Consider the following 71,662-nt stretch of genomic DNA (forward strand, 5'->3'; position numbering starts at 1 on the left):
AAAAAGATTTTGTTAATCCTCTAATTATTGAAAAATTAAGAAACCTCTTCCACATAATTCCTGGTTCAAGGAGGAAATCAGAATTGAAGACACAAATTAAGTATCCAAAAGAGAGTAGGAAAAAAACCATTATATCAAAACCTATTGGATAGAGTTAAAACTAGGTGGGGGTGGGGTGCAGAGGGAAGGGATGATTTGCAGCCTTGAATGATTTTATTGTTTAAAAATAAAACAAAATTATGCAGTCATGATGAAATTATATTTAGAAAAATTTTGATCTTGCTTTTCCTTGATTATTGAGGAAATAACCCAGTTACGTTCAGATTTTCTTCATTTGAGCTATTTTCCTTTTTTATCCGTTCCTTTGTCAACGTCACAGTAAGAGCAAATAAAGCGATCAAGAATCTGTCTGTCTGAAAATTATGAAGAAAATAGGATGAAAATGTTCATTTAACTATTTAAGTGCTAAACAGAGAAATTCTAGGAAGGAGGCAAATATCTCATAATAATACTTTAAATATAAATTCAATGAAACTCAAATCATCAAAGGATAGTATGTCTTATAGCTAAAAAGACAAAATTGTGTAATTATTGATTAAAAAGAGCAAACAGTATTCAAGAGTTCAGCAAGCCTTCCTGGAAAGAGCATGGATTTTGGAATGAAAATAGACTTAGGTTTCAGTTCTGTGTTGGCAAGTACATCTGTCGTCTCCATTTATTCATTTCCTCATCTTTGAATCCCGGTAATGATACTTACCTTGCGTGGCTGCTGGAAAAGGTGAGGAATGCTATGTGTGAAGCACCTAGACGGTACTTGGTCTGCATGATGTGGTGATAAACAAAACAATAGAGACTATTGTTCCAAAAGTTTCACCCAAGCCAGGGCTGACTTTCTGCCCACCAATGTTGGTAGGCATTGGAATCTTTGAGTGATGACTGATCATGGGAGGCCCTTCAATTCCCTGGCCTCCTTTTCCTCATCTGGAAATTGAAGGAGTCTTGTCTGGCTCTGAACATCTATGATCCCCTAATCCCAATTACATAGTTTTTAATTGTACATTGTGGAGCTGTAAAGCTTTGTCACTCCTAGCAGCTGCCATCTGTGCAGCCAGAACTAAGAAAGGAAGAATGTGGGTGATAACATGTTCTCCTCTTCAATGTCCATGTTATCATGCTCAGTGTTACAAATGCCAGCTGAGGGCTAGAGATCGGGGCAGGGGGGTGGTGTGTGTGTGTGTGTGTGTCCCTGGTTTACTCTCCAGTTATGTTTGCATATATTTGTTTTTGTGATCTTACATTTAATTTTCAACCCCGCACCCATCCTTCTCCTTGTCTTTCCTGACCTCAGCATTTTTCAGTTGAGGTGAACTTGCATAAAGTGAAAGGCACTGATCGTGCATGTACAGGTCGATGGGTTGACATTTGCATACATGCAGCTCACACGCATATAACAATAAAGATCATCTCCACCATCCTGGAAAGACCTGTCTTGCTCCTTCCCAGTCAATCCCTGCTACCCCAAGACTGCCTCTGTTGCAACTTCCTTTGTCTTAGATAAGTTTTGCCAGTTGCAGACTGTCAAATAAATGAAATCATACAAAATACATTATTTTGTGTCTGGCTTCTTTCACTTAGCGTAATGTCTTTGAGGTTTATACACTTTGTTGAATACATCAATAATTCATCCTTTTTTATTGTCTAGTAGTATTTCATTTTGTAAATATACCACAGTTTATTTATCCATTTTCCTGTTGATGGTGATTTGAGTTGTATCCAGTTTGCAATTAATAAGAATACAGTGGTTATAAACATTCTTTTACAAGTCCTTCTGTGCACGTATGTCTTCTTTTCTCTTGGGTAACTATCCAGAAAAGGAATTTTGAGGTCATGGAGTAGGAATATGTTTAACTTTGTTAGAAACTGCCTGATCTATTTCCAAAGTGACTGTACTACTTGATACTCCCACCAGCAATGTATTGCTTCATGTTGTCAAATTTGCTATTTTCAATCCTTTTCATTTTAAGCCTAAAAGGTCTCTATTTTAAATCTTATACCAGGGGCTTCCTAGGTGGCACAGTGGTTGAGAAACTGCCTGCCAATGCAGGGGACACGGGTTCAATCCCTGCTCCAGTAAGATCCCACGTGCCATGGAGCAACTAAGCCTGTGAGCCACAACTACTGAGCCCATGTGCTGCAACTACTGAAGTCCACTTGCCTAGAGCCCATGCTTCACAACAAAGAGTAGCCCCTGCTCACCGCAACTAAAAAGAAAGCCCGTGCACAGCAAAAAAGACCCAACACAGCCAATGAAGTAAATAAATAAATAAATTTTAAAAATAATCTTATACCAAAGAGTGAATTTTATTTAAGCAAAAAAAAAATTCTTATACCGAAGATAAGCGTATAAGATGAATCATGTTTGGCATGAATTTAAAAAGATGAGAATAGTCAAATTAATGTCACATTAAATAACTGTTCAAAAAGGCTACCAGTTGTAGTGCAAATGCCACTCATGTTAATTGCGTATAGAGGCAGATTCATGTCCCCATGATTTGTTGATGCTCTTCTCTCTGCCTAGGAAGAGCCCTGCTTCTCCTTGTCATGCCGATTCATCCTTGGCACTTAAAGGAGCCACCTCTGAGCAGCCTTCCCTCATCCCTGGTCGACTCACAGGGTAGGGAGTACCCTTAACAGGGGTACTCCCTTAATCTCTGTGAGACTACTTAGATCACAGAGCTTATGGCAGTTTAACTGCGTCTGTCTCCCACACCTGACAATGAGTTCCCTCGCAAGAAGGATGTTTTATTTATCTTGGTGTCAAGTGAGCATTACAGGTGTTCAATCAATGAAGTTTGTTGAATCACTGAATAAATGTCTTCTCAACAATACTGAATCACACCTGAAGAAGGAATACCCTTTGGATAGCCGTATCCGTGGGTGTTTTAGTTGGAGGAAGAGATGGCGAGGGAGTAATAGTTGACAGTTGCCGAAAACCAGATTTCAGAAAATTTTGCCTTTCCAGGGGGGATAGATGGGGGACCGTCGCCAACCCTAACCCAAAGCATAACAGAGCCCTGAGGGTTCGCTACTGGGTGGTGTGAATCGCTCAGAGAAGGAAACCATTTTGAAAACAGAGCAGCCCCCGAAGGCACCAAGTTCAATTTCTCCACGTCATATATATGGACACTCAATACCAAACAGCCACACACAGAGTCAATGACAACAAAATGTTCACCCTCTGAGGCCCCTCCTTCCTTCTTCCCTGGCTTTATTTATGTCTCCCTGGAGCTTCCTCTACCCCCACTCACCTCATCCCCTCCCAGCCCCAGACTCAGGCCGTTATACTGGCCCTTCCCCTCTCTCTTTCCAAATGCACCTGCTCTGGGCTCCTATACTGTCTGAGACACATAACACAGTAAAAGAATGTAAGCTGAGAGGAGGATGATTCATCCCATTATATCTGTGCGGTTTTTCATTCTCTTGCATCCTCGCTCGGCCCTCTCCCCAATGAGCTCAGCTGAGATATTCACCCTCTGAAAAGCACTCGCGTCAGTCCTGGACGATGGAAAGTGGCAAGGGGGTCCGGGCATAAGAATTCAAGGGGAACCTCCTATTTGCTTGTCAGCCTCCAGCGTTGCTGGCATCGATGAGCAGATGATTCCAAAGCAAAGCTGGGAAAGAGAAGCTAAACCCCACAGCAAGCAGATCCTGCCTACGCCCAAGTGGGCATAAAACGGTGAGGCTCTGGGGCGTGAGCAGTCGGCTTCCTGCCACCAGGGCTGTCGTGAGGGAACCAAGGAAGCAAAGAAGAAACCAAAGCGCAGACTGGACCTAAAGCTCCCTCGTAGGTAAGAGATGATGGCGCACCTGTCAGGGAGAAAAGCCCCACTGGATGGAGAGTGATTATGTGCGGAGCGGCTTGCCCTAGGAATCCTGGAAAGAGCCGATCCCAGGTGAGGAGAGGCTGCCAGAGCACCTGGGGGGGAGGGGGGGAGCACCGCTGAGGCTCGGGTTACTGATGACACACAGACAAGAGACACAGGAGCCCAGTGGCCACCATGGTGTCCATGCGCGCAGAGCATAGGTAGCTCCACCCGCGTTGCGGGAGCCTGGGCAGATGGGAGCATCTGCTTCAGGAAAACAAATACTCATCTGTAGGGCCAGACAGATGTGGCTCCTAAAGGTGGAAAGAGCACCTTACTAAATGCAGGTGACGGCTGAGTCCACGTGAATCAAAGCTGGGCGAAGGGACAAGCAGGCTGGCGCATGCGCACAGCGACCGCCCTGCCTCCCGGAAGGTGCGATTCGCACACCTTGGGGAGCCTCTCGGTTCCCCTCTCAAGTGTCAGACCCGCCCAGAGGCATCTGCTGAGAAGAGCGAGGCTCCCAATGGAAACTACAGAGTTCTGTTTCTGCCTCAGAGTGAGGTAGAACATCTGCTGCTTGAACTTCCCTGAAATCCCACATTCAAGCTCTTTTAAGGGCTTTTGGGCCCTCAGCCCTCAGTCTGTGAGCTGGGAAAATACCCCCTTTCTTTTCTGCAGTGCGCGCGCGCACACACACACACACACCCTTTTCAGTCTTGCCTACAGTAGGGTTTCAGTCTTGTGTGGACCCGAGGATCCCAGTATAAAAGGGTTTCAGTGAGGCTTCCAGAGGAGCAAGCTCTTCAGATTGCATCTGGGGACACCAAGGGACAGAGATTGGAGACGTGAGAGAGGTAGGAGACAGGGGGCAGTTGTGGGGCCGGGGGTGGGGGGTTGTCACTGAGTCTCTGGTGGACGTCCTGAGCTTAGGCCTGACCATGGGGCATAAAACAAGGCAGTGACCCCCCCCCCCAAAGCGCAGAGCACAGAGTGGGGTGTAGGAGATGGTCCACTGGGTGTGGGAAGGAATATTAGGATCTCTATTTATGCTTGCTTTTCGCTTCTTTAACATTCTGAATGTTTTATAATGTACATAACATGTTAGTTTAGGGGTATATGAATATACTTTATAGAAATATATACATCTGCATTAGGGCATGCACTAAAAAACGAGGAGTGATAGGTTGTGTGACCATGAGCATTGGGGGCTGAGAGGCAGCTGTTGGAAGAGTTTAGTTTCCTCTCCTCCGAGTCTTATTCTCTGAGTGGACATCTTACACACGCTCAGACTGACCACTTGCCCCTGAGATGCTCCCAAGCAGACTCCAGTCACTAGGCCCCAAATTGGGGTAAATCTCTGTTTTGTGGAGTGACCCAGCCTGTCCTGAATGGCATTTATCTCTTTGAGGATGAGATACATGAAGATTCTAAAAAACCTGTCACAAAAAGTTACCACCAAACTGGAAATAATGATTACACAAACTAAAACAAAGCTGTAAGATAGTAGAGAAACCCACTGGGGAAATCAATTAACCATAATAAAAAGAGAAGTCACCCTGGAGCAATCCAACCACAGCAAAGTGAGATCAGAAATGAGTGAAAAACTAGATGTTTCCTTTTTAATAAGTGAGGATATAGTCACTGGGGCCTCTTTTAAGAAAAAATTATTTTCAATGGGTTGAGGTTTGCACAAAGCTATGGGATTTTATTTTTGGAGGCTATATATATATTTTGTGAACATGTAACTCCAGTGGCTAGAAGTTGGAACAATTGCTATTTGGTGTAAAGCAGTGTATCTGGTTGGCCAGAAAGTTCATTCAGATTTTTCAATAAAATGTTCCAGAAAAACCCAAACAAACTTTTTGGTCAACCAAGTATTATTTTGATCTGTAATTTCTTAAACAGTAACTCAAGACCTCATCTTACCTTTGTAGGAAACACTCTGAATGTACTCTGTGACTTGAGAGGGAGTGAATGAGTTCAGAATTGTTAAGAAATCCAGGTAGGCTTTCCCGTAATCACTTTGGTAGGTGCTCTGCTTCTTCGTGCGCTCTTGATTCCTCATGTGGCTGTACAGCACGGAAGGAACTGGGGGACACAGGGGAGGGGAAAAAAAGGAGCTGTCACTGAGCAAAGAATTCCTGCCTTTATTTGTGGGACATGCCCCTGACAGCCCTGAGCCCAACTTGGAACTTAATTGGCGTCCTTAATGGTATTGGGAAGTGAGGAGGTATACAAGTGTCTCCTCCCGTGACTGGGGCCGTGCAGAGCTGCTGGGACTCAGCGCTGTTGCTGTTGGGAGTGGGAGTGACTGGAGGTGATGGCCCGAAGGTTGAGTTTGACCACCCTTCTGCCTGAAATCGACTCTTCTGCAGGTCAACATGTTGGGATGACAGCAGTCACCACCTGCTGAATAAACAAGCACCTTCCTAGAAACTTCTTTCCCGTTCAGTTCATCTCCTGAGCAGATGTGGACGGATACACTGATGGGCCTTCCTCAGGGACCCAGGAGTCTCAGGAGGAGCAGTTTGGAAGAACAATGACATCAACAGTTAGCACTCACTGCACATCCAGATGGACAGAGGTACGCAGTGCAAGCGAACCCAGAATCACTTATATTTGGTTCTGAATGTTGTTCATTTAAGGTGAGTTCTGCTAGTCATGGAATTCTCATGAAAAAGAAACAATGAAGAGGGCAGACTTGTGGTTGCCAAGGGGGAGGGGAGGTGAGGAGGGAAGGATTGGGAGTTTGGGATTAGCAGATGCAAACTCGTATATATATGATGGATAAACAACAAGGTCCTACTGTAGAGCACAGGGAGCTATAGTTAGTATCCTGTGATAAACCGTGGAAAAGAATATGTATATATATATATGTATAACTGAGTCACTTTGCTGTACCGCAGAAATGAATGCAACATTGTAAATCAATAAAATTTTTAAAAAACACAATGAGGACATGATGTGAGAACCTAATTTCTACCACTTGCCCACTCTGCATACCTTAAGGCCATCTTAAATACTGCTTTAGAGGGACCGTTAACCAGGTGGAGGGACAAGGCTAGTGAGGGGACTTGATGCTATATCCTGAGAATAGTGTTCGCAGGGTCTGGAAATACTTTAAGTGGAGGATATAGAGCACATATAATGAGGTTTTCACAGAATAATGGATTTATAGTAGTTAGCTTCTGTGGGAAAAAATAGAACCAATGGCCAGAAGTTTAGCAAGAAGATTCCAGCTGTTGAGAACTTTCAAACAGAGTATCCAAGAATGAAGGAGCTACACTGGGGCATGGGGTACCCTCCCCACCCCCCAGAAGAGTTTTAACAGGTAAACTGTCTCCTCTTGGCAAGGATGGGAGGATCTAGACTAGGTAACTTCTAGGCTACCTTCTAACCCCAAGGTGCTCAGCTTCTGCTCTGTGATTTTTGTCTAAAGCTCTACTTGATCCCAACTCCATGCCAGGAATAAATCATTTTCTCAGATTAATACAAAATTATCCTCTCAACCAGGAATTTAGGGGTGACTTGGTCATGGAACTTTTAAAAACTTTTCTGCTGAAAACAATAGCAGCTGGGATCATAAAACAACACTCAAGTAGAATGGTTGCTAAATCTGAAGATGCTTGAAGGAGGTGCTGTGTGGATAAACTTCTAGGGGAAAACCGACGAGTCTAATTTGATTCCCACAGAAATTTTTTTTTTTGGTTGTTTAATAGCAACTAAATCCTTCCTTTCATTTTATAAGGGGGAGTGTGTCCCCCAATCCCAACAACTGTCCCTTCCAGGCAGAGGATGTACTCATTTCACAGTATAAGCCATCAGTTCTCTTCTGAGACCTCTCATTCCCTGGGTTTGCAGCTAGGTGCCCCAGGGTCCCCGTTTTGATTTGCAGAGGTTTTGCTGACTTTCCCCATGACTGTTACCAAGGTCGCCCACCAGGGCCCTATGTGTTGCGGAATCTTGGAGCAAGAACAGTCTATGCAGTTGTTTTAAAAGCTACAGGTGCACTTACCTGCACCCTGAGAAGCAATGGGTAGGCTTGAGTAGCATCCATATTTGAAACTAAAATCTTGAAGCTCAGGAATTTTAGCTGGAATTTGGTAATTCCATCGAAATTCAGTGTCTGCAGGTCGGGGAAGTAACTTTTTCCAATCCAGAAACATCTGAGAACATTGCTTAATCTTCTGAGCTGGGGTTGGGGGTACAAATGGAAGGCAGTAATTACTCCTTGTAAGCTGCTGCTAAATAGCATCATATTTTCATTCCATTTTGCTTCTGGCAGTAGCTTCCAATTTATCACATGGAAACCCACTCTTCTTGCATTTAGAGGTACGGTCAATGTATTTTTTATGGATACTGCAACCAAGAAATAATTTTCTGCTTTATCAGGCACAGGAAGTACAGGCTCAAATGATTAGAAGTAGTTGCTAATAAACATATAGTACATCGGTTAGGCGTGCTCTTTTGTCTCTGCTCCGTGGACTCGGAAAGCATGTCTCACTCCAGTAGTCCTGCCTAGTCCCTCGGGCAGGGGTTAGGGAGCAGAGTGAGAGACTTTAGTTAGGGTTACAGTTGCCATATAAACATAGGATGCCCGTTAAATTTGTTTTGGCTTGTTTATTTGTTTCAGTTGTGCCTCGCAAGTTGCCGGATCTTGGTTCCCCAAACAGGGATCGAACCCGTGCCCCCTGCAATGGAAGCACAGAGTCCTAACCACTGGACCACCAGGGAATTTCTGGATGCCAGTTAAATTTGAATTTCAGATAAACAATGAATAATTTTTTAGTGTAAGTATGTATAAGTACTCACTTTTTACCTGTTGTACACCCTGTATTTTTAATTTCCTGAATCTGGCAACCTCAGATGCGGCAGCGCACGTCATCCCCCTTACCTGGAAAAGAGCCACTCAAAAGAAGAGAAGCTCACCCACGGAGGATTAGGTGAGATCACTGTCATCAGTGGACCGTGGCACTATTATTTTTGGAAATAACTGCTAACAAATATTCATTAAATATATGATCATTAAATACCTCTGAAGTATTGACTAAGACCAGGTTCCTCCAGCACTACCAGATTAACCAAGGAGAAGATCACAAGTCAATTTACTTAGAGTTAGTTCATCCCTAATTCTTGCTACACAATGTTGGTTCAGAGGCACACCCTGCCACACCAAATTTAATCGGGACAAAGATGTTAAACACACGAATATCACCTAATAAGGACCGACTGTACAGCCCAGGGAACTCTACTCAATACTTTGTAATGGCCTATGTTGGAAAAGAATCTAAAAAAGAGTGGATATATGTATATGCATAACTGATTCAGGCTGCTGTACACCTGAAATGAACACAACATTGTAAATCAACTATACTCCAATAAGAATTTTTTAAAAAACAAAATGAAGAGAAAAAAATTAATATTGTGGAAATATGGACAAAATCAGCTACTTGTGATAGGAGATGAAAAATAGATTAGGCATAAAAGTCAAAGTTTTCTTTGAAAAAATAAAAGAAAATACTGTGGTACTGGAAAACATAAAGTATTTATAACCCTAAAAACAAAACAACCCTCAAATATCACGAGCAACGTCACAACAGTGCTAATTACTATTAACGCTGACCTCTATTCTTTTTCCAAAATAGTTTTTCAATAGGTCTTTTCAAAATAAATTCAAATGTACATTGTATTTCAAACAATCTTTGAGGGCATCTACTGGCACCCAAGAGCGTTTTAGTATTGATTTTCAAAAAATGATCCGCCCAGACCAGCACAGTGGGAAAGGGTTTCACTACACGCTGCCTCTTAATTTAGATGACTCAGGGAGAGAGGACATGGGTACTCAATGGCCCTCATAATGACCTCATAAACCGCCCGAGGAGAAGGAAAGGTTACAGAGAGGAGAAACTCTAGGGCTCAAACATCAGCACATTCCTCAACTATTTTGGAAAATCATCTGGCATTGTTCCCAGTAAGCACCACCTATAACTTGGTTTTTGTAAATTACTACTAGGTTTATTGAAGAGCAAATTCCTCTTGAAATACCTGATGCAGATACCTACTCTTCTCGTCTAGCTAAAACTCAAAAGTAAATGTTTTCAGCTCCTATATGGGTTCTGTGCCAAGTCATTGTCCTACCTTAAGACAATCTCAAACTAGTGTGATTAGAGAGAGAGTACAGGACACACAGACATGGAAGTAGTATCTTGCAACCATAAACTTGGAACTGTGGTTCTCACATGGAGCTATTACATCTGAATTACCTAGGAAGGTTACTCCAAAATATATCTGCTGAACCTCATCCCAGACATTGAGAATTTCTAGACGTGGGACCCAGGCACTTACATTGTGAGCAAGCTTCCCATATGCATAAGAATCACTGACTCAGAGCTGTGGATGAGGTGCTGCAGAAGCCCAGAGGGAGTGTGATAGGATCTGTTAGCGGGAAGGAAGACAGTTATCAAAAAGGCAGACACGGCAAAAGGTGTGTTTTGATGACGGGTCAACACTGAAGCAAAGATGCACAGAATGTTCATGAAATGTAGTCTATTTGGTGTAAGTGTGAGGGATGCGGGGCAGGGGGGGAAGACTAGCTGGGGGGAAGCAGGAGAGGAAAGTTAGGAACCCCCTTGTGAAGGGTCTTGAGGGGCTGGTTCGTGTGGACCAGGATGGACTAGCATAGGAGTGGAGCAAGTGGAGATGAAGACCCAGAAAAGACAAAAGTCAGGCTCTGGATTTGCTCTGAGTTCCTTTGAAGATAAAGATTAAGTCTTCTTTTTTTAAATTAATTTTTATTGGAGTGTAGTTGCTTTACAATGTCGTGCTAGTTTATACTGCACAGCAAAATGAATCAGCCACGCATATACATACATCCCCTCCCTTCTGGATTTCCTTCCCATTTAGGTCACCACAGAGCATTGAGTAGAGTTCCTTGTGCTCTACAGTAGGTTCTCTTGAGTAATCTATTTTATACATAATATCAATAGTGTATATGTGTCAATCCTAATCTCCCAATTCATCCCGCCCACCCTCCTTTCCCCATTGGTATCCATACATTCTCTACATATGTGTCTCTTTGTACTAAGGATCAATGAAGAGTAAGATTAAGTCTTATTTTTCATTGATCCTTAGTACATAACACCGTAATAGACCTCATTAAATATTTACTAAATTAATGAGTGAACAAAAGAAAAAGAAAACCAGAAACATAATTGCTATGTATTAACAATTGATCTGAACCACACTCTAGTGACTGCCTATGTGATATATATTTAAAGTACCTCTTAGTTCTTAGTCCTTCTTAAATAATACTTTTATTGTCTTTATACACTTTCATGTTAATGAGTTCCCTCAGCGCTATTAAGAGAAATTCCTGATACAAAAGGACCTGACCAACACCTGAAGTCCCCATAGTGTTATCAAAGTCTGAACAGAGAAGACAGCCTGACCCAATGCTAACCCCGCCTCCAAGGCCTGGACTCCTCCTAGGGACCATCCCTGCCCCTCAGGAGATCAGCTCCCACTGGTTTCTTTTCTACTTGATAAAGGTGGTACCAGGGTAGTTATAGCCCAAAGGGAGAAGCTGACCCTTTAAAATTAGGTGTGGCGTCTGCAGGAAGGCCCCAGTAAATCTACAGCAAGGACTGTTCAAAACCACTAGGACCATGGGCACAGAGTCTACAGCCAGGTGAGAACTAGTTCTGCTGTCTTTATCTGCTGTTCTAATTCATCAAAACCAAGTTCACCGAGCATGAATGTGAAAACAAGCATTGTTTTTGGCTGCGCGGTGCAGCATGTGTGGTCTTAGTTCTCTGACCAGAGATCGAACCTGTGCCCCCTACATTGGTAGAGTGGAGTCCTAACCACTGGACCGTCAGGGAATTCCTGAAAATGAGCACCTTTTAGTGCTTCTCACTCACTCTCCTTAATTCAGTAACGAGGATTCAAAGATAAGACATAGTCCTTATGCTTCAGAAGCCTAAGGTATTAGAGAAACAGATACATAAAAAGTAATCATAGTATTATTTGATAAATGTTGAGCAAGATGGATAAACAGGTGCTATAAAAACACGGAAAGGTTACTGATCCAAACCTGGGGATCCAAGAGAGAAGACTCCTGGGAAAGAAATGAAGCTGACATTTAGACTTCAATTATGGACAGACACGCTAAAAAAAGGAGGGAGAGGTCTTCCTCAGGAGGAGACAGTATGTGAAGGGAACGAATTTGCAGGAGGCATCATAAGCCTGGAGGATGGAAGGCAGTTGGTCTCATAAAGAGCATGGGGGCTGGCGCGCGAAAAGGCTGGAGCGGTGGGCAAGGACCAGATTCTACAAGACTCACCTTAAGGCATTTTGCTTTTACCTGAGGACAGTGGGGAGTGGGTGTCACTGAAGGGTTTTAAGCTAGAAGGTGGTGTCAGTTTGCACATCTGGAAACTCACAGTGGCTCTAGTATGGATGGTGGACTGGAGGAGACAAAACTGGAGAAGGGCATAGATTAGAGGTCATCCAAGGGAGAGACAATGGTAGCTTGAACTAAGGCCATGGCCGTGGGGAGGGAGAGAAGCAGATGGAGGTGAAAGATTTAGGAGGGAGTCTTGACAGGTCTTGGGTATTTATCCACACATGGGGAAATGGTAATTTGTGCCTGCTGAAAGATCAACTCTGATTGGAAGCTCAGAGACATCTTTTAAGAATGCTGACATTTCAGATATTTTCCCATGACCCCGAGTGTTTAGCTGCAAATATGGAGGTCTTTTGATTCTGTACCCATCCAGTTTCAGAAAGTGTACTTCCCGTACATCCTCTCCATCATTCAGCAAATATTTACAGAGCACCTCCTCCACACCAGGACCAGACTCTACACTGCACTAGGTCCTGAGTGAATAAGGACTTCGGGGCACTTACTGAATTGTGAGGAAAGAGTAAAACACAAACAACAGAAAACAAGAATCAGTAAACAAATGACTGCAACATGCAGAGTGCCAGACAAACAAGGTGGCAGCAAGCCTCTTCAGATAAAATTGTAGGAAAGGTCTCACAGGCAAGGTGACATTTAAGCTAGAGTCGAGAGTGACAAAGTGAAACAGCGGAAAGAGCCTTTCAGGCTGAGGGGACGGGCTGTGCACTGACCCAAGGTGGGAAAGAGGTTGGCATCTTAAAGGACTTGGAAAAAGGCTCAGGTAGTTGGAGCCTAGTGAATGAGAGGGATGGCATGAGGAGGAAAGGTGGGGAGGTGTGCAAGGGCCAGCCCTGCAGGGCTTTGTGAACCAAGAGAGGGAACTGGAACGTGGATTTTATTCAAAGTGCAAGGGAAGCCAGTGAAAGGAAGCAGTAGAAGTATATGATCCAAGTAGACTGTGAAAGACCCTCTGGCTGCCATATAGCAATGGAACTGCAGGCACCTGTAGATAGTGCAGGAAGGTCAGTGCCGGGGGAAGGAAAAGGTGATGACTTGGGACCCTCATGAGACTCCTACTCGGTCCCCAAATACACAAAACCAGGGGCCTCAGGAAGGGCTTGGGGAAGAGATACAAATGCAGAAGTCCTCAGGATGATGGATGGTTGCTCTTGAAAGGAATCAGGAACTCTAAGGAACTCTGTTAGAAGTCAAATGGAAAAAAGACCAGAAAGAAGGAGACAAAGAAGTTCAAAGGAAGAGTCTTTCGAGTAAGTGGCCACCAACAATGAATGCTGCCAGCAAAACAGTCCACTGCTGGCTACTGGGCACCCGGACAAGAGCAGCTTCAATGACATGATGGGGACAGAGACCAGACTGGAAGGGATTGAAAGGGAAAGGGTTAGCAGTGCTTCCCATGAAACCCAGTGGATGGTATCCATGCATATGTGACTCCTCCCTCCCCACACTTGACCAGAATGATAGCAGATTAGAGAGGTTAACATATTTTTAGAAGATGAAAACCAAATGGAGATGCGGCAACTGAATTAGCAAAGTAGAGGAAGCTGAAACTAAAAGACTGCAGAAGGGGATAACAGAAAAGTGAGCTAATCCACACTACGGAACTCCAGCAGGCTTACTCTCGGAGGTAATTGGTACAGTGGAAGGCTGGTAGGGAGGCTCAGGGCTGAAAACAAGAGGCCTGGGTGAAAGCTTGGATACAGAGTGGTTAGAGATCCCTGCATCACCTTCTTAACCTCGTGGTAGTCATATGACTACCCTTCCCTAGCCAGAAGATTAGTTGGTGCAAAATTGAACCAAAGAAGCTCTGGTTTCAGGGACACCAGGCACAGTAGAAGGTGATGTACTGAGATGCTGGACCAGGAAAAAGCAGATTCAGCGAGTGTGACAGACACATAGAAAACTAAGCATATGAAAAGAGTCAATCATTAACTCTGGTAAAAAACAAAAGAAAACTAAAAGGAAACATAACCATAAAACAGCATCTGGCTCAGCAGTAAATGTTTACGTAATCATAATATACCATATCATCATAATCATAATACAAACACTAGCAATTGAATTCACCTCAAATCTGTAGTATGATTGTATTGAGAAAATGGATGGAGGGGGCGTGAGAAAGAATTATAGGAGGACCAAGTCCTCAGTTACCATAACAAGAAGTCAATCATAATGTCTAAAATTAATGAATAAAAAATAGCAGTATCAGCATATGTTTTTTTTTTTTTCATATGGTTTTAAAACATGGAGGCCCCCATAAGAACAAATAGTTGAAAGGATAGAAGTTGACAGCCAACAGCAGTAGGACCGAGAGTGGAGAGGAGCGGGTCAAGGAACTGCTCTTCCATTGTGAGCCTTTAGGTAACTATTAGATTTCACTCTGTGCACATACTCGTTTAATAAAGGGAATTTTAATTTAAGTAATTGAAAAATGGTAAACCAGCAGTTAAGAATTGAAAATAGCACGTTTAACTCGACCCCGTCATCGTCTCCTGGCTCATCCGTCCTTGTCCTTTGGACCCAAGAAGCCTTTCCTGACCTCCCCCACCCCCACATTAGGCTGGCTGTCCTACTGTGCGCCCCCAGCACCCTGCATTTCCCACATCTTTTTATAGGTGCTAACTAGGTCAACTATTGTTTGCTAAATCGCCTTTCTCCACATCTACACTGTGAGTTCCTTGAGGGAAAAGTCTGCATCTGTGTTGCTCACCACTGTGACCTAACTTTCTACCAGCGAAAGAAGAAAGATGAATGTTTACCTTTTGCTCTGTCCACAAAGTCTCTCCTCGTGTGGGAAATAAACTGATTTGCTAATGCCTTCTGAACCTCTTCCATTGAAGCAGCGATTTTCCAAGGGAAGTAGGTCTTTACTGAGGCTGTCGATTGACCTTGAGGCAGTGTCCAGAGAAAGAAATCCTATCAATACAAACACAATTTTCAAAAAAATCCACGTGGGTTCACCTCATGGAATGAAGAACGTGTGTGTTTATGTGTATGTATTCTTTACAAGCAGCTACCACACTGAAGTTGCAATGCATGCTGGGAGCCATCAGCTGACCCAGCTGTAACATGGTAGCCTGTCATTTCTTTGGCTTTTCGTGTTGAAGACAAGAAAATGTGATTGGGAGAAGTGATCATATTCTAAATATATTTGTAGGTAAGTAAGTTTTCCTGATGCATATTAATGTGGGATGTGAAGCAAAGAGATGGGCCAAGGATGACTCTGGGGACTGAAGTCTGAACCGTTGGAAGGGTGGAGTGGCCATGAACTGAAATGTGGAATGGCCTAGATTTAGAGGAACACTCAGGTGTTTTGTTGTGGGAATGTGACATTCAAAGTACCTTAAGCAAACTTCCAACAGGAGAACTTAAGAAGGTGGTTGGATATATGAATCTGAGTTGAGGCAAATAGATTCAGCTGAAGGTAATTTTGGAAGTCGTCTCATAGAGTTGAAATAAACTAAGACTGGATGAGATCACCAAGCTAGAAATTAGAAGAGATTTGAGGGTCAAACCTTGGGGCACTTCATCATTAAGAGGTTAAGGGTAAGTGGAAGAAGCAGCAAAAGAAACTAAGGGGCAGGCAGTTATCAAGGAGAAAACCCAAGAGAATGTGTTGTACTAGAAGTCAAGTGAGAAAGTGAAGGAAAAAGGACTTGATCATTGTGTGAAATGCTGCTGGCAGGTCAAGTGAGATGAGGATAGAGACTTGACCATTGGGTTTCGCAGAATGGAGTTCTTTGGTGACCTTGAAAAGAGCAGTTTTGGTAGAGTTGTATGGAGGAATGCCTGATTAGTGTGAGATGGAGGGCTTCTTGGAGAAATGGCAGGAAATGTATAAGAAGAGTGCCTAGCACATGCTAGGCATTCAATAAATATGCGTTGCTTGAATGACTGAGTAAAAGGTAGTACACATAACCATCCACTGCTTGAAGGCTTTGCCCTCCAGTCACTGTTAAGCCCAGGTAAACTGGTTTTCTCCAAGACCCTGAGTGGGAGTTGACCTCATCAGTGACGTCCGATGGGGTACCAAATAGGTCGCAGAGGTACCTGACATGGCGATGATCTCTTTCTTGTATCTCTTTCCCAAACATCTAAGAGACCACATCTTTCAGGCTTTGCTCTGTGGCTCCTCTATGGTCTCCATTTAAGGCTTCTTTCCTCACCCTGCACCTCAAACCCGGGGATTCCCCAGGGCTTCATCAGAGACACGTATCTTTACCCTCTACATGTTCTTCCTGGTAGTGGTGGTCACTCTGAGATGTCATTGCACCCATATACACACAAACCTTACCAGCAAAAGGGACCATCCAATAGGATCAACTGCAGAGTCTCCAGATCATTGGTCAAGTCCCAAGCTGCCTCCAGCCCATTTCCCCCAACAGCCCACACCTCAAGGCATCGTAATTGCTGCAGATACGGGCCCTCCTTTTCTACCTCCCTTTCCTTGAAGGAGCCCAAAATCACCAGTCTGCATTTTAACTCTTAGGGTGATGCTCTTCCTTTGTTCCTGAGCAGCAGACTCTGTTAGCAGAGGAGCCCCTTGCTAGTCTCATCCTAGTCCAGGCCCTGAGCCACAGCCAAATTTTTTAACAGAAAACAAAAATAAATGGCAAAGAGGCCTCAGAAGAGTAAATAATGCGATATACCCTCAACTCAGGTTGATGGGGAAGGGCATTCACGTGCTCGGAGGGTCTGCAGGCTGGCATAGGAACACTCATTGGCTGAGAGAGCACAGCCACTCTGGCTGTCATTGGCTGAGAGCCTTCAATAACATTTAAAGGGAAAATAAATGCTGTGCACATGTATGTGTATATATACAAATGTAATATGGTAACTGACTATTTCGCATTAATTCTAAATCTTAAGGAAAATACTCAAGAGGTAAGTAGATTACATGAATGGGTGCCATGAGGAACCAAGTTAAATGGGGGTATGTGTGTGTATTCTAATGACTCGAGAGTCTACCTACATCTATAGCTCGCCTCTTCCACTCGAGTTCCAGACCTGTGTTTTCAACTGCTCATTGGACATATCCTCAACCAACATGTCTTCAACTGACTCACATTTCCCCCTAAGCCCTTTCCCACCAAACCTGGTCCTTCCCAAAGTTCTAGTTCAGTAAATAGCATCAGCACAGACCCAGTCATCCAAGTAAAAAACAGGAACATCACCCTTAATTCATTCCTCTCCCTTGTCTTTTACATCCTTTCAGTCATCAAATCCTGACCATTCTACTGCCTTATTATCTATTGAATGTGTCCAGGAGGTTCCATCCCGGGTGGCACCATATCATGTAGCAACCAAGTAAACGAAACCCTTTACTACAATTGAGCCTTGCCTTTTGTGATAGGAGGAGGGTACACAGTACCTAGAAAACAGAAGGAGGGTCAGTTACTTTCCTCTGGAAGAGAAGGGAATTAGAGATGGCTCTCTGTAAGCTGAGCCTTGAAGAATCTATGAGTTTCCTTTGTGGACAAGAGAAGGGCATTCTGGGTAGTCAACAAAATAAAAAAGTTCTGATGGTTTGAGGATGCATCTACCAAACACAAATACTTATACGTGCCTGTTCATAGCAGCTTTGTTCATAATAGCCAAAAAGTGGCAACAACCCAAATGTCCATCAATAGATAAACGGATGAACAAATTGTGGTATATATACATAAAATAGAATATTATTCAACCATAAAAAGGGATGAAGTGCAGATAGGTGCTACAATGTGAATGAACTTCAAAAACAATGTTTTGAAACAGTGAGACGTGAAAGAAGCCAGACACAAAAGGTCACATATTGTAGGATTCCATGTATAAAATACCTAGAATAGGTCATCCATAGAGACAGAAAGCAGATTGGTAGTTGTCAGAGACTAGGGGGGAGGGAAACAGGAAGTAATTTCTTAATGGGTATGGGATTTCCTCTTGGGATTATGAACATATTTTGAAATGAGATAGAGGTGGTGGTTGTAGAACACTATGAATGTACTAACGGCCAGTGATTTGTTCACATTAAAATGATTAATTTCATGCTATGTGAATTTCACTTGAGTTTTAAAAAACTGTTTCTTATTTAGGTGGATAAGGGAGAAGTAGTTAGAAATAAATGTGAGAAGGTGAGCCAAAAATAGTCTAAGAAGGACCATAGCTGTAGATGATGAAGAATCTTTGCCACATAGCCAGACTCTCATTCTCATGGGTTACTGATACAATTAAATTCAAAAGACATGTAGATATTATCTTACTTGACTGGGGTAAGATTTGTGGTTCTTGATTCCTCTTGAAGTCCCAAAGTTGATCAAGTCTTCTTTAGAATATGATTTCCAAACATACTCATCATTGTACTGTGTCTGATTGGGAATAGGATCACTAAGTGAATACGTATATCCTAATCTTCTGGTACTTTTTTGACTATAAGAAAAGAGTGGAAATTAGAGTAAGGGATTAAATACCAAATTCCACAACAGTACACACATCAAATAATTTTTTAAAGACTGGCTGGTGGAAGACTTGATGTAAGAAATAATTTAATTTCTAGTTTTCCTGAAAAGAAACAGTCCTGTATCTTATATTGGACCTTAACAAAAGCATGGGAGTCCTAACATGAAATTTAAAAGAATAATCTGAAATTCATTAATTTTTTAATTATTTTTTTAAAGAGGTGAGTACTCTTCTGTATAAATGGTACTTCATTATAACCAAATACTCTATAAAAAAAGTATTCCAGTTAATAAAAGGAAGAAATATAAGAATTAGGTTACCACTGGTTTGCAAGTCCCTAATGAAATAATGCATCTAGGCAATGATCTGCAGTTGCCACTCTGAATATACATACATAACACCATCTATTAAATACTTTTGTCAAAATACCCAACCTGAATCAGATGAACTCTTTGGAATATTAAATTACAGGAAATACATGAAAAGAAGGATATTTTTAAATGACATGATGGGGATGGAGTCAGAAAAATCCAGAACAAGGATCTGTTTCTTCAGCAAAGAAATTCTCAGGAAAAAAAGTGGAGGACGTGGATGGACCTAGAGACGGTCATACAGAGTGAACTGAGTCAGAAAGAGAAAAACAAATATCGTATATTAACACATATATGCGGAATATAGAAAAATGATACAAACCAACCGGTTTGCAAGGCAGAAATAGAGACACAGATGTGGAGAACAAACATATGGACACCAAGTGGGGAGTGGGGAAAGCTGGCGGTGGGGGGGGGAGTGTTGAGGGGGGTTGACTTGGGAGATTGGGATTGCCATATATACATTACTAATAAGAAAAAAATATCAAATTGTACACTTTGGATATATGCAGTTTATTATATGTAAATTGTATCTCAATAAAAATTCTTAAAGAAAAAAGTTAAAAATTAGAACAAAGTAGATGCTTCATAAATAATTGTTGAATAAATGTCTTCAATTGCCAAAAAAAAAAAGTGGAGGAACCTGTAGATTAAATGCAGTAAGAGAATACAATGCATAGAACTTGTCTGGATTCAATTTCTAACCAACTGGTTTTTCTTTTTTTAATTATGAAACAGTTGGGGAATATTTGGTCACTGATTGGTTATTTGATAGTAAGGAATTGCTTTTTTTAAGTAAGATAATGGTATTGTTATGTAATTTTAAAGAGTCCTTATCTTTCAGAGATACATAAAAAATATTTAGAATTAACATGCTATAATGCCTGGAATTTGCTTCAGTATTACCCAGTGGGAAGGCTAAGTGGAGGATATATATTAAAGATGTCCACGTGTTGTTGATTATTATAGCTGGATGATAGCTGGGGACTTATTGTATATTCTTTTGTGTATGTCTAAAGTATTTCATATTGAGTTTTTTAAAAAAGAGAGTTAGGTTTGATTCAGGTTATGTCTGTAAGACACCAAACATCTGGAAAGTGGGAGACATCTGGAGGCTGGACTATTTCACTTGTCATTCAGATGTGCAGATTCAAGCATGACTGTGGTCCTAAATCAAACTGAAGTCATCAAAGGCGCATGAAGATATTTTCCAAAGGGATCACAGCACAAATTGCTTTAAAGGAATAGATTTTCACATCTATATTTCTCAGTATATTCTTTCCTAACACGTATCAGCCCGAGAATAAAGCTACACATCTATGTGGGTCTTTTCCTTCCTGCGTCCTTTTCTCCCTTCCCCACTTCACCATAGGATCTTACTAAGGTGCATTACACCCTGGAGTGATAGCCGCCAACCATGAGAGGGGTGCCTGGCAAAGGGAAACTTCATTGTGGTGGTTTCGGGAAACCCCCTTGTAACCCAAATTCCATACACTTACCTAGGGCTTGCTGTTCTAGGTCAAGAGTGAAGGGTGGGGCTATAACCAGACCATTACGGCCTGTGCGGAGATGCTCTGAATGTAGGTACACTGTAGACTGGTGTGGCTGAGAGTAACGGCTAGTTTTCCCTGGCCTAACAATTATCAAATGTTCATCCCTCTTTAAGGAGAAGCTTCTAAGAGGAGAGCAGAGACTATAGATTGCTGAAAACGGCTCTTTCCCCCACATATTTAAAGATAAGCATTTTTCCAGCTTTTAAAAATTCCCTAGGTTATGTCATTAGCTGGAAAGGAGAGCATCTCCATGTAGATGAAGCAGTACAGGATGGGGATGCTGGTCCTTTTCAATGTAACTGGCATCTTTTCTGAGACCATCAAAATTTTAAAGATTCACTGGATAAAATGGGTATATAAAAATCTTGTGATCTTTTTTTCAGATTTTGTATTCATCATTCAATAAGGTATTTAAAGCTAATTTTTAACCCATTTTATGAAATATTACTTCAATATGGCCAGTCCTCATTTTATTTTATGATGTAAAACAATACATGAAAATATATGCTAGCTTGTCAGATTATTAATTTTACATATATTAACTATATTGTACTAACCGTATGTAACTTTTTCATTAAATGCAGAGAAAATGTTTGATTTGGTGTCTAAAGAAATCAGTGAAATTGTTTCTGATTTTTATGCACATTATTTATTTCCCAAAGTCAAGCACCAGACTTCTGCACACATGAGGAACATATTTAACTAAGGAACCTCACAGTTTTTTTTTGTCATTCTCCTCACTTCACAGATAACTTACATATTTAGCTACATATTTCATTGCATTATTTTAATTACTTGGATATAATTAATCATATTAGACCTTAGTCTTTTTACACTTCCCCTGCCTACTTTTAATAATCTTCCCTAAAATATGTATTCCATAATTTATCAGTAGCTTTCATAATATTCCTCAAAACATATATTAACATTTGTTTGAACTAGAATTGTCATCAGATTTTTATTTTGACATGAAGTAAACCTAATTTCGCTTGTTGGTTGGACCACAAGGACTGAATTTACTGATTTTATAGGTAAACATGGTGTAAATTGTATGAGTTAAATCTTCAGCTCAAAGACTTGGATAAAAATATATTTAAAGTAAGTAATGACAAAAGTATTTATAAAAAAAGATTATATTGGAAAACGTTTATTGAAATTAATGTTCCTATTTTCCAAGTCCTTTTTGAGTATATAATATCAAATAAGTTTCTTCCAAGTGAAGGAGTAACAGATGTAATTTAATAGTCATTTGTTAAGACGTGCCTTTTTGGTATACTACTCAGAAAATGAGATAGGGAATAACTCAATAACTGGATGACAAATCATCTAATTATTTGCTTTCAATGAAACTAAAGGAGTATCCAACCAAGCTGTCAGCCAATCCATCATTAAAAATCACCTTGTGGGGACTTCCAATGCAGGAGACATGGGTTCGATCCCTGACTGGGGAACTAAGATCCCACATGCTGTGGGGCAGCTAAGCCTGCATGCTCTAGAGCCCGCATGCCACAACTAGAGAGCCCGCATGCCACAACTAGAGAGCCTGCGTGCCACAACAAAGAGCCCTCGTGCTGCAATTGAGACCCGATGCAGCCAAATAAATACATATTTTTAAAAAAATCACCTTGTGATTTTTGGCATATAACCGTAAAGAGTTCAGAGTATTGAATGGCAATGCTACACTAAAACTCCTTTCATTCACATCTACTTAATTATAAGGACAAGGTTTCTCAACATTAGCATTTATAAACTGAAAAAAAAGGAAGCAGGAAAAATTGATGCTGAATGTGGTCTCATTCCAAAAATAATAACACTCAAATCTGGAGACATAAAGTAATTGAAAACAAAACAGCCCCATTTATCTCATTAAGATGCAATTCCAAAAAATTTATTTTTTGTGTTTAGTAAGTATTAACATTTGTAATGTTTATTGCTTTGAGCAATTCTGTACTAAAAATAATGGTGATAACTCAATACTTAGGGTCATATAACATGTTTAAAAATTAATTTCAATTAATACACTGAAATAGTTGCAAAGAGGTATAATGGAGGGATCGATAAATTGCTTTCAAACACAAAATATATTAGTGCAGGATAAAATTCTATGGAGGAAGTGGACTGGGCGTAATAGTTCAAGAAGGAAAGAGAATGAAATAAATGATCTATTAAAGAAGAGCTTGTTTGTATATGTTTTTTTATAAAAGGTCAGAGTGCGTATCAATTTTCTAAGGTGATTAGATCACAGACTGGTTATATGTACAGAAATGATTCAATGGTCTTGTTTTAAAATGTCAATATTTAGGATGGGCTGGAAGTTTTATCTTTTACAGCTATTTTAATTTATGATGAGAACTTTTCTGTGAACTTGAAATATATGTGAATTTGAAGACCGCTGACCTAGACTCTGTAAGTACCCATTTGGTTTTGGCTTTCATCCCAAATGTTTCTTCTTCAGACAACTGTACTGTCTGGGAAGCTGGCTTAATCGTCACTGTGAGATGGTGAATCTCCCGGTAGGGGACGTAATGTGACTCAGCGGGATAGCCAGTGACTCGGAAATCAGGAGTCTTGCAACCCTGCGCATTTTGGAAGTCTGTCATATATTACGCTGGGGGAAAATGAATGAAAAATGTGGGGGTAACTTCTTCATGCTAGTCACTGGACAAGTGCTTTCAGTTTGTCCTCAGGACAACCACATTAGGCAGGAGTCGTCATTGTCACTTTGCCAACCATAAACCTGAGCCGTAGCTGGCTGGTTACTTGCCCAGGGGAGCAGAGAGAATAAGGGCTAATTAGAGCGGGGAGCTGAGACTGGAACCCATTTCTGCCTGACTGCACCGCCATGTCTGGCCAGTATTCCATCTGAATTCTCGACAACGTGAACTTTTAAGGTGAAAAGATCTTCTATATTGGAAGCAATTTACAGAGTAAACACAGGCAAGGGAAGGTCCTCCACGCTGATTTCCCAGCTATACCACTGATGCAAAGAAAGAGGGGAGGGCTTTCCCAGCCCCACCCTCGCTTACCCACCAATGAGCTTAGAGAGGCAGCTGATGGACACCCTCCCTCGGTTCCCGTGGAATTGGGGGAGGAGTTGCAAGCCAACGCTGCTTTAGGAAGCATTAGTTGGAGGAGTGAAGGTAGAAGTAGGGGACCTGTGGCCTTGTTCCAAGACTTGTGCTGGGTGGAAGTGCTAACAGTTACGTATCCATTCATTCAGTTGTCATTGTCTGCCTACTGTATACCAGGTAACGGACTCAACTCACGCTCCATGTTTAGGTAGCACAATTCTGTTAACTATACTGGCTCTGTTGTAAAGCATGATACACAGTGGCTTAATGAACGATCCAAGTGTTAATTTTCTCAATTTTCCTGTAGGAGCTTGGGATGCTGTTTGAAGGGGGAAACCTCTGATGCTTGGAAGAGATGTGTGTGCGCAGGGGCTCTTATCTGATTGCATTTTCTATGAGCCTTCTCTGATTACTCTCTATTGGTTTTGGACTCTGAATAATAGAAGACAGGTGAACAAATTCAAGTGTGTATATCAATTTGACTCGAATAGGGATGTACCGAATTAAAGCAGGCGCTGCTCCTGTCTTAGGTGTGAATGCAGTCTTCATTGTGGTGGCATAGGAATCCCAATTGGTATCACCTGCTAAAAGCACAAAAAAACAGTTTTAAATGTGGCAAGTCAGCATATTTTGGTCAAATGTTGTAATAATTAAAACAATTTTGCAGGAGGCAAATATTTTGGGTGGCAATGTAGAGTCAGAACGAATGAAGGCCAACTTGTGAGCTCCACTGGGGAAGAGGGGAAGCTCACTTTAATTATCTGAATTTCCCCCTAAATAAAAATAGGTCTGTTGTTTTTCTTGAGAATTCACATATGCTATTTTAAAGAATTCGAGCAATACGTAGAAATATAAAGAAGAGAGTTCATTTGAAATTCTATCATCTTAAGATGCTCACTATGGCTGTTTTATTGCCTGACTTTTCATTCGTCATATTAGATATACCTGTAAATGCATGAACTGATTTTACACCAAGGGGGTCATAGTTTCCACGTCAGATTCTCTCCTGGACCCCTTCTCCTTGCTCCTCCCCGGCCCTGCTTGTAATCACCCTCCACCCCATCCCTCCTCCCAGGTGGCCGATGTTAACAATTGTGCATGTTTCTTTCCGGACTTTTATAACTGCTAACATAATCATATACAGATTGATGTATATGTATATCAATACATTATCATATTGGGTTTTAGTCCTATTTTGTTTTACAAAAATAGGCTCATCTTACACGAAACGTCCTTCTCTTCTATCTGTCACTTAACAGCGCCGTATGGGAAACTCCTCCGACTTGTCTGCTGCAGCTCTAATTCATTCTTTGTAATGACTGTGCAAGATTCTGCGGTAGAGATGTTCTTTAAAGCTGTGAGAGTGGGTGAGCTCAGCAAGGGAGGGAGTGTCATTAGAGGAGGTGACGTCCAAAAGCTGAAGCCCGGGGCCCCCCAAGGTCAAGAGGTTGGGGAGATGAGGAGCAGCTGGTGAAGGAGGCTGAGAAGAGCAGTGAGTGAGCTGAGCGGAGAACCAGGAGACTGTGGTGCCCGGATGGCTCAAGGAAGAACATGATTCCAGGGGGAGGGAGGGACCACCTACAACAGCAAATGCTGCTGGTGGGCCCCGGGAAGGTGAGCACAGAAAATTCGCCATTATGCAGACACAAGACTCGATCCGCCCCAACCTCCCATTGTCAACGGAGTACCATCAGATTACTTGGGAATATGTTTTAAAAATGTAATTTGGTCATTCTCTCCTTCTTTGTATCTAGGAAGTCACCAATGGCTTTTTACATTTCACTAGCACTTGGGTGAAATGATCCCTTCAGTGTTTGAAACAATGCCATCCGGGGTCCAACACCTCACCTCTCACACGGCAGCCACCTCACTGCCTGTGTTTGCTCCCACCCAGGCATCCTAAATACAATTGCTGTAAAGCATCTTTCTCAAAGGCGTCGTCAATTTCCAAATAGTCTTAAAACCTACATGCCACCGCCTACATATAATGCCCAGAAGAAACATTTGGTTTTTGCCATCTGTATACTTCTCCCTGTTCATCTCTCCATCTCTCCCATCCAGGGCTTGTTTCTCATTGAACAGGCCCTCGGATCCAGCCAGCCAGCGGGGTCTGCCCATCTGTAACTATTCACCTGCTGCCCTCACACCAGGTGAGTTTCACCTCCACCTGAGGCTTCCCCAGTCTAACTAAAGCCTTAGCCCCTGCCTGTCACACTGTGTCCCTCTGCTCGCAGACTCCTGGCCAGGTGTCTACACTCTGATCCCATTATACTAGAAATGACATTATCCTTCGATTCTCCTGCTTTAGTGGAAATCACTTTATACTTCAGGCATTTTATTCCAGGATCAGAATTCATGTTCTTTGTTAAGAGAATTCCAAGCATGGACACGTAAGTGGGGAGAAATTGTGAGATGGTGTTGCTCGTAAAAGAAACCATCACTTAACGTGATTTGAAGCTCTGAGTTTAACTCTTCAAAGGATCAGGAAGAATCCTCTGCACAGAGACCTTCTTTTTCCTAAGCAAGCAGCACCGACCTAGGCCTGGTCACTCTGCTGATGCAAGTAGGATTTGAGATGAAGAACAGCCTGGATTATCCTGTGGGCCCTAAATGCAATTTCAACATCTTCATGAGAGAGGCAGAGGGAGGTCGACTGCAGAAGAGGAGGAGGCAATGTGAGCATGGAGGTCGAGACTGGAGTGATGGCCCGCAGGTCAAGGATGCCGACAGCCACCAGAAGCTGGAAGAGGCAAGGGAAGATTCTCCCAAGGAGCCGCCAGAGGGAGTGCAGCCATGCCAATAGTTTGATTTCAGGCTTCTGGCCTCCAGAATGTGGGAGGAAAATGTCTATTGTTTTCAGCCACCAGTTTGTGTTAATTTATGGCAACCCTTGGAACGCATACAGCACTTAAGAGCCCAGTCGATAGTAGTGGTTCGATAGCAATTAGCTCATAGGCGTCATCAGTCTCCTCGTATTTTGAGACCAGAGCTGGGCAGTGACACATCGGGCCCACCTTTTAGAGGGTGACCCTTCCAGCAGTGGAGGATGGAGTCGCACAGAGTGGCTGTTAGAGACTCGAGACCGGACTTGAAGGAGCAACCCTGCCCCCAACCCAGGGGAAGGGCACATTGGAGGCAGAAGGAATGAGACCTGGTGATGACACTGAGGTGTCAGAGAAGCCGCTCTCCCCTCTTCTTTGAGCAGCTGGGACCCTCCTCCCTGAGCATCCAAGTCTAGGAGGACAGGGAGTACGTGTTGAGTTTGAGGCCCTTCTGTGACATCCGAATGCATCTGGTACACAGATGGCTACTTTGGTCTGAGATTTAGGAGGAGCATCTGAGTTAAAGATGAGAGAGCCATTGATTGGCACCTTTGTATACACTTGAAGCCTCATGGCAGGATGTGGCCACTCACGTAGAGGAGGTAAACCAAGAGGGATAAACCTTAGAGGACGCCAACCTTCCCAGGCAAGAGGGGGGAGAGCAGACAGTGAAAGAAATCAAGACAGGGTGGCTAGAAAGGGAGGATGAGACTCAAGGGGACTGTGGGGACCGGGGTGGGGGTGGGAGGGAATCCCAGGGAGGAGGCTCTCTCTCCTCTGCCTCTCCTCTTTGCCTGGACACCATAGAGAAACTCAGTGTTGTAAATATTTTTGTATTAATTATTTTCATTTGCTATTCCTAATTTACAAAGGGACGAATGGGATAAAAGTAGGCATTTCATTCATTCTCCTGGGACTACAATCCTAGGGAATTTGCGGTTGAACAATCCCCACTGCTCTGTAGCCACCGGGGAACCACAATTACGCAGCGAGAGGGCTGCAATGGGTTATTATTGGCATGAGAAAGGCCAGGATGGAGCTGACTACACAGTAATCATGCCACCAGCATCACAGCTAGAGTGGCTCGCCCTCCACTGACACAAGAAGCTGAGTTAGTAAACCCACTGCATTTGCATGCAAAATTAGTATTAAAAGCACTGCCTCTGTTAAATACAAAATCCCTTTGAAAGAAAAATCAGCGAAGGTTATTAGCGACAGCTGAACGGCATAGTTCCAGCCTCTGTTACAGCCACGTGGGGGAGGCCGCACATCCACTTGGGGGCCCGCCTCTCTGCGTTCTGCGGCCCCTCCCTGCCCCCCTTTCTGTGCTGTTTCCCAGATCCTGCCAGGGATGAGGGCTCCCGCTGGATCTGCTCTCTTCAGAGCACCCGACTTCTGTTCCTTCTTTGTCTTCGTCCTTGTTCTCCAGAAGGCACTAGTCCTTCCTTTTCCTTGTCGCCTCCTGCGCACTTCATGGGGTGTTTAAACACCTGAGCATTTTAGGGAGGAGTTTGGCAGAAGGAAAGGGGCAAGGCGGTGAACACCCTCCTATCCTCCCTGACTCCCAGCCTCTCCTAAAATTGAGTCCCACCCGTGAGAGGGAAGCACACGCTCTTGAAGACCCCAGCATTCTTTGCTCTAGGTACCCCATCTCCAGGAGAGACCCCGTCCCCGCCCCCCCGCCGGCTGGCAAGGTCCGCGGTCTTACTTGGCAGGATCTTGTGGCCGTATTGAGAAGGACACGGAGCCTCGGGCCCAGGCTCTGCCATTCTCGAGACGGAAGAGGCCGTCCCGGAGTCCCTTCCACCAGCTGGACTGGGTGCTGCGCGGCTGCTTTGTGACTCGTCGCCATGGAGACGCGGGGAGGTTCCAGGCTGCTTAGCCCGGCGGGCGGATGAGGTGCAGGGCGCTTCATCAGGCCGGCTGAGGGACGCGGTGCTGAAAGTAAAAAAGTGTGTTTCTAGTAATATGGATACCTTACTGTCATGTATTTGTCTAGTTCATGCGACGAGCTTTCCTGAGCACTGTCTTGTATATTTGCGGAGAGGAGCAAAAGGGGATTAGACTGAAGAGAATGTAATAGTGTCAGATTTTCAACTGCAAATTTGCATCTGTGCATAGCTTTCAACTTAAGCGAATGAGGGCAAAGTTGTCAGGGATCTTGCAGGATCTGAGCAAGCGGACACACACAAGTGATCTTGTGTAAGTGGAACTAGAACCAGAGTTGCTGAGATAGTTTCATGCAGTCAAACTGGTCAACCCTGCCCAGGAAGCGGGAGACAAGATGAAAGTGTGCTTGGAAAGAGGAGTAAGTAGGGGTGTGTGTGACACCTTTCTCCTCACCAGGCCATGTTCCTGGCACCAAAAATCGTGTTTGGTGATTGTCGATTTAATTGTTCTTCTGTTTCCACAGATTCAGCTGTGTCTCTCACCCCCACGTATGTTAGAGTTTTCCCAGTATGTGGAGGGTCTTTTATATTCCTGCTATTGGCAGCTCCTTGATACTTTGACACATAGCAGGTGCTTAGTGATACTGAATATCTCCAGGTTAGGGCACAGTGATTACCCACTTGTGTGAGAAGAGAAAACAGTAAGGCTGCACTGGAGACTGCCAGCACCATGTTTAGAAAGCACTTTACAACCATCCCTTATCCTTTCAAAGGGTTATTCGAACATAGATCTTAAGTGAACAGTGAAGTGTAATGCAAAGGAGACAGAACAGGCATCAAAGTAAGGATCCCATGTACATGTGCAAGGATTTCTTTAAACTGAAGAGCTAAACCAGAATTTTTTTTAAAGTTTTGATACTTTATTTTATTTATTTATTATTTTGGCTATGTTGGGTCTTCATTGCTGCGTGTGGGCTTTCTCTAGTTGTGGTGAGTGGGGGCTCCTCTTTGTTGTGGTGCACAGGCTTCTCAGTGTGGTGGCTTCTCTTGTTGTGGAGCACGGGCTCTAGGCACATGGGCTTAAGTAGTTGCACCACGTGGGCTCAGTAGTTGTGGTGCACTGGCTTAGTTGCTCCGAGGCATGGGGGATCTTCCCAGACCAGGACTGAAACCGTGTCCCCTGCATTGGCAGGTGGATTCTTAACCACTGAGCCACCAGGGAAGTCCCCTAAACCAGAATTTTCTGAGAGTAGAGTCCCATCCATGTAATGGAATGAATATAACACATTTAGACTCTCAAATTTATAGCAATGAATGGTGGGACCCACAGACTTCTGTCGATGTTATTAGAAGGAATGAATGTAAATTAGGATTTAGTAGTGGAGTCTAAATTAAGAAAGCAACACCCAATAACAGATTACTGTCTGGAAATAGTAGAGCTAATTAGCATAGCATAATTTAAGAGAAATATACTTTAAAAATAGAGCAGTGAGTGTATAGAATTTTGAAACTGAAATTTTATTAATGTCTTACGATTGTCTCCTCTCAGGCAAGCTGTGAAATGGGGGGAGGGGTACACGCTGAATGGAGAGCCAGAAGATCTCTCACTTCCTGCCTGGGGGCCTTGGGCGTAAAGTAGATACCGCTCCAAGCCTCAGCTTCCTTACTTGTAAAATGAATAAACGAGTACACACCTCACTGGGCTGTAAAGATGAATAATTCTAACGATAATTTATAAATCATAAAGTCACCCACACCTTGGGTATCGCTCTTTTGTCTTACGGCTCTTCTAATCTTCATTCTTTTTTATAGTCTTTCATTTCTGCTGCAAAACGGATGGCTGGTGTGAGTCCATTTCATTGCGAGCTGTACAGCGCACTTCCTGCCTTTGAATTTGGGTTCCCTGAGGCAACTCCAGTCAAGGAGTAAGTAGAATTGTTTTCCTTTTTTCTTTCCCTCAACAAATACTGACTGAGCACCAGAAGTGAGCTGTATGATGCTATTAAGGGCAGTGCCCCAGGTATCACAGGAGCTTGGGGGGCGGGGTTGTCCTGGAAGAGGAATTGCCTGAGCTGAGTTTCCAAGGATGCCCAGGAGGCAACCAGGTGAAGAAGGAGAGGTGCCCCAAGGCTGAGCAAGGGCCCAGGAGTGGGGAACGGCCTGTGTCCTCCAGAGCCCCTGAGAGTGTGGTCTCGCTGTCTGTGAGGGAGAAGGGGAGAGCCGAGCAGAAGGCCTCACAGCCACCGTGCCAAGAAGCTTGGACTCCATCTAAACAGGAGGAGAACGCAATGAAGTGGGTTAGAGGACAGCGTGAGGGGTCAGGTCGGCAGTTCAAGTAAATCGTCTTTTCCAGAAGTAAGAGAAGCCAGGTTCCGTATCACCTGCCAGAGTGGGTCAATCACACAGAAACTAGGACATTGAGGTTACCAACAGGCCTTTGACAGAGTTTTCAATTGATCAAAACCAGTTGAGAGCAGTTGCATCAAATGGGTTAAATAATTGTTTCCAATTTAAAGTATTACAATACATGTCTTTCTGCCACGCACACGTACAGGGGAAAGGTGATGTGAAGAGGTAAAGACAGGGGTGGGTGGTGGAGGGAAGAGACTGCAAGGAAAGAACACTCAAATTTTGCCTGTGAAGGAGAAGAGAGTCTCGCAGGGGAAGAAGGAGTGGTCAGGTAGAGAGTTATTACTTGAAAGGAGAGAAGAGTAACCAAGTTCATAGACCAAGGGTAAGGAGCAGGGAGAGAGGGAACTTGATGCTCCAGGAGAGAGTAGGTGGGGCCCCGGCCCGGAGAACGCAGACGTGCCAGCAAGCGGTCCCCAGACTGAGAGTGTCCACTGCCACCTGGGCATCTGGCGAGGACATGGGTTCTGAGTCAGTAAGTCCGGGTGGGGGTGGAGGGTGGGGGTAAGATTCTGCTTTTCTAACAAGATCCCCAGGTGATTCATAATGTTTGAGATGGATGGGTCTAGAGCTTTGCCCCAGGACCAGCGGCCTTGACATCACCTGGTGTCGGAGCAGAAGCTCAGGCCCCACCCAGACCTCCTGTGTTGGGATCTGCAGCTTAGCCTCCAAGAAATTCCAGGGCACATTCGATTTTGAGGAGCTCTGTTCCGGATAATATGAGAGGCAAGGTTGTCTCCTGAACAAGAGGGAGAATGGGAAAGAGTTGATGGGAGACTTGGCCAGTGGCTGCTTCTGAAAGCCCAGAGGAGGTCACTGGCATTCTTCAGCGATGCCAAGTGCTTTGGGTACAAATATGCTGAGTGAAGTTTTTCTGGCTCACTTGCTATATTTTGGCAAAAGACTTCCTGTCACTATGTGGTATGCAATGCTTTTATTCAAGTGTCTTCATGTAAAAAAATACTGCCTTTTCTCTTTGTCTTAGCTGATTGATTAACTTGTAAAACATTTTCTCAGTTTCTGTGATGGACTCTATATTATTAAGGGTTCTCAAGAGAAACAGAGCCAATAGAGAGAGAGAGAGAGAGAGTGTGTGTGTGTGTGTGTGTGTGTGTAGAGAGAGAGAGAAAAGGAGACTTAGTTTAAGGAACTCACACAATTGTGGGGCCTGGCAAGTCCTAAATCTAAAGTAGGCCAGCAGGCCAGAGGCCCAGGGCAGCCCAGGGCAGATCCGACATTGAAGTTCAAGTCTGAAGGTCATCTGTGCAGAATTTTGTCTTGCTCAAGGGAGGTCAGACTTTTGTTCTATTCAGGCCTTTAGCTGATGGGAGAGGCCCACTCACATTGTGGAAGGCAACCTGCTTTACTTAAAGTCCACTGATTTAAATGTTAGCCTCATCCAAAAACACCCTCATAGAAGCATCAAGAATAATGCTTGTCAAAACATCTGCACACCATGGCCCAAACAAACTGACACAAAAAATTAACCATCAGAGATCCAGGTCTTCCTGAGGTCACCTGGTTCATATCTGCCACTAACAGGGGTTGTGTTTAAGCCATCCAAGAATGACTGCTATCCTTTTATTGAAAAATCCAGAAAAGAAAATTCCATAATAGTTTCTATTTTCTTAGGACAGTCCAGTTTAATAGGGTAAATTCTAAGCTTTGCTTCTAACTTGCCACTCACCAAACTCACATTTTATCCAAATAAAGCCGTAACAGCAAGTTCAGACCTTTGATTCTACAAAAACGTCATCAATCGTATATAAATGTCACCTCCCTCCTGGGCCATCTCTGCTCTGATTCTTGTGTTTTTCTCTTCTCCGAACTCTTGTTATTGTTGGTTCTCTCAAGTTTATTCAAGCCGTGAGTATCAAGTGTGAACACTCGTTTTAAATCTGTTAGACTAGCACTTATCCATCCATATGAATGTTCTCTTCTTCAAAGTAATCATTTATTCTAATGACACTGCCATTGCTTAAAGCATCTCTGAAATTCTTTAGAAACTCCCTTCAGAAATGGATACACCTTCTTTTGAATTTCTTAAATCGAGGCATAACTTTGCTCTTTGAAGACAGTCTGGATTTGAAACAGTAAGAAGACGTTCGAGCTGAGAATTAAGGTCAGGCAATTAAGTTGGGCGATGTTATCCTTTGGGCAAAAATCAAACTCTAACCATGAGGTAATAAGAGAAAAACTCCCTCATTCTGTAGATAATGTCTGGATTTGCTTTCTTGTTGGGACACATTAATAGCTTCCAAGGTGACTCTTTCACTGAGAGCTTCACTAAATCAGTCGCTTGGATAAATCAATCCTTACATGTTTGTTTTAAAACTAAATTTTACAGTTATATGTCATTAATTTTATCTCCAAAACTGGATCACAAGCATTTTAGATGCTTTCCTTTCTGAATCTCTCCCATAGCACTGATTTTACTGCTCTTACTAGCTGTGCACCTGTCTTTTACAAGGGTGCACGCCCCTTGAAAGCAAGGGCCATGTTTTAGGCACCTTTATATACCAGCTCCAGTGCACTGCACACAGTAGACACTCAATTATATGCATTGAATTAATGAATGAAATGAATGAATGAATGTTTGCTTAGGCCATTCTTGTCCTATACATTTCTACTGATCTTAAACTGTTAAGGTGTCTGAATTAGGCCAAATATATATCTAGATTGATGCCTCTTTTACCCAGGAAGATCTGTCCCAATAGACTTTTCACCAATTTTAAAGATTCCCCAATATCGCTTCCTTGTGACATTTCCTAATGAAATACATTAGCACAGTGTATATATCCTTAGAGGCAGATGATAAAACTTTGCTAAGTGAATGTCAAATGAGTAAATGCATTTGATTCTGAGTCGACTGAAAAAAATTTTTCACGATGAAAGAAACCTTCTAGACCTTTAGTCCATTCCTAGAGTGATTACTGATGGTTTCCTTGAATTCAACTACTTTCAAAAAATGGACTTTGTCAATTTTTGTGAATAGAGTTTCTATCTCCTTTGGGAAGCATACGCTATTTGATACCCAGCTAAGAACCTGTTTGCTCTGGTATAGAACTTATTTTATTGTTAAATATTCTTCATTTTGCACTGAGTTTGAATAACAAATGTTTATTGTCTTCTGTTATTAAGGAACATCCCCTTTTCTGTATCAGTATCCATTTTTTTCCTCCAGTTACTTCATCGACCTGTTCTTCAAAAAAGGCTTTTCTTGAGAAAGTAGCTGTAAACCCCACAACTCTTACTGTAAGTCACTAAGTAACCAGGCCAGCATACAGCCTGCAAAGCAGGATGGAAAGATCACACATACTTGGTCACAAATTTAATCGATTCTGTGCTGAATGCGAAGGAAAAATTTAATTGCACAAATACAGTACATACCATTTCAAATATAAAGGAAAGGACATTCAGAAGCACTATCAAAAGGAATAATACAGGAACATTTTTTAAAAGGATAGAAAAATTATACTCAGGACCCAGAAATCTTTCTCATTATAAGCCTATGCAGGAGCTCATTCATGCAGGTTTTTATATGTAAATAGGATGATTTTTTTTTCCTTTTTGAAGAACTCAACCATAGCTATGAGAAGAAAAATGTATTGATGTAACAATGTATTATGGTAATGGTATAGCTTTCTTCTACTTTGCTTTTAGTGCTAGGATTGCTAAAAGCTTATGAAATATCCAACTGACATTATGTGCTTTTAATAGAGAGGACACTGCCACATACATTATCCTTCTCCTGTCATGTTTGGTATCACATCACCTGGCCTCTTTCTACACAGGCCACTTTATTAAGAGGGAGGTCAAGGGAGTTCAAATTTCAGGCAGCGGATGGCAGGGTTACCTTCCTATCAACCTGGCCAATCCTCCCTTGAGCTTCACCTTGAATGTTTCTCCTAAGGTTTCATCCTATGGGCAGGATAAAAAAACATACTTGCCTTCTGGTGAAAGATGTCCTGGGCTTATTGCTCAGCCAGGTTTGCAAGAGAACAGCACTGCTAACCCCATGCTTGCTGGGCTTGGGTTCAGGCAAGCAGAGGGCCAAGCCCGGATTTATGAAGCATCATAGGGTAAAACCCAGGTCAGACGGCTCCCACATAGTCTGCCTGGGTAGTTCCCAGGACGCCAGGGTGTAAACGAAGCATTCGGGGTGGCAGAACCCTGCCACTCCCCCTGCCTCTCTGGAGAAGTGTTAAAAGTTGAGGAACCTCCCAGGCTGTGGGGCCAAAGCCCTTCCATCCTGAAGTCAGCTGCATCGGCCCTGCCAAGGCATCGCCCACGGAAACGGAAGGGAGGGGCCTCTGTAGGAGCAGAGGGTGGAGGTACCCGCCTCCCACCTCTCTTGTATCCCCTCGGCGTTAGGTTCTGGCCCAGGCCTGGGGTGTAGGAGGCACCGGAGAATGTCTAGTCCAATCAGATAAATGGCTTGGGTGTCTCTTCAGATTCCAGGACGCATGGAAATGGTAATTCTGCCAAAAGAGGCTCCATCAGGGATGATCTGGGTGACAGATTGCAGTTAAAAACTTCATCTATTGAACCTGAAAAAAGTCAACAGGGCCTGCATTATTACCATCTATGGAAAACCAGAACCAAACCCCAACAGTGCCTAAAGCCCACACAACGTCCAACATAACCATTTCAATAGTGAATAGAGAATCCTGGCTTCCACAGAAAAACTCAAAAAGCTGACAGAAACGTGTTCCTTTCTGTTCACTGGGAGGGTGTGGATTGTCACGTGCTTCTCCGTGGGCTGGAGCTGCAGGTACCCTTTCCCACTTGATGACAAAAGGCCCTCAGGTGGGGAATAGGTGCCCAGGACAAAGGTCAGTTTTGAGAAGGAGATGGAGCCGGGCTAACTGACCACCAGGGCTGAGCCAGTGGAGCTGCCTGCTGGGCGGCTAGTGCATCTTGGCTGGGGCGTCTGTGGTATATAATGATCGCTCAGGTGGGCCTTGAAGAACCCTTTGCCACTGCTCTGGAGTGGAGGGACCCCAGGGCTGGCTCACATTAAACTCACAAGGAAGCACTGCCCAACTTCACATGCCCTTTGGTGTCCCCAGGATGCCAGTGGACACCGGACAGCCTATGCGACACACTGTGAGCAATGGTGAAACAGAGAAACCCTGCCCAGGCTGCTGTGGCCAGTGGCTGGAGGGTGTCCCAGGAAGGACCAGGCATCTGGGATGGCCACAACCAGGCAAGGTAATCTTCCCTGCAAAGGATGAGAGTATAAACCACACCCCTGCCCAACGGGGCTGCACTGGAGCAGAGCACAAAGGCATCTTTGTAAGGAACAGCCAGACAGATAAAGTAAAGCAACACAGAGGGAGAGAGAAGGAGCAGTAGGAATGGCAGGGAGGGAGGGAGCGGGGGGAGAGACAGAGACAGAGGGAAGCTACTTCCAGGATAAGAAATAGCTAGGAGTAAGCGTTTTTGCTAGAAACATTGGAAGAAAGCAACTGTCATTGAATACAATGGTTTTTTTTTTTTTTTTTTGAACTTTTTAAAAATGGCAGGTTCATGGAGACTGGCGTGTTTCTTTGCTTGTTTTTCTTTGTTTGTTTGCAATTAGCAGCAAAAGTCCTGGTTCAAGGAAGTTGCAGGCTCAGCAGAAGACAAATCCAGACAAGACTTGACTGATCTCACTGCCTTAGCCCCACCAGACTGAAAAGTCTCGACAGATCCTGGGGAGGAGGCACTGGATATAAAATCTAGAACGCAGCAGACGTGATCTGGAGTTTGTTAAATGACGCATTCTCAAGAGTTACTCTTTCATGGTCTTAGAAACTCTGGAGAACCCTTCCAAATATTTTTAAGATGGATATCTCGACCATGTGTCTTCTTCCCTCAACCAACACTTTTCCTTAATATTCTGTTGCCCTGAATCTGCACCTCAGGAAAGCATCATTCTTCTATAGTTAAATTATTGTTAATAATATTTCAATGAGTATTAACATGTATTTATGTTAATAATATATTTGAAAATTATTTTCTGGATGTGCTGCACCATGAAACTGCTATGTCAGAAAACTTTAAGGAGCCTAAAAGGACAAGTCACTATATTTCTTTTCTTTTCTTTTTTTAAAATTTTTATTGGTGTGTAGTTGACTTACAATGTTGTGTTAGTTTCCTATATTTCTCTTTGCTAGTAAATGTTTCTCACTTCTTACTTTCTGAAATATGTGATATTACATTTCCCCTTTATCAAGAGGTCTTAGCTGTTCCATTAAATGATTCTCCTCTCCCATGATATTATTCTACCTTTTAACTTAACTACCTTCCTCGGGTACTTGAGAATTTTTAACGTACCTCTGGAAGTTACACTGAATTTTCGGTCAGAGAAACTGCTCCTTCGGATTAAAGGTTCACTCATTTTGTCCAGAAATAGTTTAATGGTCTCCTTCTTTTCTGGACTTGTACTTGACAAATTCAGAACTTTTCCATTCACTTTTACAGTGGAATTGCTGAGCCCAAACCAATAGAAGAAATCAAATAATGCGTCAGCTTTGAATTCATACGCAAAGCTCAAATCTTCTCCATTAATCACTTTGTTTCCTGGAGGGAAAAAATTCTCTACTGCCTCTTGAAAATCAAACTGAAAGAGAAAGAAGCATTTAATTAATTTCATGGATATAACTATAATGTTATATTACAGACTTACATATTATCATCGAATTATAGGATTAACAGCAGTGCAATGTCCAAAATATCACACCCCTTCTTTCTCTTTCCTCCTGACATTTTTAAACTGTTGCCTTTAATTTTTTCAAACAGATCTTTGCATTTGCATCAAATTCCATGTAAATATCTGGAACCACTTGGCCAAATTTATATTTATTCTGACCCCATTTCTAAGAAGTTGCTAGAAACGAAGCTCATTTTATTGGTAGTGGTAATGAAGCCATCAGGAAACGCCTATGTCTGGGTTGAGTCGTTAGAGTTAAGCTCTAGGAACTCAGCCCTGGCCTGAAACACCCAGACCCCCTCACCTGAAGCCGGTAGCTTTCTCCAATCACTGAGGAGATGACCATGTCCATCCCCTGCTCTATCTGTCTTCTTATCTTGGGGTGCCTGGTGTTCACAAGAAACGCATATGTTCTTTCTAGAAATTGGGAAGCAGAAGTCAAACACAATGGTGCACAGGTGACCTAAACATACTTCTTCGTATCTGACAGAGCAGGGATTTCCACCATAGTTGGAGATTTTATTAATTTATAATCTCCCTCACTGCAGAGCCTACCCAGTTAGAAAATCAGCTCCCCTAGGCTACGCTTTGTCACTCTTGCCTCAGAAATTGGAAGTTCCAGTCCATAATGATCACGGGTGAGGACCGAGTCTCCTCTGCGTGCGTCCGGCATGGGAGCCAAAGTGAAAGCTGGAGGAGGCTGCTTTTCATGTCACCACCTTGCTGGATAAACAGCAACTTGGCTCTCACCCACATTTCCTCATTTGCAAAGCAGAAATGCCCCATGCCTTCCCCCTGCCTCTCTTTCCCCGTCCTCCCCTGAGACCTGGCTTTCGGTCCGCCAAAGAACTTGTCTAGGGTTCTAAGGACCCAGGCAATCTGAGATTGGTGCTCCTCCAAGCCCCAACCCAGCATAAGCCCAGCGGAAAAGTCCCCCCGTTGTTTAAATCATACCACGACTGTGTCCTGGCAGACAGTTTTGTTGTTGTTATTATTGATCTGATGAGTTTGGTTTGGTAATCCCTTAAATCCAATTCCGTCCAATTCTATATAACCTAAGCAAAGGGACGGTTGTTTACTCCCTACGAAATTTGAAATACTATTAACCAAACTCTTAACTTTTCAAGCCCCCAGAAACAAGCTCCACGCCCTTCATTGCTCAAGCACTTTTTCTAGGGAGACACATAACATCAAATGTTGCCTTCTGTTTAAAGGTCATGGACCTGCCGTCATGTGATTTGGGGAACTGAACATGCTGCACTGGCTTTGAACATTGAACCGGTGGTCCACCATTGGCAAGTGTTACATTCTTGGGGAATACATTTTGAACTAATCTTTGCACTCACCTTATCCATCTTATTTTTCCTACCCCTGTTTTCCTTTCTCCCAAATTATTTTTGGAGGGCACTTTAGATAGAAACTACCCTATCTCCTCTTTGAGAAAAGATATAAATAAGCAAGTAAAACAAGCTACTATTTGATACCTTGAATTAACTTGCACATAAACCAAACCAAGACCTTTGGGCTCATTAGATCCTTGGGGCCACCACCTTCTGTCCTCAGTTGTGCAGGCTGAGCAGGTTGTGTACTGCACAACTGTAGACGATGCCAATCATTTCCACAATGTCTACTTGTACATTTATTATGACAAACTTCTGGGAAGGATTAGTCAATTGTCTTGAGTTAATGGTGGCTTCTTCTAAATTTGCACAAAAGTACAGTTTAGGATAGCAGCAGGGCTGGACGTGTTGCCTTAATCACAATTTTCATAATGTAAACTTGATGATCTTAAGCTTACTGTGTCACAGAATCTCTTCATTTCATGGCTTTCCTCACAACTAACAAGGACTGGGTGTCTGTACCTCCTTCCACAAGAGTTTACAACTGTGTACCTTTTCTAGGCCACCCACAAATATTTCCTTATACTAATCCCTGTACGTTTGTTATAATGTTAAAATGGAGAGGTCTCTTATTCTTTCTTAAGAGTCCTCCCGAGAGACCAGCGCAGGAGGTGTACTGGATACATCTGTGAATTACATTCTTAGAGAATTCTCAGCTCTCTGGTCAGCAGCAAGCCAAATAATATCAGGGGCTCAGATGCTCTAACGAGTGTTGCTTGTTACAGTGTGATCTGTTCCCGGCTCCTCCTGCAGAGAAGGGCATGGTGACTGTGAATTATGAAGTGAGCAGGGAATCTGAATAACTCTGAATGAGAGGAGCAGAAAATCAGCTCCACGAATCTGAATAAGGAAGGGCATGTTTGAGGAAGCCTATTTGGAATTTGTAGACCAATTCTTATGCCCTCGGACTCATTTTAAGAAGGTTATTTAGGAGTAAGTTTAAAAAATTCTACTGCCAGGACTTCCCTGGTGGCACAGTGGTTAAGACTCTGCGCTCCCAATACAAAGGGCCCAGGGTTCGATCCCTGATCAGGGAACTAGATCCCACATGCATGCTGCAACTATGAGTTCACGTGCCACAACTAAGGAGACCTTGAGCCACAACTAAGGAGCCCACCTGCTGCAACAAAGACCCAGCATAACCAAATAAATAAGTAAATAAATATTTTAAAAAAAGAAAAAGAAATTCTACTGCCATCACAGAACGTATGCCCATGACTTTCCCCACGTATCATTCTGAGCAGGAGGAAGAAGGGAAAATTGAGATATTTTCATATTGGAATTTGAGTTAATATAGTTATCAGTCTGATTTCCTGGAAGAAGCCATAGATGGCTCTAAAACTGAAATTCGAAGGCCACATCATGAAACATACAAGCATCTATACAAGTATTTATTTTCTTTATCTTAGTTTTCTCATCCATAAAATGGGGATGGTTTAAGTACCGCATAGGCAGGGTGGCCAGGCGTCCTAGTTATGCCTGAGTCAGTTCTAGTTTATACTTCTGTCCCAGCAGAATTATTACAGTTCCCGCTTTCATGCTCAAAAATGTTCTCCTTTAGACGATATGCCCTACTGGGCTGTTGGCCAATTATTGACATTAACACATGCCTCACGGAAGTGTTTGATATGTGGTAGACAGTATTATATACTATCATCTTCATCACTCTGGTCATTTTTGCAACCCCTGCAGGCTCAGAGATCACTTCCTGCTTAGACAGGAAGTATGAAAGAAAACTCAGAGACAGATGGCTTCTGCGCTAGGATCACTTAGAGGTTTGATCTGCAGGCTTGTGCTGTGCTAATGGCCTCACATACCAGGCTTCCAGTCTTACACAAGCTGACACCTGCCCTACTTTCTCCATGCCTAACTTCTACCTCATCAGCAGGCCACAGTCCACAGCCCGGCAAGGCAGAACCAAACCCAAACACTTCTATACCTACCTTTCAAGGGGTCCTTGTTGGTCTGTACATTAATAAAGAACAGCATCGGTTTGCTCAGTATAGTTTCCCGGTAGTCTTTATAATCGCAGTAGTTGGTCAGTTCCACATATCTATGAAGCAAGCAGAGCTGATTACAAATGTGATGTACCTTCCCATGGAGGTCAGGAAGGGGACGGGCTCAGCAGGTACCTGCTACATCCGCAGACCCTGGGAGGAAAGTCCCCTAAAGTGTGTCCTTCAGGAGGCAGCCGTGTCCTGTACCAAATAAAGCAGTGCTCCTCCCCCGGGAGGCTGACAGATCAGCATGCAACCCAAAGGTGGCCCTGGTCCTGGGGGCGCTCGGCACCAACACCTGGCTCTCAAGGGCAGCCCGTACCAGGTGATGACTAGTACTGTCTATCTTTGGGCTGTAGGATAGCACTAACAGAGTGCTATGTCTCTCTGGATTGAAAATGAATTACACCCAATACGTGGAATTTTCTGGGTCTTCTCCAGTGCAGTCATCCTATCTAACTGGTAGGTCTGAAATTTTCCTGTCTTTCCCTAATCCCAGGATAAACCCAGTCCCCTCCATAAATTAGACAATCAACAAATATTCGTATGAACTAATTCACATCTCCCTAATCAAGAGCTTGTGCAATTAAAACAAAACACCGCCCCCCCCACCCCCAAAAAAAACCTAATATTGAATTTCAGCCCAGGACCCTATTACATTTAACCTCTTTGGTTTTCATTATTCCAGCCCAGGAAGATCTTTTACTATTTGACTCTGTTCTCCAGCATGTCGGCTCTCTCCCTACTCTACACATGTTGTAAGCAGCCTTTCTGCATTGTTGATTTAAAAAAAAAAAAAAAAAGACAGATGCAAGTGCAAATTGGCTTCCTTCAAGAACATGGCTAGTTTTCTAAATAAACCCAAGCTCAGAAGCAGCGGGTACACGGGCAGGCTGGATGTCCTCCTCAGTTCAAGACAGAGTGGCTTCCCCACTGACCGGCACCGCTGAGAGGAACGAGCTGCTTTTGCTACACAGCCCCACGTATTGGCTTGTGACATCTAATCCCGGTGGAGCCGGCTCCCCTGTTTCTGTCTGACTTGTCCTTCCAGAGCCTGACATGAAAATCACAGCCTTGGGGAACGCCCACAGCAGGGAGCTCTGGCCACACAGTCCCCTCAGCCTCCTTCCGCATCTCGGGCTTCTCAGGGACCACTTAGAGGGGCTGGAGCACGAGACTCGGTCCCAGGCCTGGGTCAAGAGCAGTGGGAGAATATCTACCCCCGAGGCAGGAAAACACAGCTTCTGCGGTCGACCTCCAGCCTGGTTTCTTAGAAATCTGTGTCATTATCTTTTTTCTGGGATTGTCAGGTCTGATTTTGAGAGCTTTTAAAACCTGACCCCCGATGGAGCATGGAAAATGCTTCCTGCTTTCTGTTTCACCAGGCTTTTAACATAGCCTCCACCTCCCAACCCTGGCCACGGGGGTGGTTAGGGGCCTGATCCTGCGGTGGGGAGGGGGACACAGGCTGGTGCATCCAGGGAAGGCGAGGGGGTGCAGGTGTCGCTCTTCAGGGGTGTGGGTGCGAGGGGAGAGGAGAAGCGGGGGTAGCAGCGGAATGGACCGGGGTAAGACAGCGCAGGCGCAGACCCGGGATTTCTAAGGCTCTTCCTCCATGTCTCCCCTGCCCCCACCCTCCCCTGGGCAGAACAGTGTGGAGTGAGGATGCGGTGAGGAGGCACCTGAAGGGGAGTGTCACTGGGTCCCGCACCAGCAGAAGGGGAGTTTTCCTGTTCTTCTTTGTCCCAACCGACCAACTGCCCAAAGGTACTGATGAAAGGAAGCAAAAGAGCAGGAAGGAGAAAGGGAACCTCCATTTGCCGGGTTCATTCGCTCTCCATTCATTCAGCAGCGTTCACTAAGCACCGGCTATGTGCCGACCTGTGCCTTCCACATCTGAGGAGCTCAGGGCCCAGGAAGTGGGGATGGGGTAGCAGGGAGGCAGGACCTGTGCTCCCCACCCCTCCATCCATCTATTCATCTTCCAGGGACCTGGCACAGGTGGGCAGAGTGACCTGGGCAGTGGGTGAGGAGAGGCTGGCCGGTGAGAGGTCTTGTGGGGAGGGGTAGAGGGAGAAAGCAAGGAGAAAAGCTTGTAGTAAAAGAAGGGCAAGTCTGATTGGCGTAAACATCGAAGCGATAGATGCATGATGCCAGGCCTGGAGTCAGGTACTACCTGTGATCCATCCAAAGCAATTTTCACATTCTCCCACCTTATTTATCATGGAGTTAATTTACAGTCATTTAAGCACTTAATATTTTCCTCAAGGAGATTCCTCCACTTTCTCAATATCCATGGTCTCACTGTCACTCTCTAGGGCGTGACATGGTGTATATGTGTGTATAGTACATCCAGAAATTCTGTAGTTTTGATTACTATTCCGATGACCCAAATGACAGTGCAATACTTGCCTCTGCCTACAAGGTCGATTGATGTCTCATTGGAGGTATCTTTGGCAGGAAAAAGATAAAAATCTCAACTTGGAAAAGATCACTGGTTGGGAAAATAATCAGTTTCCCCCAGAATTCTGTGGAGGCTTTTTTGAATGCTATAGGGCTCAAAGAACTGTTATTTGTCCTGATCAAAAAAGGGGGACTTGGCAGGGGGAGAGGGAAGGGGGGTCTTCTTGAGAGTCACATACTGAGTTTAATGCATAACCTATACGTGAGTCACCTCTTTTGGAGCCTGAATTTAATAAGTTATCCTGAATAGGAAGACTATGTTCAACATAATTTAATCTTCCTTTGATGATTTAGGGGCACTCTTAGGATCTTAACGGGGCTAAAAACATCATCACAGAGCATTGCCAGTTATCACTGTACCACAGATGTGGGGAAAAGCTGTTCACGCAAGAGCTCTGATAACAGAATTTACAGACAAGAGATTGTGGCAAGATCCCTACTTAACTCTCTATTTAAACCAGGTCACAAATAAGAACTGCCTCCTTAATTCATCCATCCCGAGCCTTCCAGTCACGGTCCAATTGTTAAACACCTCAAAATTACAGCGGAATAAATAAATATGAGCATCCCTTTGGAATTCACTGGTATGAAATTTGGATATGTAAGTCACTAAAAATACAAAACGATTGAGGACCTAGTTGTTAAATCTCACATGTCTTTAAGTACCTGACATTTCAACCACAGGTTTTATTTTGAAATGAGCCTGACTAGACGAACTTAGGGACTAGTTATCTCATCTTTAATCATGCATATTTCTGAATTACTCATGCAAATATTGCTTCTGTGTCCTGGATATTTATTTTATTTGCTAAAGTTATCATTAGGGATGAGAAGCAAACAGTTTAAGATAGTTCCTTTAAACTCTCATTTCTTCATTGCTTTTATTCTGGCCCCAAAATGCTGTTAGGCTGGAACTTTCTATGCCTGGCTTTAATCCAAAGATTGAAAGTCAGAACAATGTGATGGAAAGCACAGTGATTTGAAATAAGAAGATTTAATTCACGTTCTAATTGACTGTCTGTGTGCATTCAGTCCTAGAGCCACAACTCACTGTGACCTTGAAGGAGTTACTTAACCCATCTGAACACGTTCCCTCATCTGTAAAAGGAATACAAGAGTATTGCCTTCCATTTGATGATGTGATGTAGTGACAGTAACATAGACATATGTATTTGGGCCCATAGTAGATGCTCAACAAACTGTATTAGTATCTTTAATTCTGGCCAACTCCACTGGCCTTAGGGTGAAGTTTTGTAAGCTTCTGACACACAACCAGGGCTGAGGGCTGTGTTCATTTGAGTTATCAGGAAAGAAGGACTATATGAGTATCTGAAAAATAAATGAGTAAGAGTTTCTCTTTCCTTGCTCCAGTTTCTTTCCTCATCCTTACAGTTTGGAAGGCTAAAGGGAGCAGCTTAATGAAGGCAATACCTGAAAGATGGGACCAGGAAAGAACACTGAATTTTTGGTTCTAGCAAATCAGTAGTAGTTGAAAGATCACCCACTCCTAAGATGCCTACCCTTCTCCAGAGTTTCCTTCAAGTTTTACATCATCTTTAGCATGATTCAAAAAGCTGCTCCAAACTACCCTGGCCACTGATAATGTAACACTCAAAGAGAAATAGGAAATCAAAGATGTGGCTCCCATCTGTGTGTATGTGTGTGTATGTGTTCATTTTTTAAAATATGGAGGAAGGAGCAGAGAAAAAGAGGACTATATTGGAATAGTTCTTGTGTAAAAGGCCCAGAAATTGCTAATAGCTTCCACAATCTTTTGCTGTGACTAAGCAAAAGCTTACAGGGACATTCCTTCCAGTGTTAATTTGTAGGTTTTATGCAAAGAAAGCCTCCCCTACACACTCAAATAGTTCCTCTGTTCATTCCCGCCTCTCCTTCTGTCCCAACTCTAGTGAGGCAAAAGTGAAATAAGTGAAATAAGCACAATTTTCAGATTTATCACTCTAATGTCTATAACTCTAATCAATGACACGCATTTTCATTCATTCACTCATTCATTCATGCAATAAACATTTACTGGGTACCTACTACGTGCTGGGCACTGGGGACACAAGATGAGGAAGGAAAGTCTTGTTTTCCAGAAGCATATAGTCTATCAGGGAGACAGCTAAGAAAATGTATCATTTCAATATGAAATGATACACATTTAAGACCTTGTTGCTTAAAGTCTGATCATCCGACCAACAACATGGGCATCACAGGGGAGCTTGTAAAACTGCAGAATCCTGAGTCCCTCTCTGATTGTATTCGATCTGAAATTTATGTCTTAAGAAGATCCTCAGGAGACTTGCAAGCTTATTAAAGGTTTGAGAAGCACTGGTCTAAGAAACGGTCCCTGTTATTCAGAAGCTTACAAACTAGTTAATCATTCAAACACACACGTGCTGGAGGAATGCACAGTTCTCTGCGTTCATGTGCCCACAGGGCTATGTCCTAATAATGTAAATAAGAAGGAGCAAACTCCTGGGGTTAGAACCATTTACTGCGCTGAATCAGGTACAGAGGAGAGACTGTTCCATCAGGCCAAGCAGACCGCCAGTGTGTGGGCAGAAGCAGGAGGGAGACCCCGGGGGTGAGGGTGGGGGGAGTCTCGGCTCAGCTAAGCCTTGGGGACTGCGGGTGGCTGCATCCAGGCCCACAGGTGGGCATTTGCAAAGACCGGAGGGCAAAGCAAGGCTCCCAACGAAGAAGGCAGCAAAGGCTTGTGGCTTTTGAATCACCTGATCTGGGTTTGATTCCTATCTCTGTGACTTTAACCTTGTTGAGATGTATTTCCTCACTTGTAAAATCTGGCTGACAAGAGGTGCCCCATGAGGTGGCTGAAAGTCTAAATAATGTGTGTGGAGCACTTGGCATTGGGGTTGCTTGATGAGAACGTAAGCTGACATCTTCCCCGTGATTAATGTGTGCCAATGACGGTTTTGAGGAATTTATACATGTTAATTCTGAACAACCACCCTATAAGGTTGTTGGCATTATTATTCCCATTTTACAGCTGAGAAGACTGAGTGATGGAGATTAAGTAACTTTCCCAAAGCCCTCAGCTAGTAAGCAGCAGAACTAGGATTCAAACCAAGGCAGCCTGGTCCCTGCACACATGCGTGTCCACACTTACTCCAGACTGAATCCCACAAAAATCACAGCTTGACACATGAGAGATTATTACTTCATCAGTACCACTATGCGTCCTGTTTAAGGGGATGCGGCCCTGGGCAGGTCATCAAATCCAAGACTCAGACATGGGGACCAAAGCAGAGGACCAGTCAGGAGCCCACTGAGGGCAACCGCAAGGGTTGCCGGGATGCATGTGGAGATGCTTCTGAGAGGCCTGGGCTGCAGACAGAGCCTGAGCATCTCCCACCCATGTGGGTGGAGGTGACACTCCCCCCAGTGAAAATCTAAGTATGAGCCAACATTGACTCATCCTCCCCTGAATCTTTACCACCCCCCACCCTCCTGCCGTCTCCTCCCCTCCTCCCCTGCGCCCCCTGCTTCAGGGGGCTGACCTCGAGGTGGGTGTGACTGTCACCCAGCTAACAGCTGGTCGGATCTGAGTAGAGCAGGTCACAGCACTGCTTTTAGTGGCTTCAAACCACTGGACTTACTTTCTCTTTTAAGCTGATCACATAAGATGTGTACTGGCTGACATCACTCCAGTTATTTATTTGAGGTTCGGGAAATCTATGAGAAAGCCACTGTAGCCTATAAGAAGCCAGAATTATTCAGGTTCGAGGCAGTTTGCTGACAGCATGGGCTGTGGAGAGGCCCTGGACCTGTGGCTCACAGGCATCTCACCCGGGAAATCACTTAATCTCTCTGAGTCCTAATTTTCTCATCTGTAAAAAAGGGAAACAGACAATGGTGCCAACTTTGTCAGCTTTTGTGAGATAATAGCTGTGAAATACTTTGCACCCATTGCTGGTACTCAAGTAAACATTAGTGGCCACCATTATTACTGTTGTGCTTATTTTTATTCCCCAAGCAGCTTCTTTTTAAAAAAACTTTGTTTGCTTTTTTCTAAGAAGCCTCTTCCATGCTAGAGGACCACTGAAAACAAGGAATTAGAGCTCTTCTTTGTCAAATGTTTGCCATTACATCCCACTAAAAGGCTGCATTATAGGAAAAAAAGTAGGGGTGTGTGTGTGTGTGTGTGTGTGATGTGTGTGTGTCTGTGTGTGTGGTAGTTTAATAGTAATTTACATCTGGTACCCTGAGCAAGTTTTGTTTGTAACATGGGTGGAAATCCTGAGCTTGAAAGAAAAAAATAACAATGAAGATCTTGCCATAAATTCCCCACAGGAGGACAAATAATTTTAAAGCAGGCTCTCAGGACCCGGGTGCCATCACTAGACCTTCCCACCACCCTAGTTTTCCTGAGGCTTACTTAACAGGTGCATATTTAGAAAAATGTTCCAATATTAGAAAATGAACCAGAGTAAGTTGAACCATCGAATTCTCCTCTTACTCTCTGAGCAAGTGAATCATATGACTATCAGGGTCAGTAGCTCTTAGCCTGTCGGGCTCTTTGGGAAAGGACCCTGTGAGTCACAGCACATACTTCCAAGGCCATGAAAAGAAATCTTGCTTACGCTGTGGGCTTATCCCACACCAAAACATTTGTTGAATTAAAAACAAAACAAAACAAAACAAAACAAAACAAAACAAAAAACTAAGTAGTAGAGGAAAGATTCTTAACCTGGATCCAAGCATCTCATAAACTACCTGCATGGTCAGTGACATTGGGTGTATCTCCACCTTTCTGGGGAGAAGGTCTACCTCTACCTACGAATCTCAAAAGTTTGATGGTCCAAAATGATTAAGAATCGTCACTTGGTGTTTCTTACTCCCCAGCCATCTTGGTGGCTGCTCTGGGTTGGTGACCATCCCACACCTAAGGCAGGAACATGGGCCACAAAGAAGGCAAGCCACTGGAGTCCATCTACTCTAGGCCCCAAGTCGTTATGGAAAATGGAAAGTACATGCTGGGGTACAAACTGACTCTAAAGATGACAGACTAAGAAGGCAAAGCAAAACTGGTTGTCTTCACCAATAACTGTCCGACCTTGAGGAAATATGCAACATCGGCCAAAACTGGTGACCAGGACCACAGGGGCAATGACACTGAACTGGGCAGAGCCTGCAATATGCACAGGGGCTGTCACTGAGCCACGTGGCTCTGGGATCTTTAGAAGTGTGCCAAGCTGACTGGTAAAAAGGAAACCACGCAAAATTCTTCTTCAGTTAAACTGGCTCAAGCTTACTGAAGGAGGGAAGGAAGGAAGGAAGGAAGGAAGGAAGGAAGGAAGGAAGGAAGGAAGGGAGAAAGGAAGGGAGGGAGAGGGGAGGGAGGGAAGGTGGGAGGGAAAGAGAGAGAGAGGGAGAGAAAGAGGTAGGGAGGAGGGAGGAAGGGAGGAAGGAAGGAAGGAAGTGGTGCTTTGGAGAACTGTTTTGAGAGAGGATGTCCTATGCTACCTCCAGACCAAAGACAACTGGGTAAATCTGTGCCAATTTCAGGAGCAGCAACTTCAGACGTCTGTACTGACTATACACCCCACTCCTGATCCAAGAAGGCAAAACCTCTCCCTGCTGTCCACAGCAGTCTTCTCCCTCTTTCTAGAAGGCTCTCTCCATTCAGACCAGGTTCCTCCCAGTCATCCTTCAGGACCACACACCCCGGTATAAGAGGCTGCTCCTCCTGCCATAGTATGTCCCCGAGAGGAAGACAGGTTGTTCCATCTCCCACATTATTCTCAGGTGCACCTTGCTATTCCCAGGTCAAAAGCCCTCACACGACTGCTTAGACAATGAGAACTCTGTATTTGCTGATTCCTGTTTGCACCCTGGTCTGTGTCACCTGGTCATTGTTTATTCTGGACTCTAAACTGCCAGGGGACCACTGCTGTTTAATTTTCCTTTGTGGAGGAAGTGTTCAAAGCAACAACTTAACAACCAGACTTCAAAACCATTTCAAGTTTGGCCGTACTGTTTGCTGAGACCAGGGGACCTGACTCTTGCCAAAGGCCTAACCTATAGTTTCGATTCATTGTGAACATTTTTATTTTTCATACTCTGTTTTCAAATACAACAGTATCTTCTTTTGAAATCTCTGCAGATCTGGTTTCTAACTCAGTTCCTCCCACCATCCCGGGCTTATGGCTTGGAATTTTCAATTCACTAAGAAAGGGAAAAATTCTTGCTGGGGAATGGTTTTTCAGGCACTCAAGGCCCTCAGCTCTTTGTGTGGAAAAGCGAGGTTTTCCCTAGCAGCTTGGAAGAAGGCATTTTAAATATCTCATTTTGTCTGCTGGCCCCTCTGAGCTCCATCCCACCCACAGGGCGCCCCTGACTGCTGTCTTTCCCCAGAGCAAAGGCTTTCTAGCTTAATAGCTGGCCGGCTTATTCATCTCTGAATCAACCTCTAGACTGCACTGACTGCTTCCCCTGTACTCAGCTCTGCAACAGAAATATAACCACCACCGCCCCCCGCCTTCCGCCACCCAGGGTGACCTCTGGAGGCACAGGGTAACCTCTGGTAGCAAGAGGCCCCACAGAATGCAGAGTGATGCTCTCTCCTCCTCTACCCTATCAAAGCCTGCTTTGGATGGACTACATCCCTGCCGGCTTTAAGTCTGCTAGGAAGTGCTTCAGGCACTTTGGCCACCACAGTTAAGCATCCTGTGACCGCCATCAAATTCGATTTGGCCCAAGCTCTGCCCGCAGATCCTGGCAGCCACACGCATTGCCCTCATTTTCGCAGAACTGACACTGCCCACTTGACAGCCCACACGGCCCTGGGTTGGACTTCATCGGGCTTTGGTCCCTTCTCAGCCAAGGTTTATTGATTTATTTTTTGAAAACTCAGTGAGGCCAAAGATGGGAAACTTTAAACTTGTACATCTTTCTCACCGGGTCACTGGATAAACTTCGCAACGCACAGAAGAGAACAACACTCCCCTCCCCGCCTTCCCCCCAATCTAAAGCCAGGGCGTGAGTCTCTGCTTAGCAAACATCCCCTGAAGGGTGTGCCCTCAATTTGAGCTCCTTTGACTCAGTTAAGAAGGCAGAAAGTTAGAATCATCCGCCCGCTCCGTGCTCCCCACCCTGCCCTCCCCCACGCGCCTGCCCTGATGCCCTCCCGGGAGGCTTGGACAGCTGCAAAATGTCAGTACCGAGGGCAGGAGAAGCCAGGGCCGGGGGACGCGCTGCACCTCCAGGTGACCTTAGCAATGAGAAAAACCTAGAAGTGTGACGGGGGTGAGGGGTCCAGGCTGGATCTCGGGAAGGGAGGCCAGGGGACGGGGGGTGGACAGCGGGGTGGAGGCCTCGGCGGGGCCCAGGCGGCGGGCTGGGGCGCGCGGCGAGGCCACCCACCTCCTGATGTAGCCGCTGAGGCGGTAGAGCTGCCCGTCGAGGCGCACGAGGCCTTCGCAGAAGACATTGAAGCCCCCGCGCGCGGCCGCGGGCTCCGCGGGGCCGGGCACCACGAGCTGGTCGCCGCGCAGCTGGAAGGCGCCGGGCTGCAGGCGCAGCAGCTGGGCCAGCGGCAGCACGGCCAGCTCGCAGTCGCACGTCCACAGGCTGCGCAGCTCCCCCGACGAGATGGACGTCAGGCTGGGCCTGGCCGCCGGCGCGCCCTGCACCCCCGCCATGGCCCGGCCCGCGCTCCCGCCGTCGACGGTCCCGGAGAGGCGCCGGGCGCGCCGACGCGGTGGGCCCCGCGCCCCGGGTCGCCGCTCGGGGGCCGCCCGGCCGCCTGCCCGCCGGCGAGGAGCGGAGCGCCGCAGGCACCGCGCGGAGAAAGCGGCCCCGGCGCCGCGCGGCCCTTTTATCCGCCTGCCGCGCCCCTCCCGGCCCTCGGGCACGACCCCAGAGGCTCCGGACGCGTTCCAGCATCTCAGGACTTGGCACGCTCCTGCCTGGCCGCGCCCGCGCGCAGCCTACGGTTACTCATCCCCTTGGGGTGCGCGGCTCCACGCCTGGGGGCTGGGCCCACCCCTGCCTGGACGCTGCCGGGGGAGGGGAGACACTGCCGGGGGTGGGGACGCTGCTGGGGGGAGGGGGTGGGGAGCGCCCGCGGGAAGGGGGAGGGGGGGAGAGCCGGATCTGGCCCACAGTGGGAGCGAGGGCGCGCCGCTCCCATCCAGGCCCAAGGCACCGCACCTCTGCGCGCACAGGTTGGAGGGAGGCGCGCATCCCTCCCGCCTGCGCCCCACCTGGGGCCCAGGGCCCTCAGGGGAAGGGCTGAACCTCTGAACTCCACTCTCACGCCCCCGCCCCCAAGTTGGCGTCAGCTGCCAACCACTGTCCTCTAACCTCAGTTTCTGCTTTTTCCCTTCCAGATCTCTCCCTTCATTTACCCCTCAGCCTTTCCCTGTAGGTTTCCTGCCCCTAAATTTGATGCCACAATCTCAGCCACTGTGCAGAGGTGGTGGATGGTATCTCAGAGATAGAGTTTTGGGTGAAGTAGAAAAGAAAGCTTTATTGCTTTGCCAGGCAAAGGGCGACACAGAGAGGTCCTGCTCTCAAACTCCATGTCCCAGCCTGGGAGGACTTAATGAGGGGCTTTATAACAGCGGTCCAAGGGTGGGGTTGCTGACACGATTCGGGTGTGTGCATGGCTTGCACTCCCTTCATCTCCTCTCAGGTGGTCAGTCTTCTAATCTTGATGAGTTTTTCTGGCCTCTTTAATCTCGCCTCTGGTGGTTTCTTGGATGCGCCTCCCTTGATTAGCAGCTGTTTGGAATCTGCCCTTTGGAACTCAGGGTAGGTCATGGAGCCTGAAGTCTTGCCTACAAGAAACTGGGGACAAAAAGGCCTCCGTGCCCGGGAGCCCCACAGGACCCCTATCAGTTTCAGGTTCCCTTCCTTGAAGAAATCCCACCAATCATCCATCGTGTCACTTTTGTATCATGGCTTCGTGAATCCCCCGTGGATTTCATCACTTTGGTCTGCTTGCTTCTCCCGCACGGAGGACCACAGGCACAGTCTGCCCAGTGGTGGGGCCAGAAGGGACCCAGCAATCCTCTCCCACCCCTGCCTGCGCAGAGGCTGAGCCCCTCAAGTCCTGGAACACACGTGTTCAGTCTGTAGATATCTCAGAGCCAGCTGGGGCTCATTCTGTGCACATACTGAGTGTGCCCCGTCTCCTGAGGTATGAAAGGAAGACTTTTCCCATTCAATTTCATTGAACAACTATTTCCAAAGCATCTACTAGGAGACAGACAGTAAGCTAAACTCCGAGAAGAGTAGAATGAATAAGCGCAGGCCCTGAGCTTGCCTCACTCACCATCCAGTAGAGCAGCGGACAAGCACTCCCGCCATTCCAGTGCACCAAATGAACATCTCTGCTGAGGATAAACCTGAGTTAATGGGAGGAGAATCCGGCCCGGTGCCGAGGAGCTGGGGAGCCTTCCTCAAGTAGTGTAGTTTCAGACTGACTCTAAGCCAGATCTGAAGTTGAGCAGAAGTTAGAGAACATCTTTAATTTGTGTGCCCCCGCCAGGACGCCGCATAGGTTTAATCACGTGGGCTGAAGAGTCTTTCTGTCACATCTCATTAACCCTCAGAATATAAGTGAGCTGCATTCACTCCTTTCTCTAGACACGGGTCCCTTTACCCCCAGGACCCATCGCCATGGCTGAGTCTCTGAGCAAATCGAATTTGCCCAGCAGGGGTTAATACTGAATCAGCCTTCTGTGGGAGGAAGGGGCTCTGCCTGTGAAGCAAGCGCCCAAGGGGAGTCTTTCACAGCACAAGCCTGGGGATTAATGCACAGCGGGTAGGTGTGCAGGGGGCTGAAGCTGTAGGCGCGGCCCAGAGGCTGGGCTGTGTTCACAGGGAGGGAGGTGGCACCAGGAATAGACCCACCACTCCCTCCTCAGGGTTCATTCTCACCCCACCCACTGCCTACAAAAACAAAACAAAGCAAGGACTCGACCTGAATGAGAGCTATGCTAGATGTGTGGCCTAAGTACTATGAGAGCAAGGTCCATGGAGTGATTGGTTCTACCTGGGAGGTCCCAGGAAGGGTTCTCAGAGGAAGTGACAAATGGGCGGGACTTTGAATACAGGGTAGGAGCGCCATCAATAAGAATTTGGGAGAGAAGATTCTAGACCAACCTATGCAAAGAAAGTATGGTCTAGTCGCGGAAGAGTGGAAAATTGTGTGTGGTCAAAGCAGGCAATGCCTATTTAGGGTGAGAGGGTGAGTTTTATAAGAGATGAGGCTGGAAAGGGAAGTCAGAGCCAAATTGTGACAGGCCCTCTGCGTTGTTTAAGAATTCAGATTCTGGGCTTCCTAGGTGGCGCAGTGGTTGAGAATCCGCCTGCCAATGCGGGGGACACGGGTTCGATCCCTGCTCCAGGAAGATCCCACATGCCTCGGAGCAACTAAGCCCGTGTGCCAAACAAAAAAAAAAAAAAGAATTCAGATTCTTAGGGCACTGGGGAGCCTTTGAGTGCTTTGAAGGGAGGAAGTGATATAATTATGCCTGAGTTTAGATAGATACCTTTGGTTGTGGCCACATAGAAGAGGTTTTGGAACAGGAAGATTGGAGGCAGAGAGACCAGGGAGGTGGTTGCTGCAATGGTCCGGGTAACATTTAATGAAGATCTGACATGGCAGCTGTGGGAATGGAGATGACAGGATGAACTGGGAACATTTTTGAGCAGGAGTCAGCAGGGTTTCATGAGCGAGTCAATGGAAGAGGAAAGAACGAGGCCAAGGAATAGACAGAGCTTTAGTCTCTTGCTTGGGTACTGTGAGGGTGAGGCCATTAATGAAGTCAGGCGTCGTGGCAGAAGGAGCAGATTTGGGGACAAATATGCTAAGTACAGGTGGAGACGTCCTGATTTTGAGCTACGTATGGACCACCCAGCTGCACAAGTCCAGGAGGCAGCTAGTGAGCTGGGTCTGGAGTTTTGGAGAGAAGACAGGGTTAATGATTGAAATTTGAAAGCCATTAGCTCAAAGACAGAGATCAAAGCCAGAGAAGTGGATGGAAACATCTAGCTAATAAGTGAGAGGATAGGAATTTGAACCTCAGCCTCTAGTTTACTTCCACATATTTTTGTTTTTTTACTTCCACAAATGTTTACTGAGCACCTGCTGTGTTCCAGGGCCAGTGGTTTGCTGGAGATCCCGAGGTGGATAAATAGAGGATGGCCCTTTCCTTAAGTAACAGAGAAATGCAGGCATCAGCTCAGCTAGTCTTCCAGCACCATGTCCAGACTTGTTGCTGAAGCCTAGCTATATTTTGCTTATAGTGTGTCTCTGGTCTACTGGTGGACTAAACTCCCAACAACAACAACAACAGCTCCAAAAGTTGTGTTCCCAATTATAAGGTCAATGAGAGCAGGTCCACTGTAGAACCCTACCCAGCCCCACATGCACCAAGCTCAGTACCGCTGGTCACCTTTAAACCTGCACTGTCTGTGGATGGTTTGGCTTTGTTGAGGGGTGAAGTGTGACATCAGAGTTTTATGTCAGAGTTATATGTACTTGTTAAGATAAACATAGCAGTCCGTCCCATGAAAGTCTGTTTCTGTTGTAGTAAAATATCAACATTTATTACCTGAATAGAAGAATTCGATGAGATTTTTCTTTGCTTTTCCATAGTTCTCTAATTTCCTTTTTTTTTCCTGCATTTTCTAAATGAATGTGTATTGTTTTGTACAGAAAAGTGATATGGAGCATATTAAAAACATTTTAAAGATGCTTTCCTGATGTGTTATCTAGAGGTTTCATTTGATGCATGTTCAATAAAACACCTGCATTTCTTTAAGGATAATTTATGCACTCCCGAAATGTCAAAGGAAGATATGAAAAAGTGAACAGAAAAGAACAACGTTCATTGTAATGCCAGCCATTGCTAATCAATGGAGAGCTACAGAGATCTTTTCGTGTGTAGTTTCTTTTTCTTTATCAAAGTATTAACCAGGCAAACATTGTCAAGGCTAGTAAAGATATTGTCAGCCTTTTTCATATTTAGCATGTTTACACAGTTGTGTTCATATGGTAGAATTTTCATTCTGCTTTTCTCATTTATGACTATATATATAATGCTTCAAAAATTGTCTTTGTAAGTACTGTATTCAACCACTATGTGAGTTTCCATTAAGTGGGTGGACTACTGTCTGTCTAGACATTTCTTTGTTTTTGATCTCTTACATTGTTCCCAGTTTTTTCTTATTATAAACAATGCTGCAATGAACATCTTTGCACTTTAATTTTTTTATCCAAACTCAGAAATGGAACTATTGTGATAAGTGATGTGACATTACGCAGTGCTCTTGAAACATGTACCACTGTTTTCCAAAAGAGTTGTACCAAATTGTCTTCTCACCAGCAGTGAACTCTCAAGATTTCAAACCTTTGGTACCTCATAGCTATTTACATTTGTTGTTTTTAGATTACAAATGAAGATAACAGTTTCCCTGTGATGTTACCATTCAAATTTAGGGACTGTTCATGGCAGAACAATCACTCAAAGGTGAGTCTGTGGCTATGTCTGCAGTTCAAGCAAAACAGTCACCATCTTGCCATCCCCATGCGCTCCAATTGGGGTGACTGTGCTTTGGCGACTTCACCAGCTTACAGGCTCGGTTATTCACTTTTGGAGGTTTAAGCAGCCAGACCCAGAGACCCTGATTCCAATTAACCAAACTACAGCAGACCGAAAGCCAGTTCTCTACCACCACAACCCCCATCCTTGGATTTCCTGTCAATGTACAAATACCTGCACGTTTCTCCCTCTTAAACAAAAAATAAGTTTTTGAACATTTTTATACCCCACCTCTCTTTTTAGCTACTCTCCCATCTCTCACCTTCTCTCTTTAGTCAAACTCCCTGAAAGGATCATCTAAATTCCTGCTTGCCATTCACTCTTCAAGACTACTACCTGACTTCCGTCCCATCACACCACTGAAACTGAACTTCCAGGGTCCCCAATGAACTCTGTGTGGCTAAATCTAATGGATGCTTTCTGTCCTAATCTCACTAGATGACACTTATCCCTGCAATTCTCTCCTCCCTTAGCTTGTGAAGAAGTTGCACAGACAAGTGGGAAGTTTAAAACCCGACTCTGCTACTTACGAGCCATGTCGTCTTCACCTCTCTGGCTCTTAACTTTCTCATCTCTAAAACCAGTGCAAGGCAGGTGGAGGCAGAACAGCAATGTGACTCTGAGCTCAGAGTTTGGTGCCTTATCACATGGATTCCAGTTCTGAGTCTAGCTGTGCAATCTTGAGCACGTCACCCCTGTGTGCTGTATTTTCCTGGAGTGTAAATAAATGGTGGGGCTTGGTGAGGATTAGATGAGCTACCACAAACTATTCTGAAAAGTGCATGGCATGCAGTAAGTGCTCTTTAAATGTTGGTTTTACGCCTACCAGAGAGGACTTCTGTAAGAGTCACATGAGATGCTGTCACTGCATCTAGCACAGTGCCTGGCAACATCAGGCCCGCAGTTAGTCAGTGCCACTTCCCTCTCATCTTCTGGTCTTCCTCCCGCTTCTCAGGCCACTGCTTTTCCTGAGTCCCAGGGTTCTGTCCTGGCCATCTTCCCTTTCCCTGGATGATCTTGTTCAAATCCTTGGCTCCAAACCCTTGGTCCCAAGTTAGCTGATGATTCCCGAATCTCTAGCTTCAGGCCAGACCTGTTTTCAGATTTTCAGACCCACATCCCAGCTCCCTGCTAAACTCTCCCTGCGGTTCCCACTGGCACTTTTAACCCATCATCTTCCTCCCACCTACAGATGTGCTCCTTCTGCCCTGTTCCTCATTCCAGGGAGCATCACCATCCTTCGGCTCAGACCTTCAGGGTCATCCCACCCTCTCACTTCCTCCCTCCACCTACGCCCTCCTTCACTGTCCCTCCGCCCAGTCCTCCCTGCAGACTGGCTGCCTCCACCTGCAGATTCTTCTGCACATCTCAGGGATCTCCTGCTTTCTTTTCACACCCACTACTGTTGTTCACGTAGCTCCCATCACTCTGCCCCTGGGCTATTTTAGTAGCTGCCATACTGGCCTCACCTCCCTCTCCATCCCTCTTCCACCTCGTGGCATTCAGATGAATTGTGTTCCATTAGGGAGGGGCCTAATAGGACCCTCCAATCCAATAGGACTGGTATCCCTATAAGTAGAGGAAGAGACACCAGGCAGCTTTGCCCAGAAGGATGGCCATGTGAGGACAGAGCAAGAGGGCAGCGTCTATAAGCCAGAGAGAGGCCTCAGGAGATATGTAAACTGCTGACACCTTGATCTTGGACTTCAGGCTCAGAGCTGTGAGAAAATAAACGCCTGCTGTTTCAGCATCCCCTGTCTCTGGTATTTTGTATGGCAGCCCGAGCAGACTGAGACCCCACCTCAGCCTCCGATCCACACCCTCTGCTCTAGGCTTGAGGGGTAGGGCGTGCCGCTCCCCGAAGCACAGGTTGACTTTCTTTCAATGATTCAGCACAGGCTCCTCTTGGGACACTGCCTTCTCCTCCTGTTGCAGCCCCACACTCACCCTTCAAGACACGGTTTAAACATCATCTACTCAGGGCAGGTTATATGCCCTTCCTGCTCATCCTTAGGACAAATGATACCCTCTGTGTGTGCCCCTATTCCAGACGTTGTGCTATTGATTTCCTTGTCTGTCTCGGCCACTAAACCCACGAGAGAGAGAGAGAGAACTGTAGCCAATGCCTTTTTCATTCCTAGCACGATGTATTTTCACAGAATACATCCAATTTATTTTTATTGAATGAATGAATGAATGAATGAATGAAAGGCAGCATCGTGTCATTACACATCAAGTTCTTAGAATGGTACCTGACACCTAATCTGTACTATTGAGTATTTGCTCAATAAATGGACAAAAATATACTGAACATGCTTTGAATCACTTTTTCTGCCATTGTAACTGTTGAAGTCTTATGAAAGCCAAAGTAAGAACATATGGGAAAATAAAAGCCCAGATCTGCAAAGAGATTTACCCACGCAAAGCAGTTCAAACTCATAGTTAGTGCCCTGATTCCTGACAACTCTAGTCACGGCTGAACTGGAATGGAAAATTTAACTTCCTTCCCTGTATGCTGACCTCATCGGTCTCTGGCTGTCTCCATCTCTGAGTTCACTGTCTGCCCAAATAAACACTCCCTCTCCATGGCAGAGTTCACAGGCAAGCCTACCCAGGCCAGCTGATTCATCCTGCTACGTTCTTTGGAGCTTTGGCTAAACCTCGTTAATTGCTGGTGGGGCACTGAGGGATGTGGGCAGGGAGGCGAATGTGGGTTAGGATGTTGTAGCAGCCCAGGAGCATCCTACACAAGGAAGGCATCTGGAGGAAGAGCAGATGACTGGAGAAGAGCGCTGTGTTGACGAGAACCAAGTGTGGGAACAAACGGCCAATTCAATTCTACAAACTCTGATGGGATGCCCCCGTGGGCTAGGTGCTTGGGACCCAAATGTGCCTAAGACCTGTTCCCTGCCTCCAGGGACCTCAGACCAAGCCAGTTACAAGTATTCAATAACCTTTGAAAGAGGAGACGGAGGAGGACAAAGAGAAGGAAGGAGGAGGACATGAGGGCAGTCAGATATGTGGGGGAGAGTGTCCAAGGGCATCTCCAGGACTTTTAATGCACTTGGATGCAGCTGAAATCTCACTGGTTGGAGGTGGCTCTGTAATAGTGGCTGCAGATAAGATCCCAACTGCAACTTACCTTGTTGGAGAAGAGGTTCCAACTCTGAGCCCTTAAGACTCTAAAATGAGCAAATTGGGAGGGCAGAGAGATGGACCCAGGGACCCCCACAATACCCTCAAACTCACTGCTGCCTATGAAAGAAATAAGCATGACAAACAGTTGTTGGGATTTTGCATCTTTCTGCATCCCAGTTACAGCATCAGCCACGACAATAACCACAGAGATGATGCTAATGTTTAGTGAGGACTTCTCTGTCCCAAGCACCTTCAGTGGATTATCCCACTGAATGCTTTGAGCAAGCAATTGTTCATAGTCCCATTTTATGGATGGAGAAATAGAGGCACAGTGAACTCCTGTGACTCACCTGAAGTTACAGAGGTGGTGCAATGGAGAAGCACTTTTCATAAACCCCTTCCTACCCCAGGCAGCTGAGCTGACACCCTAGATGGAAAAGTTCACACTTCTCATTGGCCTTGACTCTAGAACGCATGGGCTAACCATGGTCCCCAGGCCAAGTGCAGCCTGTCACCTGTTTCTGTACACCTGTGATTAAGAATGTGTTTTATTTATTTTTAAAAAATATTTATGTATTTATTTGGTTGCACTGGGTCTTAGTTGTGGCTCATGGGCTCCTTAGTTGCGTCATGCAGAGTCTTAGTTGCAGCACGCATGTGGGATCCAGGTCCTTGTCCAGGGATGGAACCTGGGTCCCCTGCATGGGGAGTGTGAAGTTCCATCCACAGCACCACCAGGGAAGTCCCCAAGAATGTATTTTAAATAGTCAGAAAAAATCAAGGGTCATATTTCATGATGGCTAAAAATTCTAAGAAGTGCAAAGTTCAGTGTTCATAAATAAAGTTTTATTGACACACAGCCACATTCTTGTTGACATTGGGTTACAACAGCAGCGTTGGGCACGCCTGGCTCTCAAAGCCTAAAATATTTACATCTGAAGTAGAAATATAATGCTGTACACATGCAACTTATGTAATGTTATAAACCAGCATTACCTCAATTAAAAATAAATATTATTCACTTTTTAAAAATAAAAAAATAAAATATTTATTGCCTGGACCTTTACAGAGAACACATGCCGGTCCCTGCTCTGGGTCCACACTGGAGTCTGGAGTGAGCTCCCCTGGCCAGGCACCTCCATCTCCTGGAGGCAACACTGTGCCCCGCACCCGCCCGCCGCCAATCTCTCCAGAGCCCAACGTGCCTGCCCACCCCACCCCACCCCTACAGGAGAATAAAAGCCACACCCAAAACCCAGACCCTCAATCCCCCCAAACCCTCTCGCAAATTAAAAAAAAAAAGTATCCTGACTTCATGGCCACTTTCACACTCTTTGGCAGGTGGGTGGTGGCCCTATCCATTCGTTCATTCACCCAGCCATTTATTCATCCCACAAACATTGGCTGACCCCTTGGGCCTGGTGCTTTCCAGGTGAGGGAGTGAGGAGTGGACCTGCAGTCTCCACAGAGTCAGGAGTTCTCTCCAGTCTTAGATTCTGACCTGAGTGGTCAAGGTACAGACTTGGCACTTGGACAGACCTGGGTTAAGATTCTGGTTTTGCCACTTGCGAACTCTGCCTGCACGAAAGCTACTAAACCAACGAGCCCTGAAGAAGTGGGGATGCTCTTATGCCCCTCTCACTTCTCCGCAGAGTGCTCAGGAAAATAGTGTGTTCAAAGCCCTCCGTACGGTGGAGGGGGACCAGTCCCAGGGAACTGAATCAGCCTCACCATGGACATTGCTCTTGTTGCTGAAGAATCCAATCAGCCCCGCCTCGGAGATGATAACATCAAGAAAGATTTTGAGGCAACAACCCTGAGTGTGTTCTCCCTTTTTAAAAAATTTAATGCCAGGAAATATTGTACTGTTTCTAGGCCCCTTGGTATTTGTAACAATCTCAAGAGCCAAAATGATTTGAGTCAGGAAAAAAATGAGAATTTTCCTCTCACCAAAATCCTCTGGGATTTTAGGAAAGCACGGAGCAGAAATAATAAGGATCTTGGCCATGCTGGGCTGACAGCAGTGGGAAGAGGGACCCGAACGCCCAGTCCCAACGTCAAGCCTTTGGAATGCTGGGCCCTACTGCAGTAATCCTTTTAGGAGAAGAAAGGACAGGCACAGAATGTTCAGAAAGAAGTGAAATTTAACAAAGAAGAAACAACTCATGTTGTGTCTTGTGAGGCTTTACGATCAAGGGCTCAGCAGAGACAGGGGTTAGGAAAGCTGAGTCGGCCCTTCCTTAACCCTATTTTGGCCTGTAAGTTACCAAAACAGCAGAATGTGGGGGAGAATGAATATTTCCTCACCATTTCTGACAACTTTGCAGCTTTGAAAAATTTGTTATTTGTTCCCGGTAAGCAATGTGTGTTAAGTGCGGAAAAATCAGAAGACGTTGATCTAATTTTTTAAATTAATAAACAGAAGTCTTCCCTCTGTAATTTCCCCCATCAGAGGTAAGCAAAGAAGGCTGGTCAGTGTGTGACCCTGCGCCTTTCTTTCTCTGTGTAAAGTGAGCGTGCAAAGTACACTTTTTCACGCAGTGTAGCTGGGCTGTTAGTTTAGACCAGGCACCTTGGAGCCACAGGACCCCGATTGGAATCCAAGGCTCTGCCCTGGCCAGCTGTGGGACTTTAGGCTAATGCTTCCTTCTTTCTGCCTCAGTTTCCTCAATTGTGATGTAGAGTTCCTTACAGCACCCACTTCACAGGTGCATCAAGACAGTGACGAGCACTGTTTTGTGTGTGTGTATTCATTAATGTATATATGCATATTTCTTAGACAAAATTACATCAAACTATTCATGGTATTTGGAAGCCCTACTTTTTTGTGGGTTAATTATAATATATATGACCTCATATTGTCAGTATTTTGTTTCTCATTTTTCACTATTGTTGAAAAAATAGTGTCATTTACATGTTTGTACATGGATCTTTGGCAAAAAGTATCCAATTACTTGCTTAGAATTTATCACTAGAAGCTGGGTCAGATGCAGTGCTCTTTTTTAAGGATTTTGCTGAACTGCTCTCTGAAAGGTTTCACCACTTTCAAGTCCCAGCAGCATGGCATGAAGATGCCTCTTTTCCTAAATTCTCAACAATACTGGATATTTTCATCCTATTCCATTTTTTTAAAATCAAGTTGGGGAGTTTCATTATTTTAATTTTTATTTATTTTGTTACCAGGAAGGTTAAACATTTTTGTTTATGTTTATTGGCCACTTTAATTTTTTCCACTGGGAATTTGCTCTTTATGTCCTATGTTAACATATGGATTCATCTTCTCCTTATTGGTTTGTAAGAGCTCTTTATATATTAAAGGTGTTTCTTATATTTTTAAGATTATTATAAATTTTGTTAAGTACCAAAGTATATCAGAGTATATTTTTCACCATTCAGAAGTTTTTTTTATGTGCATGTGTAAGTACACAAATCCAGCAATGTCTTCCACAATGACTTTTGTCCTAGAAGTCATGGTTATAAAATCCCTTTCTGCCATCACCCCTCAAATTATAACAATTATTCTGTTTTCTTCAAACATACTTATACTTTTATTTTTACGTTTAAAAATTGAGTTTATATCAAGCTTATTTTGCACCTTGTAACTAATATGTACAGTTTCTCCCGTGGACTCAGTGATTCTATAAACTGATCATTTATTCAACTCTCAGCTTTTTTGAACATCAGCGTTTTCCTCCAAAAAGTGCAAGTAATGAAATCGCCTCTGCTTGTTATATTATGAATATACACATTTTGAAAAGTATTAAATGACACAGCAGTGTACATAATTATCACCAAATTCAATTTTAGGGTGTGAAAGGTGTGAGACACAGAGGTGAAAGGTTTGAGAATTTCTTTCAAGACTTTGAGGAGAAGTGAGAATTTTCAGCTCTAAGTGTACCTGATTCTGAATGACCAATAAGTTTATTAAAGCCAGAAGCAGGGAGGCATTTGGGATTTGGTAGCATAAATGTCAGTGACACTTTATACCTTGAGACTATCACAGAACTGACTTTATATGCTGTCCCCCCCCAAAAAAAGAGTAAAATTCAAGTTTTATACCTTAAAAAATTAGAAGTCTTTACTATTAGCTGAAAAAAAAATTCCATTTCCTACATTGTTTTGATTTTCCGTAAACCTCAAGGCAAATTTATTAGTATTATGCAAGATTACCACTTCTATTGCACAATATTTGCAAACTGTCACCTTGTTATTTTCTTCAATCAGAATAGTGCAGATGAGGAATAGGTCAGAAGTGGCTGGTGAGGCCACTCCTCTCAGCCTCCATGTTCCGGGCTCTGCTCAGTGCTGCCTCCACCCACACGTGGCCTAGCACCAGCCTTCGGTGTGCTGTGAATCCATCACCAGAGAGGGCAAGGACGGAGCCCCCAGCCACGCGCCCTTCTGCTTCTCCTTGGTCCTTAACAGGAAGAGATCAAGCCATTGACAGCTGACGTGGACTCAGCTTCAAAGATGAGAGGCATCACCCAAGGGGAAACAGCACACGTTTATGAGTAAAGGGTTACAAAACTGTTTTCAACGTTTCTGAAAGGCTGCCGAGAACCCGCTGAGTAATCCTCAGTCATCCATCTCTTTTATTGTCGGTTTGCTCAAGGTCCTGCAGGACAATATCAGAAACATGAGGCACTTCGAGAGGGTTTCAAGGATGCGAACTAAGCCTTCCTCGTTTTCTCAGATGAATGTAGTAAATTTAGCAATAAGAGGAAGGCGAAGGCTGTCTGGCACTCTCATTATGCAGCCGTGATTGAATTTTGAGTAAGAAATGTTGCTGCTCTGGAAAGTACCATGTGTTCTTCATTGGCTTTTTCCTTTCTGTGCTATCGGACAGTTTGTGAAGAGAGATCCTTTTTTTTCTGATAAGAAAAGCAAGAAGTGTGACAACACTTTTTTAATGAGTCTAAGTTTGTCCTACTTCTATAAAAAGTACAAAATAATAGCTGCCTTTTCCGACGTGCCTGGTATACGCCAGGCACTTTGTGTGCACGTATCTGACTGCCGCAACACTCTGGTAAGGTAAATATTATCACGGTTTTCCAGGTGGGGAAAGGACTCTCAGAAGGATTAGGTAACCAGCCTGAATTGTCAGAGGTAGGATTTGAACCCAGCTCAGTCTCCTTCTAAAGAGTTTACGCTTTCCACTCACTGCTCAGGGCTGACTTTCCTAAACTTGACCCCCAAAATGCGTCTAACGAGCAGCTCTTTTCTCTGCTCTCATGCAGGATAGGAAAAGGGGAAGAAAACCTTGCTGAGTTTTTAAATCGTGAAACGATTTTCATCCATTGATTCTGTGGATTTAATTCTCTGAGGTTTCTATTTGATGTAAGGACTTACATTTCTTGGTTGTGTCTTTCTTGGGTTCCACATTCCAACCCTGGGAAATTACAGTTCAGGCTATTTTCCTGACTAATTGGTTAATGCCTCATTCTCGCAGCATAATCTACCTTCTACTTTCTTGTTACTTTAAAAACTGACAGAGTTTCAAATCTATATATTGCCTTCTCTGGTTAAGTACGGATTTTTGACCTACTATGACACACAGTAAAAGTCCATCTTAATGGTCCCCCAGAGATTTGAATGAGTGGACATCCTAACATATGGTCAGAGAGAGACTTAGACATTGAAGAGACCATAATTCAGTATTTGTGAAGTATCTGGCTGCATGGAGCACTTACGACATAAAACCACTGACGTGTCTTTCTACCTGAGAGGTATTCACGCCTGAGCTCAAGGAGGCAGAAACCGTGGACACGTGCAACAGAAAAGAGAAGAGATTTTAAAACACAGGGATCCTCTCTAGCAAATCATTGCTGGCCCTTAAGAAATCTCTTAACCTTTTGAAACTTTTAAAGAAGCATAAGAGGGAAGGCTCTTGCACTGCTGGTGGGAATGTAAATTGATAACAGCCACTATGGAGAACAGTATGGAGGTTCCTTGCAAAACTAAAAATAGAGTTACCATATGACCCAGCAATCCCACTGCTGGGCACGTACCCAGAGAACACCATAATTCAAAAAGACATATGTACCCCAATGTTCATTGCAGCACTGTTTGCAGTGGCCAGGATATGGAAGCAACCTAAATGTCCATCAACAGATGAATGGATAAAAAAGATGTACATATATGCAATGGAATATTGCTCAGCTGTAAAAAGCAATGAAACTGGGACATTTGTAGAGACATGGATGGACCTAGAGACCTTCATACAGAATGAAGTGAGTCGGAAGGAGAAAAACAAATATCGTGTGTTAACACATATATGCGGAATATAGAAAAATGGTACAAATCAACCGGTTTGCAAGGCAGAAATAGACACAGATGTAGAGAACAAACATATGGACACCAAGTGGGAAAAATGGGGAGGGTTGGGGGGGGATGAATTGGAAGATAGGGATACCAAATTGTACACTTTAAATATGTGCAGTTTATTGTTATGTTAATTGTATCTCAATAAAAGTTCTTTAAAAAAAAGCGTAAGAATATTAAAGACTTCAACAATCTTCTCTCTCTCTCTCTTTCTTTTTTTGTACTGCAGGTGCTGACACAGAGTATTGAAATTGAACACTTAGTCTCATGCCTGGTACACAGTAGGCATTTGGTAAATATTTGTTGAAAAAAGGAATGAATAATTAGAACAAAGCCTGTTGCTCTTTTTTCTATTTCAGTTCTGTTCTTCAATTTATTTCTTATTCAACATTTATTCTATCCAGTTGACAAGTAGTATAAAAGATGTTGGAATGCAGCATACTGCCTGTCCTCACATAACTTTTTAACTTACCATCTGTTTAACCTGGGGCAATGCCTTCATGGGTCTTTTCTTCATATAAGATGAGAGGAATTACAGCCTTTCTGAATATCCCCAAGGTGATGTTGTGAAAATGAAGTAGAATAAGATGATTTGTAAACTGTTTCGTTGTATACTAATATATTATCGATAAACTCTACCAGAAGGCAAGTAACAGAAAGCTTCACTTGAAATGGCTTAAACCACCAAGATTCTTTCCTTTCCCCTTTTTGGTGTCAAATTCTAAGGCTCACTCCCCTTAAGGCCCCCTATAGCTTCCAGCAGCTCTCAAGGATGGTATTTACTCATTCTAGCCCAGAAGAGAAGAGAGAGCATCCCTGCCCAGCCTTTGCAAAAAAAAAAAAAAAAACCAAGAAACAAAAACCTTAAGATTCTTTCTAATTGGGTCTCCTTCGGTCACATGCCCATCCTGTAACCAATGTCTGTGTCCAAAGTGATGGAAGGCACTGATTGGCTTAGCATAGGCTATACACCCCAGCCCTGAAGATGGATATTAAATCAGTTTCCGCTGAACCTCATGGATCCCTGGTAGTGGCTGGCTGCTGGGCAGAGAATGAGGATGGAGGGAAATGGACGATGAATGTGCAACCAACTAACTGCTCCATTAGCTGAATTTGCAGCAAGAGTCAACCATCAGTGCTGCCTGAAATCCATTTTATAGTCCTAGATGAACTAAAAAAGGCTCAATATTTGGAAAAATTAGAGGCATTAATAGTCATTCTATGATATATATAAAGGTTATAGAAACATAAGCAGGGCTCTGGTAACTAACACAATTAACAGATTCCTTGCCAAGATTCACTATTTTACTCCAAATAATAACCATATAGTTTAGATGAATTTTTGACTTTATACAATTATTAGAAAAAAAGTAAGTGTATGCCTGTCTGATGATAGATACTTTCAAGGAATTAAAAAAAATTCCTGTTTAAATATCTTATTCAAATCACTAGTTAGGTATGATAATTTCTCATTTCTTTAAAAAAATAAAACCTCTGAATAATTTATCTGGATAAGGCTGGGCCACCCCTTGGCCAGAGTTATATAGTTACACACCCAGAGGTCCACATAAAGCAGTTATAAAGGACCTCTTCCACAGGTGGAACTTACAGCCATTACATTCACTACAGCCTACGTTTTCAAGGTTGATCTATGTTATAGCCTGTGTCAGAATTTCTTTCCTTTTAAAGGCTGGGTAACATTCCATTGTATGTATGAGGATGAGTCAAAAATTATCCACACTCTGGCTGTAGAATTTATTTTCATTAACTTTTAGAAAAGACAAATACATCATTTTTCAACATAATCTCCTTGCTTTTCAATACACTTTGTCCACCTGTCAACAAGCTTTCATATTCCCTCATTAAAAATGCTTTAGGCTGAGCTGAGAGCCACGAATGCACCACTGTCTTCACTTCTGCATCAGAAGTGAATCTTTGTCCTCGTAGGGCTGCTTTCCTGGGACCAAACGGGTGAAAGGCCAATGGAGCAAGATCAGGATTATAGGGAGGACGCTTTAACACCTCAAAACGAAGTTTTTGCAGAGTGTCGACCGTGTGGGCAGAAGTGTACAGACGTGCACTGTCATGCAAGATCACAACACCCTTGGATAGGAGTCCTCTGGGTTTAATCCAGTTTAGGGTTCAGCTCTTCAATAAGCCTCTCACTGTAACAAGCGCTGTTGATTGTTGAAACTTTTTCCTGATAATGATCCAGTACTGGCCCTTGAGAATCCCAGAAAACTGTAAGCATCAATTTTCCAGCTGATGGTTGACTTTTGAACTTTTCTTGGTTGGCGATTGAAGATGTTTCCATTCCATACTCTGCTGTTTACTCGCGTAGTGATGAATCCATGTTTCACCACCAGTAATGATTCTCTTTAAGAAACTTTCACCTTCCTCAGAGTATCAGTCCAAACTTGGTTTGCAGATATCCAAATGCTTCTGTTTATGCTCTTCCGTGAGTTGTTTCGGTACCCAATTCGCACAAACTTTTCAAAACCTAAGTCTGTCGTGGATTACTTCGTTTTGAGGTGTTAAAGCATCCTCCCTACAGTCCTGAGTGAGGATAATTTTTGACTCATCCTTGTATGTACCACACTTCGTTTATCCATTCATCATCAGTGGATATTTGGGTTGTTTCCATCTCTTGGCTATTGTGAATAATGCTTCTATGAACATCGGTGTACAAATACTTGTTAGAGTGCCTGCTTTCAGTTATTTCCGGTATATATCCAGAAGTGAAATGGCTGGATCATGTGACAATTTTATGTTTAAGTTTTTGAGAAACTGCCATACTATTTTCTACAGCAGCTGTACCATTTAAAATTCTCACCAGCAGTGCACAGAGTTCCAGTTTCTCCACATCCCCACCTGCACTCATTATTTTCTGGTTTGTTGAGGGTCTTTTGGGGTTTTGCTTCTTATAATAGTGGACTTAATGGGTGTGAAGTGGCATCTCATTGCTGTTTTGATTTGCTTTTCCCTGATGATCCATTGAGCATCTTTTCATGTACTTATTGGCTGTTCATGTCTTCATTGGAGAAATGCCTATTCAAGTCCTTTGCCCACTTTTTATTTGGGTTGCTTTCTTCTTATTGTTGACTTGTAAAAGTTCTCTGTATATGCTGGGTATTAATTACTTATCAGATATTAATTTGCAAGTATTTTTTCCTCTCCATGGTTGCCCTTTCACTCTGTTGAGTGTGTCCTTTGATGCACACGAGCCCTCTCTTGTAGCATGTGAAAACGCCTCCCTACCTGCCTCTAGCTGCCTTCTCTAGGTTCCCCTGCACAGCCCCACAGGGTCAGCGGATGTTGGGGGCCTTCCTTAGCCCTGTGTCCTGCTGCCTCACAGGGTGGGCTCTGCGCTGGCAGCGGGTGGGGGATGGCATGCTGGGTGCTCCAGGTCCCATGTTTCCAGCCCCCAGGGGGGCTGCCCCAGGCCTCCTGCTAACACACTAGAGACTAAAGACGACATCCTACTGGGAGAATTTGCTGACAGCTTTTAAAAAATACAGAAATGGGTTGTGCACTTATTTCAGGGATAAATTTTTTTTTTTTAAAGAGAAAGCAAACTATATATTTTTAAAATCTGGGGATTGTAACAACTCCTCTGCCCCAGCCTGAGGGAAAGGGCTCTGCTGAGAGTGATTGGCAGCTCTGGAGCAAGATGAAAAGACAGGTATCTGCCTGAAGCCTGTAGGGGAGACAGCGGGTCAGGGGGAGGTAGCCCAAGATCAGGAAACACGCCTGTGGGGACCCGCTTCTGGCCCCGGCCCCTCCCGGGAAGTCTGGGGTGGGTCCAGGGCGATCTTGGCCTCCACTGGGCAGAGGAGAGAGCACAGCAGAGGAAGCAGACGAACCCGTGTCTGAGCTGAGCTTAGGGCTGTGATCTGGGCTGTAACTTCCCTTCCTTGGGCCTCGGTTTCTTATACGGAAAATCAAATCAATAATTGTTATAAAATCTTACTTTTTTGTTATATGATACAATTTACACAGCACTTCATGTGTATTATCCAATTCAACAAACATTCCAGAGCAAAGCACTTTGCAAAGAATAAAGTGCTTAACATATGTAAGGAATTCTTTTCTCTCTTTGAAAACTGCTCTGGGTGGTTCCACTATTGTTTGGTTAAGAGAATTACACAATTTTGAAACGCGCTCCCTTATTTTGTGCGGACGGAGAGGCAATTAAACAATTATTCGTGTCGGAATCTGAGGTACCGGGAAGGCTGCTTCAAAGGGTCCACTTGACAAAGCGAAAAGCATTTGAGCAGAAACAGAGAGCCGTGTATAATTTCCTCCTGGAATATCCACTCCAGATGGCCCGAAGCAAGAATTTCAAACTCCTCCATGGAGAGAAAGAGACAGAAATAAAAACATTAACTTTTTTGCTTTGAGTTCTCTCGGCCATTTTCTGAAGAGCCTTTGGAAACCATCCTTTCTTGTAAACAGAAACCAACTGAGAGACTCCAAGCAGGTTTTTTCCTCCATGTGTAGGGACCGTTCCGTCATGAATCAATGTCTCGTTCCAAGAGGAAGGTGCCAGCAACAAAAGTCGGTCATAAAAAGGACATTAAACTTTAGTAATCTCTTCATGGTCCCCTCTTATTTCTGGTTGCCAATAACAGAGACCACAGAGGACATGGGAAGGGAAGTTCCCCACCCACAGCCCACCACTCAGGACTCAGGGGTTCCAGCTTCCTAGCAGAAGAATAAAGCCAATAGTCAAGGCGTCGGCACGTATACCAAGACCACCCCCGCTTACACCACCCCCTACCACTTCTCACCACGGCCCGTTCCATACACCCCACACCCTGATGTCTCCTTTTTAACTCCTCTTCCACAGGTGTTATTGTACTCCAGGGCCCAGGGGGTAGAAAACCTTTCCCGGGACCATCGTCTGCTTCCCCGTGTGGTCTTTGCCCAGCCTGGACCCTCCGGGGGCAGCGGAACACACACAGGGCTGCAGACAAACAGAATTTCAAAATGACTCCAATCTTTGGCTCACTTTCCTAAAAACCACAGTATACTCCCTTGCATGTTTCCAGCCCAACCCACAGTTTCTCACTCCAGGTGCCCAGCCCAGCCCAGACACCCAGCCCTGCTCTTTTCTCTCCCTCTCCCTACACCTGGATCCCTCCAGTTTTCACTGCTATAGCATGACCAGTTGTCTGTGCAGCCAGGTTGCTTCCTCTTTGGAGGCGGCCATGGGCAGCGCAGGCTGGGCTGGGACAGGTGCGTTTGGTGGGTGAGCGGGTGCCCAGCCCAGCCCAGACACCCAGCCCTGCTCTTTTCTCTCCCTCTCCCTACACCTGGATCCCTCCAGTTTTCACTGCTATAGCATGACCAGTTGTCTGTGCAGCCAGGTTGCTTCCTCTTTGGAGGCGGCCATGGGCAGCGCAGGCTGGGCTGGGACAGGTGCGTTTGGTGGGTGAGCGGGACAGGTCGTCCCTGTCCCCACACAAGTGGTTGCAGCAGCCTTGACCTCCCTTCCTTCCTTGGCCTCTTCCAGCCCATCAACCTGGGAATCATGACAACTTCAGAGCCTGAGCTAACACCTGGACCTCTGTGGGGGGATGGGGGGTGGGGGTGGGAGGGGGATGGCAACACAGAGCGCAGCTTGGTTTGAAAGATCTGGAGAACACGAAAGAAAAGTTCTCCTTACCGCCTGCCACCCCCACTGCAGTCCCTCCCTGTGCTGCCCTAGAAATTGACTTGGAGCAGAAGTGGTGCTGTGCACAGCGCCCCCTAAGGATGAGTTTACTGTGTGCCCGCTCCCTGGCCGTGCCTTCCTCAGAGCATCACCGAGTCACAGCCCTCGCTGGAACTCCCCCTGTCGTAACTGAGACCCACCAGCGTGCTCACCTCTGAAATCTTTCTCGTTACATCCTTAGGGAGGGAAAGGAGCCAGCATTGAAGAGGGGTCTGGGCAAAGTTGGGACCTCTTTTTTTAACTCAATGTAACCTTGATTCCAAGAACAGATATTGCCGTTTCAAAGGAGGTCTCAAACAGAGCATTTGGTGTGCCTAGTAAGCCATGGTGTGATGGCTTTTAGCATTAGTCACCTCCCTGCTAGGAAAGAGGTTACAAGTCCAGAAATAAGGATATTGCAGACGTGGACTGTGTGGCTCACAAAACCACAGGGGAAAGGGTGGAGGAGCAGCCGGTGCCTTGCTTAAAGGTCACAAAGCATTATTTCTACTTTTATATCCACAGTCCAAGTGAA

The 71,662-nt window shown here is 44.5% G+C and overlaps 2 protein-coding genes across 2 annotated transcripts; both read right to left on the reverse strand.

The window, feature by feature from the left end:
- Window positions 1-200: 200 nt before the first annotated feature.
- TEX26 (testis expressed 26) lies at window positions 201-28,322 on the reverse strand. The gene is made up of 7 exons (XM_057707934.1): window positions 28,246-28,322; window positions 24,215-24,296; window positions 18,525-18,690; window positions 15,045-15,201; window positions 7,882-8,058; window positions 5,793-5,954; window positions 201-413 (listed from the first exon to the last, which is right to left on the reverse strand). The coding sequence occupies exons 1-7, from the start codon at window positions 28,304-28,306 to the stop codon at window positions 340-342; spliced, it is 879 nt and encodes a 292-aa protein (XP_057563917.1). The 5' UTR covers window positions 28,307-28,322; the 3' UTR covers window positions 201-339.
- Window positions 28,323-34,151: 5,829 nt separating this feature from the next.
- MEDAG (mesenteric estrogen dependent adipogenesis) lies at window positions 34,152-51,196 on the reverse strand. The gene is made up of 5 exons (XM_057706985.1): window positions 50,782-51,196; window positions 40,876-40,985; window positions 37,837-37,949; window positions 37,157-37,442; window positions 34,152-35,385 (listed from the first exon to the last, which is right to left on the reverse strand). Exons 1-5 carry the CDS (start codon window positions 51,057-51,059, stop codon window positions 35,261-35,263), a joined length of 912 nt encoding a protein of 303 aa, XP_057562968.1. The 5' UTR covers window positions 51,060-51,196; the 3' UTR covers window positions 34,152-35,260.
- Between the last annotated feature and the right edge of the window lie 20,466 nt (window positions 51,197-71,662).

Source organism: Hippopotamus amphibius, chromosome 14 (assembly GCF_030028045.1).
Source record: "Hippopotamus amphibius kiboko isolate mHipAmp2 chromosome 14, mHipAmp2.hap2, whole genome shotgun sequence".
Taxonomy (NCBI): domain Eukaryota; kingdom Metazoa; phylum Chordata; class Mammalia; order Artiodactyla; family Hippopotamidae; genus Hippopotamus; species Hippopotamus amphibius.

What these genes read in the sequence shown, in the direction of transcription:
- TEX26 (XM_057707934.1), bottom strand. Translation starts at nt 28,306, where the DNA reads ATGGCAGAGCCTGGGCCCGAGGCTCCGTGTCCTTCTCAATACGGCCAC. An exon ending in ACAAATCTTACCCCAGTCAA is followed by an intron (nt 15,202 to 18,524) that starts GTAAGATAATAT and finishes TTGTATTGATAG; the next exon opens with GATTTCTTTCTCTGGACACT. An exon ending in CTTTGTGGACAGAGCAAAAG is followed by an intron (nt 8,059 to 15,044) that starts GTAAACATTCAT and finishes CCCCAACCCCAG; the next exon opens with CTCAGAAGATTAAGCAATGT.
- MEDAG (XM_057706985.1), bottom strand. Translation starts at nt 51,059, where the DNA reads ATGGCGGGGGTGCAGGGCGCGCCGGCGGCCAGGCCCAGCCTGACGTCC. An exon ending in GAGAAAGCTACCGGCTTCAG is followed by an intron (nt 37,443 to 37,836) that starts GTGAGGGGGTCT and finishes TTTCTCTTTCAG; the next exon opens with TTTGATTTTCAAGAGGCAGT. An exon ending in ATTCAGTGTAACTTCCAGAG is followed by an intron (nt 35,386 to 37,156) that starts GTACGTTAAAAA and finishes GACTTTTTTCAG; the next exon opens with GTTCAATAGATGAAGTTTTT.